This window comes from Petromyzon marinus, unplaced genomic scaffold (assembly GCF_048934315.1).
Source record: "Petromyzon marinus isolate PM22_M1 ecotype Great Lakes invasive population unplaced genomic scaffold, UKy_Petmar_22M1.pri1.0 PM_Scaffold_8, whole genome shotgun sequence".
NCBI classification, from domain to species: Eukaryota; Metazoa; Chordata; class Hyperoartia; order Petromyzontiformes; family Petromyzontidae; genus Petromyzon; species Petromyzon marinus.
Window position 1 is genome coordinate 1,763,676 of NW_027423688.1, and position 71,939 is coordinate 1,835,614.

Here is a 71,939-nt window from a genome sequence, read left to right on the forward strand (position 1 = left end):
CTTCCTCTCTCGTCCCTGCTATTATCTCCCTCTTCTTCCCGCGTCCCTCCCACTATCTACCTCTCCAATCCGTCCCACCATCTCCCTCTTCCTCCCTCGTCCCTCCCACCATCTCCCACTTCCTCCCCAGTACCTTCCACTATCTCCCTCTTCCTCCCACTTGGCTCTACTAGTAATCTCCCTCTTCTCCCGTCCCTCGCACTATCTCCCTTTTCTTCCCCCATCCTTCCCACTATCTCCCTCTGCATCTCCAATCCCTCGCACTCTCTCCCTCTTCCTTCCTCTTCCTTCCCACTATCACCTTCTTACTCTAACCGATCTGCCTAATCCTCCCAAATAACTCCCAGTATCTCCCTCTACTTCCCCAGTCGCTCCAACTATCTCCCTCTTCATTCCCCTTTCCTGCCACTATCTCCCTCTTCCGCCCCCTTCCCTCCCACCATCTCCCTCTTCCTCTCCCGTCCCCCCCGCTATCTCCTTCTTTCTCTCACATCCCTCCCACCTCCTTACTCCCCCGTCCCTCCCACTATCTTCTCATCCTCCCCCATCCATCCCACGATCTTCCTCATCCTCTCCCGTACCTTCCGCACCTTCCTTATTTAACACCATCAGGTTCACAGACTCGCCCTCGCTTCTCCCAGTCAAATAGCCTAGCTTAGACACAACCCCCACCATGTTACACTGACGGCATCGACCGAGACAGCCAACAACTATCCGGCCGCCCAATTATCTAGTGAAGACGGCAGCGACCAAGTCGGCAAAGACGACAGTGCCGACGAGACGACTCCACTTCCCAGAACGTGCAACCACGAGCTCTCGCTCTCCGCTGCTTTTATCCGACTCGGCCGCGCCTCCCTTCTCCAACCCACGAGCGGGTTCCAGTGTCTTCCAGGGAGGGTCTCTGTGATCCTTGCCCCAGTGCCTCCGCCCTGCTGACAAACCCGCATGAGGCTCACTGGCGTGTGTACTCCCCGTCCACCGCAGTTGCCGCTGCTGGACAACAACTATTACTCTACAGTTGTACTGCCCCTCTGTACCGTGCCCCCGAGCCATCAACACGGACTCACAGCATCAACACAGACGCACATGATCAACACAGACTCACAGCATCAACAGACTCACACGATCAACAGACTCACAGCATCAATACGGACTCACACCATCAACACGGAAACAGGGTCAGTGAGCAAGATGGCGGATGAGTGCATACATGATGTGAGTGGTGGTGAGTTCAAGTTAAGCACCCAGTTTTAAATCTCATTTACTCCCACCATCACCACCACCACCACCCTACATACAACAGTCGGAAGTAAATGCCTACACACCCTACATACAATCGTCAGTAGTAGTGGGGAGAAGAGGGCATCAGTGGGGGCGAGGCATGAAGCGTTGAGAAGCCCTCAGATACTCCATAAAACCCCGAGTTTCATGGAGTATAATTTTCAGCATTACAGTTCCATTTTTTTTACGTTAACAAATGTCTCGCCATATATTACACCGTATAGGTAACTAGATTGGGCGAGGGATGGTCTTTTTTGTTGAACAATCAATAAAGCTACGGTGTTGTACTGTGCCCGTATCCGTGTACGGTACTGTGCACTAAAGGAAGAAAAATGGAGCGGCTGAACCTCACTGCCTCCTTACCGGAGGCTGTAAACATCAAGTGACCTGAAAACTGCGATGGGACGTGAAAGACAACATGGAGAGACAAGAGGGCGCCACGTGTGTTCTTCCATGGCAGCAGCAGCATCATCGCAGGCAATGAGGTTCAAATGGGCACAGGAACTTTGAGGTGGACCCACGAGTGTTTGAGCCACAGCGGCGTGCAATCGGCGACCTCTATACGCTTGGCGCAATCCGCACCGTCATTTCACGGAGCCCTTGTCCACTCGACGAGTGCGACGACGCCGTCCCACCGTCATTCGGCGCCTCGTGGTGACATCACAACAGCAAAGCGACAGGTGTTGTTTATTCATTTCTTGAGGCAATTCGAGGGCCCGGTAAAAATCGCGTTGTGATACACGCACACACCGTCAACATATACTACACCGGTTATAAAAAAAAAAGCAGGGGATAGAAAGGTGGGGGAGCGGACCCGACCACAGGTATTGTTTAAAAGACGTCAAGCGGACCGGGGGTTTTAAATGCAAGTCCATGCGGACACCAACATCCGAACGATTGTACCAATAAATCCTGAACCTTCTGGAAGATTTCAGCTCCCGCTGGTTTGGATCAGGGTGATGTTGGGGCAAATTCCATTAATTGGGAAAGGTGGCAATCTTGTGGGAATGTCCTCGCCAGAGAAGAAACTTGTCGCTTCCATGTTTTATTTTCATCCGACGTCCCATTAGCGAGATCCAGAGCGTGACGGACTCATATGGAGTCGGCCTCCTGTAATTTTTCTGGTCTCATTCTCACCACAGGTGAAGGCAGAGCCACACATCAACGTGCCAATGGGGCCACGGTTGAAGTGGTGGGGCCACGGTTGAAGTGGCGGTGGCCACGGGTCATGTGGCCTCTATGTATTTTCCATGTTGAAGGCCGATTGCCCCAAACATTGCCCGTCATATGCAGTGTCACTGAATAACGTGTGAAACATACTGTAGCATATACAAAATTGTATTTTCTTCATACATTAAATACAAAAAACACAATAAACATGAAATGCGTATAGGACATTTATAACTCTCTCAATGACCAAACTTGTATTTTATGAACACACTTATACGAGCAAAATATGACAAAAGTGTTCCAGATTTCAGTTTCAATTGAGACTGAAATCCGGAATCATTACCCCCTACTGACAGACTAATAATACCCGCTCGCAGGCCAAGTGCTGATTCACCTTGGGGCCTCGCCTGGTATAGAGGTCGTGGGTTAAATCCCGACGCCTGTATATCTGGAGTTTGCATGTTCTCCCCGTGACCGCGTGGATTTTTCTCTGGGTCCTTCGGTTTTTCCCTCCACATTTAGAAACATGCGTTTAAAAGTATTTGGCTGCTATATATTTCTGCGTGACAAGCCACTTTATAGCGCTTTCATTTGTGGCCCGGTCGTTCCTGAAAGAGAGCTATACAGCTGAGTGGGCCTTACCTGGTAAAATAAAAAGAGATTAGTTTTGTTAGTTTATTTTGTGCCACAGGGGGACAGCTACAGGGGGGGGGGTGCCCATTAAAATGGTCGAGATGAGATGCAACTTAAGGCGCTTGTGACTTCCCAAAAATATTATTTATGGCAGGTTTTCACATCTAAACATCCCGGGTGGCATTGAAGCCAAGAGCTCCCACCCTAGGTGAGTAGCTACGAGAGCGGTGCTGTGCACGGCGACACGCCACTTTCTCCATCTGCCTGACTTGGTATTTTCTTTTTTGTTACTTAAATAAATGTTAATGTTTCGTTTTGTGTACGCGTGTATGTACACCGTTTGGGGAGCGGTGGTGCAGCAGTTAGCGCACTACGAACTCAGCCATCTGAGTACGTGGTGTGGGGTGTGTATAACATCGCAAAACTGGGGAGGACAAAGGCAGCCAGACGTGGGGCTGGCCACACAACCACTTCTGTGCCATGCCGGCCATCATAGGTGCTACCCGTTAACAGCACTTGCCCCAGCAATCTGTTAACGGCGATACGGAGTACCTTTGTCTTTTTGTGCAATTGTGTGCTTCTGTGTGCGACGCATGCGACGATGTGCATGTTTGTGTTTGATAAATGTACATCCGCAATGTGTGTGTGACGCGTATGATGCGCGTGTGTGACGACGGTTGGAACAGAGATTCACGCACTGCCCTATCCACGCGGCGACCTCTCCTCAACGTCTCGAGCCTCGGCGGAGAGCGCCGCGAGGTTCGACTCCAACTCCGGCTTTCCAGGGACAAACCCCCCCCCCAATGCCCCTCCCCCCAGGCCCATGGGGGGGGGGGGAAGTCGCTCCCCTCCCTCACTCCACGCTCAGGAACTTCCTCTTCTTCGCCGTGTTCATGTACGGTCGCCAAGGCCACTCCACCTCGGCGGTGGCCGCGTTGTCCAGCGTGCCCAGTTTAATCTCATAGACTGCGCGACACACAAAAGCAAAGATCCCCCCCATGCAGCCTTTAACAGACGGCGTGGGAAAAGCGCTGTTCGTGTGTTAGCATGTAGGAAAGCCAGCACGGCACACCAAGGGGTGGGTGTGGGTGGCCAGCATTACGTCCGATCATCTTTGAATTTACACATCGCATCCGGGGTGGGGGAATGCGAGTCGGGTCACGGTACAGCGAATGCGACCAGAGCAGCGACCCCACCGACTCAAGTTCCGATCCGCTCTACAAGTCACCCGCGGGCCACCTAGCCCGAGGCTAGACTCTTACATTCAGCCCATCATCCTCTCAGGGGTCGATAAAATTTACAACTACTTCGTAGGGAAGTCCACAAGGAATGTGGAATTTCCACCGCCTCTGCAGGGGTGTAAAGTGGAGACGAGTAACAATGTGTCAGGCAGACTTACGCTCCATCTCGAATCACGGTCCCACCTCCTTCAACTCGATGTCCTTGCCGTCGCGCTTGTAGACGTTGTGCCTGTTGGGAGGGGGGAAGGGGGGCACAGAAGTCACGGGAGGGGTCGCGGCAAGTCACACGGACGGCGCTGGACTCTCATTACGTGTCCTCGCAGACGTTTGCCAGTTAGAGGCCAGCGGCCACCCTGTTTAAAACTGCGGATGCATTAGCAAATGAACAACATTACGCGCCTTCAGCTTCAGAGATGGCGTTAAATAAAAACTCTGTGCTGTTGCTCGAAAACTAAAGTAAAACGAAACTATTTTTATTTTACCACTGAGCTATGTAGCTCTTTTTCACATAAAAATGTATAGCAGCAAAATACTCGAAATTCAAGTTTCTAAATGTGTAGGGAAAAACCCGGAGGACCCGGAGAAAAATCAAAGTGACCAGGAGGAGAACATGCAAACTCCGAATATACAGGCGGACACACAGCACCTGGCCCAAAAGTCTGCTCACTCTTTCCCATTCCGAGACATCTGCAAGTTGCCGGGTGGTAGGTGTCACGTTCACCGCTGAATCTCGGTACGCGCGAGCGGCTCGGCGTTAATTTTATTTATAGAGGCGTAGCGCTGCTGTTTTTAAAAGGCGTTGCCCTCACCGCAGAGAACCGTAGTGACACGACCGGCACTCTATGGAACATAACTGTGCCACACGCCCTCCCGCATAGTCTTATGGGAGCAAAAGGTATGTCTTCAGGTCAGAAGACGTACTTGAGTTTTTCTTACGGTTCCGTTTCGACGACGTATATGTACATCATGGAAATGAGAAAGGGTTATAGCCTATACGAGGGATCTTTGTGCTTTGGGGATGGGGGAGGAAGATGTGGGTGAGACTGGCACGGTGCCCGCACGCACCGTCTTTCCGAGTCGCGACGTGAAGTTGTGCATCACGAGGTGTTGGAATGCCTCGGACATCATGTCCACGTCCGGATGTCGTGCCGCATCACCACGCTCAAGAGTGTCAAGTACACCGTGGCATCGTACCACGTGTCACATGAACAGCATGCCGGAAAGTTAGACACACCACAGGTGTCACACAGACTGTACTGGAGAGTTAAACAGACTGCCCTTCCATCTGCGGCATCATACCACATCACACCACATACACAGTTAAAACACCACAATTCCATGTCTGCAGCGTCATACTACACACCGCACATCGTACGCACAGCTAAATACACCTCCATCCCCGTCTGTTGCACCGCATCACACACGTCACACCATGCATCACACCGGGGAGCGGGAGCGGAGTGGCTATCTCATTACATTACAAATCCGGTGACCTGACTTTGATTTCCGGTGTGTCCAAGCATCGACAGTGGGGAGACAAAAGGGGCCAGATGCGGTAATGACCACACCACCCACCCCGCCGTGTGCCCTGCCGGCCTTCGTAGGTCGCTCGACAAACAGCACTTGCCCTGACAGCCTGTTAAAGGCTACACGGGGGAGCTTTGTCGACTGCGGTGCGTGCGCGTGCCTGGCATACCGCGGTGCTCATGCAGGACGATGAAGTCGTTGACGGCGTTGGCGCAGCACGCCCACACCAGCGCCTGCAGCTTGTGGCCTCCGTGGTTCATCGGCTGAGCGTTCGGCAGGATCAGCTTCATCTCCTGCGGTGGTGGTGGGAGGGTGGTGGTGGTGTGGTAACATGACAGCAAGCGGTCACACGCCGAGTCCGCTCTTCCCACCGGCGTCCGTCCCGGCCACGCTGCTTTCGCCCCCCCCACTTCCCCGCCCCCCCACTGTATCCGACTCGGGTTGTGTTGTTTGTTTTTTCCATTGCGGAAGCCGAGCCGAGCCGTGCCGGTATACGGGGTCGCCAAACCCCATGTTGGCACAACTGGGATGCACCATTGGAAAAACTTTACTATTTTTATTTTACCAGGTAAGGCCCACTGAGCTATGCAGCTCTTTTCCAGAAGCGACCTGGCCACAAATCATAGCTCAACTAAGTGGCTTATCGCCATGTGGAAATTTATAGCAGCCAAATACTCTTAAACGGACGTTGATTCTAAATGCGGAGGGAAAAACCGGAGGACCTGGAGAGAAATCCACGCGACTCCTCGGAAAGAGGCACGCAACTCCAAATATACAGCAGGCATCAGGGTCAGGATTGAACCTGCGACCTCCTGTATACCAGGTGAGGGAGTTAACATCTCGCCACAGTGGCGCCCCCAATGGTACATCTTTCCGTGACCACCGACCGTGCGTAGTGCTACAGTAGATACATTTTCGATGAATGGAAGGGATCGGTCATCGCGAAAAGGCGGACTGAATCGCGAGGAATGAAGTTGACAAAAGCTGCATGCACCAAACCAAAGTGTCCAACGCTCCACCACTTACGACCCCCCCCCCCCCCCACACAGCCTCCACCTTTCATCAACAACCAGATTTCTTCTGGTTAACTCAACGGATGCGAGTTGTCTCACACTGCACAAGCCCGATGATTGGTCGACACGACTCGTGTGAGGTGCAAGGAACTGATTCTAAAGCCGATAGAGAACACGTGTGTGTGTGTGCGGTAATTTAGCAGTTAGCATGCTGCCCCACAAACCTAGTGACCCGAGGTTTATTTCCGTTCATGGCCAACACCAGTGGCGATTATCTGAACTGGTCCTGGGCCTCCCCTAGATCAACTCAGCCTCAAACGAGTACCTAGTGCGGTGTTTAAACATCATTACCAGAGAGATAAAGGTGGCCAGTTGTGGTGCTAGCCACCTACACCCTCGCAAACAGCACCTGTCCCAAAAACCTGTTAAGGCTATATGGGGGACCTCTGTCTTTGCGCGCTTGTACACATGCAATACACGAGGACCCACATTCCTCGTGTGACCCCAAACCCTGTAGCCCCTGTGACCCCGTGCCCGCACCTTGATGAACTGCTTGAGGAGGGAGCTGGGGTCGCGTGAGGTCGTCGCCATGATGTGTGGGTCCTTCACGCCGGCTCAGCGGTACTCGTCATCCATGTGGCTGCTCACTCCTACTGACACGGGGGGGGGGGGGTGGATAGAAAGAGGTGGTAGATGGGGCAGGGGGGACGGAGAGGGTAGGTTATCATTTGCCATACTTCACCGTGCAGGTGAGTGAAGGTGTGTGTGTGGGTGGATGGATGGAAGGAGCGACCAGGAATGGTTGAGAATATCACTCTGCAGTGATCGCGTTGATTTTGTGTAGCGAGCTGAGCAATAATGAGACCTGGATGAGTCCCAATTGCAAGAGTGGGTGGGTGATATGGCAGGTGAGTGGGTAAATTGAGTAAAATGATGAGTGAGTGAATGAGTGCGTCAGTGCATGTTAAACCTCTTTGTTACAGCACGTAGCCAACCGTGGTAATCGGAAGTGTGACAAACTAACCACAAAAAGTAGTTCTCAAGAAATGAGTTTGTCAATCTAGACGATGATTTAAAAGTGCAAAGCTCCAGTGGCTTCCTAATATTGTAAGGAAGACCGCTCCAGAAGGAAGACTGCTCCAGAAGCACACGTTATGTGGTGACCACGGCCTTCATTTGACATTCCACAAAAATTTACGCCAGCCATCACACACACACGGCCGACTCTTTTTCCACGTTCACGCCACGGGATTTTTCAAAGTCCACTTGGGAAGCAATCGCCGTGCAGTATTTACGGTCAACGCAACTGCGGCATTAAACCCATTAAACCGGTGGGGGGGGGGGGGGGGGGGGGGTTGAGGGCCCGCCGTTCTCGAACCGCGAACCTCCGCGGCAAAACACGGTGCCACCGCTTGGCAGGAAGGACCGACGGCGAGCCGGGGATGCGCGCCGACTCGGCGTGTCTAGCGGGCGGAGACGCGCGACGCTTATCCCTCTGCCTCGGGAGTCTCGCGGGAAGGAAGAGAGAGAGAGATGCGAGGAGACGTGATGGTGAGGGATGTGAGATCACCCTCCCCTCCCTGGTCGAACTCCACGGCCTTCTGGAGTTCAAGCGCCTCCCACCGCAGGTCCGTAGGCAGCACCAGGTTTTCTTCGGTGACGACGTCAGGGGGACAGGGGGCAGTGGGTGGGGGGCGGGCAGGGGAGAATTAACAAGGAAGAAAAATCATGCGCACGCATGGATTCATTCGGAAACGCTTTCCAACGCGCGGTTGTCTTCTCGCCTGTATTGTCAGACCGTCTTGTCCCATCTTAGTCCGTCTTGCGTGTCTCATTGTCTCTAGATCCGTCTCTAGTCTGTCTTGCGTGTCTCAACGTCTCTAGTCTGTCTCGCTGTCTCTCGTCTGTCTTGTCGTCGCGAGCCCATCTCTAGATCCGTCTCGCCGCCCGTTACCATCGAGCGCCCTCTTGAGCTGCGCCTTCTCCTCTACGAGGACCTTCTTGGCCTCCTGCGCCTTGCGGTAGAGGTACTCGCCGTGCAGTTGCGCCTCCTCAGCTGCACCACCAAACAAAGACAAAGATCCCCCATGTAGCCTTCGACAGGACTGTCGGGTGCAAGTGCTGTTAACGAGCAGCACCTTTGATACACGAAGGGGGGTAGGTGGCCAGCACCACATCCGGCCGCCTTAATTTCCCCAGTGGCGATGTTTACACAACGCACCAGGTACTCATTTGAGGCTGAGTTGACCAAGGGGAGGCCCAGGAACGGAATCGTCACCAGTGTTGGCCGTGAGCGGGAATTGAACTCGGGTCGCTGGGTTAGTAGTGCAGCGTAGTGCTAATCGCGAGACGACCATAAACAACAACCGCCATTCGCCACGAAGTGGTGGAGATGTCACCACGGCGCTCGTGCCAGGCTACGTGCAGGTTAAGGCCACATGAAGCGTCGAACGCCCGCTGGCAGCAGGAGGTCACAGACAGACAGACCCAGGTTGCCATTGGTTGCTTGACTGAGATGACTGGCCGATGCACCACCTGTGCCCCCTACTGTGCTACACTACCGCTCCAACCTACACAAACTCTCTTGGGCTATACTCTTTGGTTCTTTCGGTAAAGTCACATAGGCATAAAATATAAAATAAATTAAATCACGACATTTCGGGCACAACATAAGCGTCCATCATCAGGTGGGACAAACCACAGCAAGAAACAATTGCCGACGTGGGCAAAAGAGCTGCTGTAAACAAGAGACTATATAGGTAAGAGAAGGGGGGAGGATCAGGGAGGAGAGATAGAGAGGGGGGGTATGAGGAGGGGAGTGCTGAAGAGAGCGGGGCTGGGAGTGGGAAGCTTAAGAAATTAGAGATGCGGAAAGTTAAGGCAACACCATAAAGCAGTTAAGGTTTTACCTGGTTAATAACATTCTTCCAATGATTACTCAATTTGTATCCATCTTCTCGGTTGAAGTTATGTCTGTGTTTATATATCTGGATGGCTTGATGAACAAACCTTTGATAGTAGCCCGAAGGTTTGCAGAGCGGCACCACGATACTCCTAGCGACGTCGTTGATTAATGTCTGTAATTAATATCGATGGTGAATCTCTGTAATTAATATTGATGATTCGATTCCACGAGAACAGATTCCACAAGAATCGATTCCACAACTATTTTAGTAAAGCGAAGTACGCGATTCGATTCAAACGTGTTCGTTCCGGTCTCATCAGAATCGGTATTGATTCTGTGCTGGAGGAATCCAATGAGCTATAAAGCTCTTTGATCACAGATGTGCCAGTAGGGGGCACGGGGTCATAACGTCACAACAAACAATACAAAAACGATAGGAGTGCAAAGGGAATGGTAGCAAACCACTAAAAATAGGTTAAATAAACCATATAAGTTCATACTCTTTGGTTCTTTCGGTAAGAAGTCTCGCTCTCCGTTCCACCCACTACAACTGGCGTCAGAAGTAGCCAAATAGTAATATGAATCGCTATAATGGAGACGCGAAGAAAAACTCGTACCAGGGCTCCAGTGGAAGAGGAGGACGACTCAACACCACTGGGGTTGGCAGCCCCGGAAGGGGGAGGAGAAGCGACGACGGCCGAGCTGCTCACTGCCCGGCCGCCCGGCGGCTCACCATCGTCGGAGTGGGCGCTTCAGGTGGCTCACTCCCGCCTCGCCCAACTCCTGCACGCGGCGGCATCCATCCTCGACGAAATACATCGCGGGTTATAACCACAACAAATATAATCACAATCACTGCGACCATAATCGCCGTAACCACAAATATAATCATAACCACCAGCTACATAACCACAAGTATAAACACTACTGCCACAAATATAACCATAATCACCACAACCATAACAACCAACATAACCACCACAACAACCACAATGATGCTGATACACTCTCACACCATGTGGGTCCCCTTGTCTCCTTGTGTCTCCCTGTGGGTGAGTGGATGGGTTTGCGAGAGAGTCGGTGGGTTGGCAAGAGAGTCGGTGGGTTGGTGAGAGAGTGGGTGGGTGGCAGAGTGAGTGACCGGTGGCAGAGTGAGTGACCGGTGGCAGTGGGTGACCGGTGACTAAGTGGGTGGGTGGCAGTGGGTGACCGGTGACCAAGTGGGTGGGTGGCAGTGGGTGACCGGTGACGAAGTGGGTGAGAGAGTGGGTGGCTGAGTGGGTGGCCGAGTGGGTGGCTGAGTGAATTGGTGAGTGGATGAGTGCCAGAGTGGGTGGGTGAATGGCTGAGTGGGTGGGTGAGAATCAGTATGTTTTTGCTGGAGGAATCCGATGAGCTATGAAGCTCTTTTTCATAGATGCCCAGAGAGTGGCTGAGTGGGTGGCTGAGTGAGTGTCGGTGGGTGTGAGTGGGAATGAAATCTAACCTGCACCTCTGCATTGCAAATCCAGCGAGCTAACGCCCTGCGTGTGGTGGGGTAAAGTGTGGGCATGGCCACTTTGCTCCAACACGTCCGGACCAGCGTGGAAGAGTAGACCAAATACCTCTATATAGCGGCCTCTAGTGGATGCCTTTTCCAGCAGCAGGCGATTCGCCTCCACAACAAACCCGTCCCTCCAGGGATAAAAACACACGGCAGTCTGGGAGTGCCTCTCATCAGCTATGGCTCAACACGAGGGCCACTCTGGAGCCGGTTTCCACCGTCAGCGCCTCATCATCAGCAGCAGCAGGGCCGGGCTCTGCTTGAAGCAGCGCCGTGAACTCAGCAGGCGTCTAGGACGTGACGGCTGTGGGCCAGGCGCCTCCTCCTCTGTCTCCCCCCACCACCGCCGCCACTGCTGATGTGTGCACACCGCGCGAGGTTCTCACCTTCAGGCTGAGTCGACGTAGAGGAGGCCCAGCGAGCCGCCGCTTCAGAAGCTTTCGCGAGCCACTGACGGTGGCCGTGAGCGGGAAACCAAATCAGCCGCTCGCCACCCACAATCCACAGCGCGCGCCGCCTCCACTCGCCCCCTGCCTGACCGGAAGTAGCAGCGGGGGGAGGGGGGTGGGCAATGGGGGCGTGAGGGGGGGGGTTGAGGGGGAGCATGGGCGGGGGTTGCCAGGGGGGGCAAGGGGGGTCGCGAGGGGGGGGGGATGCTTGGGGGGGGGGGTTGTGAAGGGGGAGGGGCAGGGGGGGAAAGAGGGAGCATGGGGGAGGAGCTTAGGTGAGGGGGAGGAGCTAATGGCTATTACACCACGCCGCGTCTCGCGCCACGTGCTTCCCCTGGCAGTTTGGCCGTTAGGCGTGGAACCGAGCTGTGGGTGAGTGGTGGCGGTGGTGGTGTGAGTCTTTCTATGTGAGTCTGTGTGTGAGTCTCTCTAAGTGAGTCTCTCTGTGTGAGTCTGTGTACGTGTGTGTGGGTCTGTGTGAGTCTGTGTGTAGCAGTGACCCGGTCTCAAATGAGTATCTGGTGCGATGCGTAAACATCGCCACTGGGGAGACAAAGGCGGTCGGGCGTGGTGCTAACCACCCACCCCTTCGTTTACCGTGCCGGCCTTCATACGTACTGCTGGCTAACAGCACTTGCCCCTACAGCCTGTTAAGGCTCTATGAGGATCGTTGTCTTTGGTGTCCTGTATTAGCAGGAGGAGGAGTGGTGGTGTTAATGTTGGTGGTATTAGTGGTGGTGGTGTTAGTGATGGTGGTGTTAGTGGTGGTGTTTGTGGTCTTAATAATGGTGGTGTTGGTGTTAGTGATGGTGGTGTTAGTGGTGGTGGTTGTTCGAGGTATTGTTGCTGGTGTTAGTGATGGTGGTGTTGGTGGTATTAGTGGTGGTCGTGTTAGTGATGGTGGTATTATTGGTGGTATTATTGGTGGTAGTGTTAGTGGTGGTGGTGTTAGTGGTAGTGGTGTTGGTGGTGGTGGAGTTGATGTTGGTGGTGGTGTTTTTAGGGTTCGTAGTGTTAGTGGTGGTGTTAGGAGTGGTGTTAGTGCTGGTGTTAGTTGTGGTGTTAGTTGAGGGGAGCGGTAGTGTAGCGGTTAACGTGCTGCGCTACAAACCTGGCGACCCGGGTTCGATTTCCGCTCACGGCCAACACCAGCAACGATTATCTGAACCGGTCCTGGGCCTCCCCTAGGTAGACTCAGCCTCAAATGAATACCTGGTATGATGTGTAAACATCGCCGCTAGGGAGACAAAGGCGGCCAGGCGTGGTGTTAGCCACCCACCCCCTCGTGTGCCATGCCGACCTTTATAGGTGCTCGCTAGCAGAAATTGCCCCTACAGTATATTCAGGCTATACGGGGGATCTGTCTTTGTTAGTGGTGGTGGTGTTAGTAGTGGTGTTAGTGGTGGTGCTAGTGGTGGTGTTTGTCGCGGTGTTGCTGGTGTCCGAACAAAGGAGCGACGCTCACAACAACGACCTTTGACCTGGGCGGCTGAAATGTAGCACGTTGGCACAGTCATCTCAGTCAGTCAACTCTTGGCACCTGGGTCTGACCTGTGACCTGTCAGTGAGCCTTCAGCATTTCACGTGGTCTCAAAGTGCACCTGGCCTGGCATTTGCTGCTACTTAGTGGCAAATGGCGGTCTTTGTTGTTTTTGTTGTGTTTCGTGTTGTGGGTGAGTGGTGAGGTTGTGAGTCTGTGATGATGATGTGAGTCCGTGTTGATGATGAGAGTCCGCATTGTGACATGACGCGTGTTTAGACATGAGTATTGTCGCACACCATCGGTTTTGTGTGACCCTCACCTGCGTCTCCCGCTCTCCACGCAGAGACCCGGACCGTGCGAGAAACGCAGTGAGCTCTGAGCACCCTACTCTGCAAGTTGCTGCCATGGAGGTACGTGTGGCTCTTCAACTCGTGTGGTAAAATATGGGTGGACGTGTGTTTTCCCCTCGACTTGTGCCTACCTGTCACCTAGCTGTATACCTGGATGTGCTTCTCCTTGTCCGCCTGAGTATGTGTATGTCTATCAGAGTGTGTCTCCGAGATCCTGTTGGTGTGCCTGCCTGTCTACGCGTGAGCATTTACAGCACTATTATCTATCCACTGATGAATGAGAATGCCTTCCTCCCTGAGACCTTGCTACCCCTCAAATGCTGTGATGGAATAATCCGCCAAGCGCCGATTTTGTCGCACCATCTCTCTGGTGGCTCTCCTCTCCGATGTGTTTCCTTCCTTGGCTGCCGCTCCGTTATTATTCTTCACTATCAGCCATTGTTGTCCCTCCTTGCCATGGCTCGTCATGCCCGATCCCCAATCACTCTTTAACAATTTGAACAATCCCTGCGTGTGACCTCAAAATCCACGCATCTTTCATTGTTAATCCAAGCATGGCATCTGATATTGGCCAAATATTCCAATGCTGAGAAACGACAACATCTCGGCAGGACCCTCCTGAATGTGGAGCCCAGGATCTCAGAGATGCTGGCTCAGTGCTCGCCTTCTGCACTTGCTCCAACATCTTAATCAAGCCTATGTGGTGGACCTTTGTCTTTGTGTGTGTGTAGATGAGCCGAGCTGGAGAGGCTCGGAGTAACGACACGTCTTGCACCACGTGGAGTGCGCTGTCCTCAGACGGCACCGGCTCCATCTGTAGCAAATCGCCGAAAGGTAAGAACAGTAATGAGGGACGTCACAGTGGCCATGGTAAATAGTGGGACATCATGATGGCCATGTTGCATGGGGGACGTCACAGTGCCTTTGGTGTATGAGAGATTTTATGGTGATTGTATGGGTGATGTCAAGATAGCAATGCTACATGGGGGACTTAATGGTAATCATGTTTTGATTTAAAGCTTTCGTGGCTGCAGGGATTCATATTCTTGGTTCTTTCGGTAAAATCACGTAGAAGGGCAATAATAAAATTATAAAAATATAAAACAATAAAAATCTCACGACGTTTCGACTGCAACACAAGTAATCATCATCAGGTGTGAAAACCACAGCAAGAACCACAGCAAGAAAAATTGAAATTTTCTTGCTGTGGTTTTCACACCTGATGATGATTGCTTGTGTTGCAGTCGAAACGTCGTGAGAATTGTATTATTTTATTATTTTATTGTTTCCCTTCTACGTGACTTTACCGAAAGAACCAAGAATATGGTAATCATGTTGCATTAGAGACTGCATCATGGTTGCCATGTTACATGGGGGACTTCATGGTGGCCATGTTGCATGGGGATAATTATCTGTGCTCTGGCCTCAGTACTGAAACAACATCAAACGCTTTCAGAATTGCTTCTGCGGCCATCTTGAATGCTCTTCCAATATTAGGAAACCACTGAAGCTATCCGCGTTTAAATCATCAAGTTTGACAACTAATATCTATACTCATTCGCTCTTTCGGTAATGTCACCTAGGTAGAAATAAAATAAAACAAATCACGACGTTTCTATCGCAACACAATCAATCTTCATCAGGTGGAACAACCACAGCAATAATAAAATGCTGAAGTAGGTGAGAGAGCTGCTGTGGCAAGAGGTTATCGGTAAGAAAGGGGGGAGGAGCAAGCGGGGGAGAGAGAGGGGAGCTGCGTCAGCGCTAGGGGGAGAAGAAGTGAGGCTGGGGGGGGACGTAGGCGGAGGTAGAAGTGGTAAGCTGAGTATGGGACATGGTGGGAAAGTAAATCTGAAAAATCTACTAGTACCTGGCGCGTGTGATGGAAACAACCACAACCAGTTAAGGCTTTACCTAGTTAATAACATCCATCGAATGATTGCTCAATTTGTATCCATCTTCTCGGTTGAAGTTATGTCTATGTTTGTATATCTGGATGGCTTCATGAAAAAACCTTTGATAGTTACCTGAAGGTTTGCAGAGTACCTTGGTCTCGGAAAAAAACAATATCACGCGAGCCCACAGCGTTATAACAATGGTCAGACACGGCAGAGGTATTGGTTCTGCGATGTTTCAGATCTGCCTTGTGTTCGCTAACACGGTCCGCGACATGTCAATTCGTTTTCCCAATGTAACTGCTACCGCAGGTACAACTCAGTTTGTCGACTCCAGGATATTGCATGTCAGGATGGGATTAGATCACGGATTTTGTGTACTGTATTGAATCGGACTTGGATCTTGTGTTCGTTTAAGATTTTGGAAATATTTTTGGTAACACCTGCTATGTATGGTAAAGTGATGGTCTTAATAGGCGTCTCAGTGGATTGTTTCTACATGGTTGGAGAAACAGCTTTGCGAATAATACTGTCCCAGTACCCATTCATCTTAAGAGTCTGGTGTACGTGTTCCAGTTCACTGGCTTGGTGGTGTTGGTTGCAAATGCAGTGGCCCTATGGTGTAGTGGTTTGATGAGGGAATTCTTCTGCGCCGGATGGTGGTGGGAATTAGGTTTTAGATAGGTCTCTTCTCAAACAAAACATCCAGGAATTAGTAGCTTACCATCATTCTCCACTTCCATGGTGAATTTGATGGATGGGTGTATGGAATTTATGTTGTTGAGAAATTGATTCAATGTTGGCAGGCCATGTGGCCAAATGACGAAAGTGTGATCTACGTATCTCTTCCACAAGGAAGGACGTTGGATGCATGTCTGGATGACATCAGTTTCAAATTTCTCCATGAAAACATTCGCTATCACTGGTGATAAGGGGGGACCCATGTGGGTACCTTCATTTTGTTTGTAGAAAGTACCATTCCTGGTGAAGTAAGTGCTGGTTCAGCGTTTCTACTGCTGCATGCATTTTTTTTCCGCCTGAGGACGACCGCTTGTGTTGCGATCGAAACGTCGTCATTTATTTTATTTTATCCATATGTGACTTTACCGAAAAAAACTAAGAGGAAGTGTTAGTAAGGCAGTTCCTAACCAAAGTTGGTACATCAGCATTCAGTCCATGTTGGACCAAGTCTTCAATTATTGCTGAGGTGTCAGGTACAGGAACCTTGGTGAACAGAAAGACTACATCAAAACTGACGAGCAAATCATCTGGGGACAGTGAAATGCCTTTGATTAAAGAGATAAAGTGAGCTGAGTTTCATACTGCTGAGGTAGTCTTGCCCGTGAATGGAAGCAAGGTCTCAGACAGAAATTGGGCCAGTTTGTAGGGAGGTGAGTTGATAGTGGAAACGATGGGTCGAAGTAGAGTATCTTCTTTATGGATTTTTGGAAGACCATATAATCTGGGTGGTCTATTAGCAGAAGGTTTTAGGGAGAACTGCTTGAATGGTTCGATTAGAGAAGTCGAATTGGTAATGATATTGTTTGTTTTTAAAGCCAGGCAGTTGGTCGGATCTTTGTTGATTTTGGTGTAATTGCTATCATTAAGAAGGTCCTGGATTATGTTGCTGAATGTGGTTTTATCCATGATGACAGTAGCATTGCCCTTGTCGGCTGAGAGGATGACTTTGTCCTCTCTATTTTTTAATTTGGTGAGTTCAGAGCGCTCATCCTTGCTGATGTTATTAATAGGATTCTTAGCATTTTTAAAGATGGTGGCAATTTTAAATCTTGCCACGTCTGTAGGGATGTGTCCCAAGCCTTTGAGGGCTACATCTACCTGGGTTTTTATATCATCCACTGGGATGTGTTTGAGGGTGACAGCAAAATTCAGCCCTCTAGCTAGTACCGATTTTAGGCTATCGGAGATTGTGCTGTTACTCTGATTAATAGCAGTCTTTTTTATGTGTGGATCTGGTTTCTTTTTTGACAAGTTATTGAATTTAGCAATAAGGTTAACCTTGCATTTGGAAGACATTGTTGTGGCAGAAGAAGCAGTCATGTTATCTACAAGGTTCCAATCAGATGCGGACATTTTATCTGTTAATGTTAAGTGTGATTGTAGGAGACATTTGTCTAAATTATCAAGTTCAAGCCGGAGTAGTCTTATCCTCTCTGAGATTAGAGAAAGGCTAGCTCTGAATAAGATCCGTTTAGAGTTGGGTTAAGTGACAGAAGCAGATGTGAGTTTAAATGTGGTCGGTATTATCTTGTTGTCGCGGCATCTCTTCAGAAAGGTGAGTGACTCGAACATGTGAGCCTTCTTGTCTCGCAGTCTGTTAATGGTTCTAACAGATGTGTGGAACCTATTTGCGTGGTTAGTTTATTAACCTTCCCCCACACTGTTGATTAGCACCATTGGCTACATGCGGTGCAAAAGAATTTCAACATACATAGCTGGGATTGGCAAAAACATCCCAATCCTGAAATATTTACCCTATAAATTGCACAAAAGTTTGGTTCACACACCTGTTGTTGTTATTCTCCTCGTGCCTACAGAAATCCTGGCTCACTTTGGCCCTCACTTGACCGACCGCGAAAAGCTGGAGCTCACAGCCATGCAAGAAGTGTGGTACTTTGCGCTCGACAACAAACCCAAGGGATGCAACAGGCATGGATATGATGACGACGAACGTAATTACATTCTGGTGAGGCTCACCACAAAACTACAGCCTTGGGGGCGGTCACAGGGCCCAGAGATAGCGGGGTTTGTGGCTTCTTATTATTGCACCTGAATTACCAACCAGGGCACACACCAACGCGCTTCAAAATCAGAATGTTTAATCCCGAGTAAAGCCCTTTTAGATAAGAAGCAATTTTTCAAGGGAATCTTCGCCAGCAGACAGTATCAAAGCATTCGACAATTACACCCACTCACACACTTACTCACCCACCCCCAGACGCACTCACTTGCTGACTCACTCATTCATTCACCCACTCAATCACTCACCGACCCACTCGCCCACTCACCAATGCACTCACCCGCACACATCTGAATCAGAAGTTTATTTCCCGAGTAAAGCCCATTGAGCTCAGAAGCTCTTTTTAAGGGTGACTCAGCCAGCAGACATCTGAGCATTCCAAATTATGGTTAAAAATAACTTCATAATTCCAAGCAAATTTTTTTGTTAAAATTACATTCGCACTTATTAAACGTTGTGATTTTAACAATAGTCAGTTTAAATGATTGTACCTTTTGTTCAGTTCCGACATGATCACCTCCACTACCGCTATGAGGTGCTCAAGATGATTGGGGAAGGAGGTCAAGGCCAGGTGATCCAGTGCCTTGACCACAAGAGGAACACCCTGGTAGCTGTAAAGATCCTGGTGTCACCGTCGAGGTAAGACTTCAGAGACGTGCCATCACGAGGCCGACGTTGTTAAGTCCATTGCCGTGCAATGCGGTGGTGACACTCATGCTTCACAGCGAGAAGGGGGGACTTGGTTCGGCTCCTGACTCGGGCACCATCGTGTGTGGAGTGTGTACCTTCTACCCCTGTTCTGCATCGGTTCCTTCTAGGTACTCTGGTTTTTCGTCTCTAAAGCTTAAAATACATACACACACAGTGTGAACTGGTATCAGCCAAAACATCCCATTGCTACAAGATTACCTCCACATTACAGTAAGTCATCATTTAATGCTGTAGATACATTCATGAAAAGTTCCGCGTTAAGCGAAAAAGCATTGAGCGAAAAGAATCTCTCCATAAATAATGTAACAATAAAGTTTGGCGAGATGCAATGTATGCATACACTGTGAGATGATGAGACCAATAACTGAGGCTATGCTTAAGTAATAGGTTTTACCCTTTTAACTGGCACAAAAACTGACACCTTCTTTGGTTCTTTCGGTAATGTCACGTAGAATGAGAATAAAATAATAAAATAATACGATAAAATTCTCACGACGTTTCGGCCACAACGCAAGCGGCCGTCTTCAGGTGAAAGTTACAGACCTGTCGGGATGACAGAGCTCAACACACCCGAGACGGCTTTTCTTAGAGCTTAGTCTCCACTGGTGTTGGACCAGAAGAGTGGAGACTAGGCTCTAAGAAAAGCCGTCTCGGGTGTGGACCAATCAAATTCAAGGACAGTGCATATTATTATCAGAGTTGTCTCTTTTGTTTGCATTTTGACTGCTTGTGTTGTGGTTATTGCAAACATGATGCCTTGAATAAAGGTGTCAGTTTTTGTGCCAGTTAAAAGGGTAAAACCTATTACTATATCTTGTTACTGGCAAAGGAGGTCTCATAATGAGGCTATGCTGTCACGTTACTTTTATCATTCCGAGTACTGTATCATACCGCTCAACAGTGCAGCTCAAAAAAGTATTTTGTTGTCGACTACTCACAAACCACGTCATGATGGGCTTATTCCGTGTTATAATGGGTGCGTATCTTGTTAGAATGTGCGTGTTCCATGTTGTAATGGTCGCGTTTCTTGTTACAATGGACACATTCTGCATTGTGTAAAAAGTGTTGAAGAACCACGTTATAACGAAAACGCGTTGTTTTAACGGGCGTTTGCATTTAGTTTTCCCGAATGACCAATCCGATTTGAATGGCTCTTCACCTTCAAATCCTATTGGGTACCCTACGCCAGCTCCTGCGCCCCGTATGGTACCAATGAGAGTCGAGAACGCTACTCTAGCTCACAATGCCGTTAGACCTGGTGAAAGTATATTTAATTATTAATTCTCAATAGCATTTGCCTCTGGGTGTCCCTTAAGCAAGTGTAAGTTATTAATTTGTGGACTTCCTCTGCGCAGCTCCAAGGAAGAAACATTGCAGAGGATGGAGCTCCAGATAGCTCTGGAACTTCAGAGTGAGGACAGCAATGAAGATTACAACGTCATCAAAGTCCTAAACAGCTTTGATTTCAGGGGACACCACTGCCTTGTCCTGGAGCTGTTGAAGTATGTACCGCGTGTTCCATCTCCCCCTCCCTCCGCTAATAGCGTGGTTAACTGATTAACTAAACAAACTTTTTTGTTTTCGTGGGAAAGTCCACTGACCTATTAGTTATTTTTTTGTAAGCGACCTGCCCACAAATGATAGCTTAACAAAGTAACTTATCACGTGGAAATGTATAGCAGCCAAATACTATGAATGCATGTCGATTCGAAATGTGGAGGGGAAAACCAGAGGACCTACAGAATAATCCACATGATCACAGGGAGAACATGCAAACTCCAAATGTACATGCGTCAGGTTCGGAATCAAACCCCACGACCTTACCAGGCGGAGTTGTTATCTTCTCCCCATGGATAACCCTCTACCACCTGGCAAAAATGCCAATGAAATCAAGTTGTCAAGTGGGCAAATGAGCCAACTAATTTGGTTCATCGACAAACCAACGACCTGAACCTACACTGAACTATGACTCTGAATATTGGTCGTGAACATGCACGAACAATATTAAGATTGTTGTTAGCAGAATCAGCACAGCATTTAAGGAGATGACACTGACACTGTGTTGGTGTTGTTTCTGCTTTTGTCTCTCTCACAGGGAGAGCCTTTATGATGTGATGAGAGAATCGGGGTTCCGGTTGGACATGGAAATGGTGAAAAGTTATACCAGGGGAATCCTCATGTTCCTGTCCCACATCTCTTCCAGGAACATAGTTCACGCGGACATCAAGCCAGTGAGTGGACACAGCATTCAGTATGATTTTGTTGCAGAGGCGTATTGTTAGTAGGGAATCGTTCCACGGAGAAAACCGGCCACATTAGTCACAAGGTCTATGCGTTCGCTGTTTCCATCTAACTGGAAGGAGGCAGGGTCATTGTACCCCTGGTGAAGATAATGCGGTATGAATTAAACTGTAGTGTAGAGTCGTGTCGGTATTGGGGACTCACCATAGACAAAACCGGCAACGTTGATCACAGCGTTGCCCCAGTCCTTCGGAGACAGAAGCTGGAGCAAATAAAGACTATTTCCTAAGTGTGCCAAACGTGTATTTTGACCTGACAGCTGCCCGTTGTCGGCTTCCACACTGCGAATGGAAAACTTCCGAAGACAAACGCGCGGTGGATAGCGTCATGGAATACGCGAGCTCTCATGTGTAGCTTTTGGTCCGTAACCCGTTAAAGGGCACTCTTGCAGCTGTGAGCTCAATGCACTCTCCTGTCAGAGGAACCATGATCAGTTGTCAATAGAGCTGCCCTCCTTTACTTCGATGGTCCCTTAGAGTGCTTTGAACATGAGCCTCAAATCAAATCTCTTTTCTAGATGCAATTGAAAGGGGCAACCCCCAGTAATAGCTGTCAACAAACATCAAATGTTGCACTTGACTGACGCTCGTTGACGGCACTACGCCTCGTCTAGTTCCCCTGTTTAGCGTAGGTGGTGGTACGTGATCGTTCCACTGCTGGCTGAATGTTATCGGCATAACCTCTGCATTTGAATTCATTCTGCCCCTTCTCCTGCAGGAAAATGTTCTCATCAAGGACACCGTGACCGGCACTGTGAGGGTCACGGACTTTGGCACGAGCTTTTTTGTGGAAAGTCAACGTGAGTGACCTCTCCTGGGTGTGAGCGTCTGCGTGTGGGTGTTTGTCTGATTGTGTATATGTGTGAGTATCTGCGTGTCTGTACATGTGACTGTTCATGTGTGTGATGAAGATGCTGTTTAAGAAACAGTGAGTACACAAACACATATATGTGTTGTTCTTGTGATTGGTGTGCAGCTATGAATGTTGGTGGGACTCTGGAATACTCGGCTCCGGAGCTGCACTTGGGCTACAGCTTGACCTGTGGCGTAGACATGTGGGCGCTGGGTTGCACGGTGGCGGAGTTGGCGACGGGCAGGCAATTATTTCAGTCCGACAGTGACAAAGATTACCTCCCGCGCTGCATTGAGGTATTTCCCACTGGGCGTCCATCCGCTCGTGATGCCCGTCTCTTTCCTTGGAGTCGTGGGTTTTGGGGGTGGCAGGAGGGGAGGTGGCCACTTAGTGATCTGGCGAATAGCGGCCGTCGTATGTTGTGTATGAGTGTACACGTGTCCATCTTGTACGTGTGAGGGGAGCAGTAGTGTAGCGGTTAGCATGCTGCGCTCATGGCCCACACTAGTGATGATTATCTGAACCGGTCCTGGGCCTCCCTTAGTTAGACTCAGCCTTAAATGAGTACCTAGTGCAGTGTGTAAAATACCTGGGTCAATGTGGCCCACCACCCCCTGTCTCTGTGTGCCATAATGCTTGCCCTCAACAAGCGCTGCTGCTGTTGTTACGCTATACTAACATCACTTGCCCCTACAGTCAGCCGAGGATACACGGGTGACCTTTGTCTTTGTCTCAACCATGTGCAGATTCTGGGAATGCCTCCACGATACATGGTGAATTCAGCTCCCGACAGAAGGCAGTTTTTTGGTGAGTTAAAGGGTGGTGCGAGTGACGGACCGGATTCAGTTTTAAGAAGAGGCCTGCGGCTGTTGTTATTTTTTTGGTGGGAGGGGGGGGGGGAATGGCCTCTTTTTATTTTAAATTCCTTTGGTGAGTGGGTGGGTAAGTCGGTGTGTGGGCAAGTAGGTTGTAGGGTAAGTGGGCGAATTGGTCAGTGGGTAAGCGGGTGGGCGGGTGAGTGGGGGGGGTGGTTCGGTGATTGGGTAGGTGGGTAAGTGAGTGAGTGATTGTGTAGGTGGAAGAGTGGGTGGGTGGGTGAGTAGGTTGATGGATGGGTCGGTAAGTGGGTAAGTAGGTGACGTGGTGGTTGGTGACTGCATCTGTCCCGCTGTGCATGGCTCCCGCAGACCGTCAAGGGAAGATGTTGTGCCCAGGCAAGAAAAGGGTACCGGGGAGCTTCCCACTTGAAAGTGTGCTCAAAAGCCACGACCCGGCGTTTGTGGAATTCGTCAGCTTCTGTCTGCGGTAAGACACACCCACCACCCCCTCCCAATGAGGATCCCCCCCCCTCCAATTGATCGGCGATCACTCTCCACCGATCGCCAGGAAAATGTGGAGCTGAGTGGGACTGCCGATGTGCAGTACCACCGGTGTCAAGATCGCCCTCTGTGGAGGATGGGGAGGTCCGTGCAAGATGCTGCTGGCCAATGCGATGCTCGGGGCATTTTTAGTCTACTGGGCATCAGAGGATTGCCACTGTTCCTGCTGCTTCCGCTGCTGCCGTGCATTCCTGACCTTGTAGGAGAAGGGAAGCAACTTCAATGCTCTCACCACGCTTCTCTCACTACGTGTGGCGCGTGTGTCTCCCACGCGTCTCTCAACAGATGGGTTCCGGATTCTCGTATGACGCCAGCGCAGGCGCTGGATCACAGCTGGCTCCAGACCGCGGCCACCAGCACCACCAGCAATGCCACCACCACTGCTACTCCTGGCCGTGTCCAGTGCTTTGGAGCTGCTGAACGACGGTAACCCACATTCTGCTGACCAATTTTCAAGGCAGTCCATAGAGAGGTGTGGGGCCCAGGGCAAGTCACAACTCCCACATGGAGAAAGTGGCCCAAGTATGGGCATCAAACCCAGGTCCCTCTTTGGCTGTGAGTTCCAGCCCTGCCGCCCACAAACTAACACACGGAGAGTTCAAATCTCACCTGTACATTCGGTTATATACGGATGTATTTTTATAATTGCTTTCTGGGTGAGGACAAATAATGAAGTGGCCATATCTTTGCCATGTAGGTAAACCTTCATCCACTGCGACATCGCCAGCTCCCCCCCTCCCCCCCGATGGTGGGGGAGGGGATGGCTGCGATCTCTGCTGTAGCAGTAAGTTGGAACAATGTCGTGCGCATATCTTCACAGAGCGGAGCCGGCGCTGCCCCCATTCTCTTTGCTCGCCTGGGCCTCTGATTGGAGGCTGAAGGTTGTGGAGGAAGAGGAAACCCAGGTGGAGGAGCTGATGTTGCAGGAGGAAGAGACCCTGGTGGAGGAGCTGGTGGTGCAAGAGGAGGAGACTCTGGTGGAAGAGCTGGTGGTGCAGGAGGAGGAGACCTTGGTTGAGGAGCTGGTTTTGCAGGAGGAGGAGGCCTTGGTGGAGGAGCTGGTGGTGCAGGAGGAGGAGACTCTGGTGGAGGAGCTGGTGGTGCAGGAGGAGGAGACCTTGGTGGAGGAGCTGGTTTTGCAGGAGGAGGAGACCTTGGTGGAGGAGCTGGTTTTGCAGGAGGAGACCTTAGTGGAGGAGCTGGTTTTGCCAGAGGAGGAGACTCTGGTGGAGGAGCTGGTGGTGCAGGAGGAGGACACCCTGGTGGAGGAGATCGTTGTGGAAGAGATGGTGGTGGAGGAGAAGGAGAAAACAAGGAAAGAGGATCAAGTGATGGTGATGCAGGAGAAGAGGAAGCCAGGGGGCCTGGCCCGCATGGGGAGAGTCATCCGCTCACTCCTCCGACGCGTGCTGCTGTGTGGTGGCCGGTCCACCGCACAGTAGAGATGGTGGTGGTCGTTGATCGGTCTGATCCATGACCACTATCACCACACCTACCACACACACCCTGTACCCACCCACCCCGTGACACCCACCACACTCCACACACACCCTGCACCCACCCACCCCGTGACACCCACCATCCACCACACTCCACACACACACCCTGCACCCACCCACCCCATGACACCCGCCACACTCCACACACACCCTGCACCTACCCACACTGTGACACCCACCACCCACCACACTCCGCACACACCCTGCACCCACCCACCCCGTGACACCCACCATCCACCACACTCCACACACACACCCTGCACCCACCCACCCCGTGACACCCGCCACCCACCACACTCCACACACACACCCTGCACCCACCCACCCCGTGGCACCAACCACCCATCACACACCACACACACCCTGCATCCATCCACCCCGTGAAACCCATCATCCACCACATTCCACACACACCCTGCACCCACCCACCCCGTGACACCCATCACCCACCACACACCCTGCACCCACCCACCCCGTGACACCCACCACACTCTACACACCCTGCACCCACCCACGCCGTGACACCCACCACACACCACACTCCACACACCCTGCACCCACCCACCCCGTGACACCCACCACACTCCACACACCACACACCCTGCACCCACCCACCCCGTGACACCCGCCACCCACCACACTCCACACACACACCCTGCACCCACCCACCCCGTGGCACCAACCACCCATCACACACCACTCACACCCTGCACCCATCCACCCCGTGACACCCACCATCCACCACATTCCACACACACCCTGCACCCACCCACCCCGTGACACCCATCACCCACCACACACCCTGCACCCACCCACCCCGTGACACCCACCACACTCCACACACCCTGTACCCACCCACGCCGTGACACCCACCACACACCACACTCCAAACACCCTGCACCCACCCACCCCGTGACACCCACCACACTCCACACACCCTGCAACCACCCACCCCGTGACACCCACCACACACCACACACCCTGCACCCACCCACCCCCTTGACACCCACCACCCACCACAATCCACTCACACCCTGCACCCACCCACCCTGTGACACCCAACACACTCCACACACCCTGCACTCACCCACCCCATGACACCCACCACTCACCACACACCCTGCAACCACCCACCCCGTGGCACCCATCGCCCACCACACACCCTGTACCCACCCACCCCATGACACCCACCACCCACCACACTCCACACACACCCTGCACCCACCCACCCCGTGACACCCATCACCCACCACATACCCTGCACCCACCCACCCCGTGACACGCACCACCCACCACACTCCACACACCCTGCACCCACTCACCCTGTGACACCAACCACACTCCACACACACCCTGCACCCACCCCGTGACACCCACCAGCCACCACACTCCACACACCCCCTGCACCCACCCACTCCGTGACACCCACCACCCACCACACTCCACACACACCCTGCACCCACCTACCCCGTGACAACCACCACACACCACACTCCACACAAAGGGTTAAGGGTTTTGAGGGTTACGTGTTTAAAGGATTAGGGGTGGAGAGATCTAGGGGTTTATAGAATTATGGTTTTAACAGTAAAGGGGTATAGAGTGTTAGGGGGTTTGGGATTTTTTGTTGTATTTGGGTTATGGTTTCAAAAGGTGAGGAGTTTAGATGGATAGGGTTTTATGGGTAAATCGGTTTAAAGGGTTAGGGATTTAGAGGATTATAAGTTAAGGGTTTAGAGGTTTACAGGGTGATGGGTTTAGGGGTTTAGAGGGTTAGGTATTTAGAGGGTGTGTGGTTTAGAGGTTTAGGGGTTTAGAGGCTGAGGGTTTTAAGGGTAAAATGTTTTAAAGGTTTAGCGGTTTAGAAGGTGATTAGCTTAGAGGGTTAGGGTTTTAGAGGGGTACAGTTTAGAAGGTTATGGGTTTATAGGGTTATAATTGTAAGGAGTTTGGTGTCCTGAGGTTTAGACGGTTTATGGGTTTCGATTGTTAAAGGGTTAGTGGTTTAGAGGACTTGGAGTTTATAAGGTTACGTGTTAAGGGTTTAGAGGTTTTGGGGTTTTTTAGGGGATAAGCGTCTTCGATGTTTTGGGGGTTTCTAGGGTTATGGTGTTTAGGGGTTGAGCGTTTTAGGGGTTGAGGATTTTAAGGGTTAGGGGTTGAGAGGGTTGGTGTTTAGAGGGTTAGGGGTGCAGAGATCTAGGGCATTTGAGAATTCGGATTTTAACGGTAAAGGGGTTTAGAGTGTTAGGGGGTTTGGGGTTTCAGGGTATTTGGGTTCTGGTTTCAAAGGGTGAGGAGTTTAGAAAGGATTTGATTTAATGGGTAAAGGCGTTTAGAGGGTTTGGGATTTAGAGGATTATAAGTTGAGCCGTTTAGAGGTTTACAGGGTTATGGGTTTAGGGGTTTAGAGGTTTAGGGGGTTAGAGGGTGAAGGTTTTAAGGATAAAGGGGTTTAGAGTGTTATGGGTTTCGAGAAGTAGCTGTTTAATGGGTTTATGGGTTTCGATTGTTATAGGTTAAGTGGTTTAGAGGGTTAGGAGCTTAGAAGTTTCGGGGTGTTTCGGGGATAAGGGGTTTCGTGGTTTATAGACTTCGAGGGTTTAGGGGTTGAGAGTGTTAGCGCTTGAGGGGATTCAAGGGTTAGGGGTTTAGAGGGTTAGGGTTTTAAGGTTAAAGGGCTTTATAGTGTTAGGTGTTTAGAGGATTGGGCTATTAGTGGTGTAGGAGTTTAGAGGGTGAGGGGTTTAGCAGGTTAGGTGCCGAGAGGGTTACGGTTTTAGGGGTTGCGGAGTTTAGAGGGTTTGGTGTTTAGACAGTTAGAGTTTTGGGGGTTTATGGGTGGGGTTTTCGAGGGAGAGGTTTTTAGACAGTTAGGGTTTTAAGGGTAAGGTCGTTTAGAGGATTAGGTGTTTAGAATGTTAGAGTTTAGAAGATTTTGGGGTAAAGAGGGTTGGGGGTTTAGAGAGTTAGGTGTTTAGAGATGTATGGGTTTCGATTGTTAGAGGTTGAATGGTTTAGATGGTTAGGAGTTTAGGAGGTTATAATTGTATGTGTTTAGGGGTTTAGAGGTATGGGGGTTTTGAGGGTTAGGGGTTTATAGGGTAATGGGGTTTAGCGGTTTAGAGGGTTATGGGTTTTGGGATTTGGGAGTTTAGAGGGTTTAACACCAAGACTTTGACAACTAATATTATCCATACTAAAGGTGTTTTGGATTTCTCTCCAACACTTAATGGCACTTTTTTATTGTCATGACAAACTTTACTAATTGGCTGTGTCGGGTGGTGTCTGGTTTAACGACACATTTATATTTACACGATCTAACCCGAAAATATATTTATTATGGGTTTAGAGGGTTAGGGGCTTAGAGTGTTATGTGTTTAGAGGGTTAGCGTTTTAGGGGTATAGGTGTTTTAAGGGTTAGGTGTCTTGAGGGTTAGTTCTTTAGAGGGTATGGGTGTTAAATGTAGATTTGAAGTTTTCGTGACTGCAGGGATCCATACTCTTTGGTTCTTTCGGTAAAGTCACATAGGTAGAAATAAAATAAAACAAATCGCGACGTTTTGATCGCAACACAAGCGATCTTCATCAGGTGGGACAAAACACAAGCGATCTTCATCAGGTGGGACAACCACAGCAAGAAATGATGAAGTCGGCGGGAGAGCTGCCATGGCAAGAGGTTATATAGTTAAGAGAGGGGGGAAGAGGCAAGGGGACAGAGAGAAAAGGGGGGGGGGGTGTGGGGTAGGAAGAGTGGGGGGGGGGCACGTAAGCGCTAGGGGAAGAGGACGTTAGGCTGGTGGGGGGACATGGGCGGGGCAGCAGTAAAACCGGCAGGTAATGATGGAAACAACAACACAAGTTAAGGCATTACCTGGTTGATAACATCCTTCCAGTGATTGTTTAATTTGTATCCATCTTCTGGGTTGAAGTTTTGTCTATACCCTGCAGTCTACAAACTGAGTTGTAACTTCGGCCGCAGTTACGTTGGAGAAATAAAACGACACGTCTCGGACCGTGTTCGCGAACACAAGGCTGATCTGAAACATGGCAGAACCAATACCTCTGCCGTAGTGGCCATTGTTAGAACGCTGTGGGCTCGAATGATATTGTTATTTTCGGAGGCCAAGGACAAAACTTCAATCGAGAAGATGGATACAAATTAAACAATCACTGGAAGGATGTTATCAACCAGGTAATGCCTTAACTTGTGTTGTTGTTTCCATCATTACCTGCCGATTACTGCTAGCCCCGCCCACGTCCCCCCACCCCAGCCTCACGTCCTCTTCTCCTAGCGCTCACGCGGCTCCCCTTCCTCTCCCTACCCCACACCCTCCCCTCTCTCTCTCCCCCCTTGCCTCCGCCCCCATCTCATACCTGTATAACCTCTTGCCATGGCAGCTCTCCCGCCGACTTCAGCATTTTCTTGCTGTGGTTGTCCCACCTGAAAATATCACTTATGTTGCGATCGAAACGTCGTGATTTGTTTAATTTTATTTAATTTATACCTACGTGACTTTACCGAAAGAACCAAAGAGTATGGATTCCTGCAGTCACGAAAGCTTCAAATAAAGATTAAAATAGTTTAGTTTAATTTGTTTATTTTTGAACAGTTTGTCTTTCCTGTCATGTTTTGTATTTTTTTAGTTATGTTCTGACCTGCCCGATTGGACAGCTGTGAAAACAGATCTTTGTAGCTCATCGATTTCATCCAGTGTAAATAAATATTCAGATTTAAATTTTATTGACCTCTGTGCGAGTCTATGGATTTCTGAGTTTGTGGGCCTCTGTGAGTGTATGGGTCTCTGTCTGAGTCTATGGATCCCTGTGTCAGTATATAGGGTCGCCGTATGAGTCTGAGTGTCTGAAGGAATGTATGGGTCTCTGTTGGAGTCTATGGGTTTCTGGTTCTGGGTCTGAGTGGGAATCTATGGTTCTCTGAGTATGGTTGTTTGTGCGAGTCTTAAGTGCACAAACTGAACTTAAAAAGGGCATTGAGGGGTGCGGAATCCAAGTTGACTATTAAGCTCCCCGCAGTGCAAGCCAGCTCTCTAGTCGTGTCATCATACAGCCCCTGTAATTCTTTATAATAATAATTAGACTTACTCCAGGAAAGCCACGCTGAGTCATAGTAAGGTCCTGAATTTGGTTTTTATTGTAAGATCTTTTCAATCAATGAATAACGAATGCTTACACAAGTGGGGGGAAACCGGAGCACCCGGAGAAAACAAACGTATGTGAAGGGGCAGCAGGCAGCATTTTAAACCGTACAGGTGACGATGGCGATGATCCCACTTGCTATAATGCCTTCTCCTGGCCAGTCAGATGCTTTCTCCTGGCCAGCCAGGAGAAGGCACCTCAATGTCCACGGGAAGGGGGTTTCACAATATTTACTGTGTGATCCACCAACCCTTGCTGCCTTCTACAGTGCTGGATCGCAGGCTTGCGTCACCACCTTCTGGCGAGTATTTGTAGTTATTATTTAAAGCTATATAGCACTCACAAGAACGACTCAAGAGGCGCGAGGAGCCACAGACATGCAGGAAGGAAGCCACGTGGTGAGCCAGCACCAACGATTGTCCAGGCTCTACGGTACTCTATGTATGGAGGCATTATTGGCTAATTAATAACGAGTGTTTGTACAAGTGGGGGAAATCGGAGCACCCAGAGAAAAGCCACGTGTGTGAAGGGGCAGCATTTTAAACCGTACAGGTGACGATGGCGATGAGTCCACTTGCTGTACTGCCTTCTCCTGGCGAGGCAGGTTATGCACCTCGACGCCCACGGGAAGAGGATTTCACAACATCATTGTGCGGTGATTTACGAACCCTCGCTGCCTTCCCCAGTGCTGGATTTGAGACGTGCACCACTAACATCAGGCGAATGATAACAACAACAATAACTATACTTATTACTTGGTAGCAACAGGCGAAAGAAAACAACAGGCAAATTATAACAGGCCAATTAAAACAGGCGAATGATAACAGGCAAATGAAAACAGGCGAATGATAACAGGCGAATGATAACAACAGGCGTATGTTTAGAACAGGCGAGTAATAACAATAACAATTATTATTTACACTTAGAACTTGATAACAACAATATTTATACTTATAACGTGATCAAGCAGGCCTCAGAGGTGCGAGGAACCACAGACAATCAGGAAGGAAGCCACTTGGTAAGCTGGCACCAACGATTGCCCAAGCTCTGTGACCCTATTGATACGTTTTTATCGACCAGATAGGGAGCGTTACGTGTGGGGGGGAAACCGCCCCCTTCGGTGCCTCCATGGTCCAATAGCTGGTCTTCTTGGCGCCACGGTCCCGAGCCCCCTAAAAGTTCCTCATGGAGCAAATCAACGGGTGGGCCATTGCCTTGTCAGGGCTCATTCATTGCTCCGGATCCCACCTGAAAATGCCAGGCGCAGATCCCCACATCATTAAAGCCACGGGTGCATTTATCCCAGATATAAACAATTGCAAACTATTTGACTATTTTTTTTTACTTTAACCAGGCAAGGCCCACTGAGCTATACAGCTCTCTTTCAGAAGCGGCCACACAATTACAGCTCAACAAATTGGCTTATTACGTGGACATTAGTAGCCAAATACTCTAAACATGTGCTAATAAATGTGGAGGGAAAACCCGGAGGATCCGGAGAAAAATACACGCGACCACGGGGAGATAGCATACAAACTCCAAATACAAAGGTGTCAGGGTAAGGATTTAATACACGACCTCCTGTATACCCTACAAAATAGTTAACATCTCGCCACCGTGGCGCCCAATTCTGATCACTTGACATAGCAAAACGAACGTCGCGGTGCATAGCAATAATTCAATTGGGCAATTACTGAGCGTTCATAAACGTGAGGGGATACAGGAGTACCCAGAGAAAACCCACTCGTGCAAGGGGGCAACCCTCTATCCCATGCAGACAGAGATGGTGCTTATCCCACTTGCTGTACTGCCTTCTCCTGGCCAGCCAGGATATGCCACCTCAACACCCACTACACCATGAACTTTGTGAACCGAGTTTAAATTTCTGGCCACGGCGAACATCAGTGGCTATCTCCCTCTTCCTCTCTCGTCCCTGCTATTATCTCCCTCTTCTTCCCGCGTCCCTCCCACTATCTACCTCTCCAATCCGTCCCACCATCTCCCTCTTCCTCCCTCGTCCCTCCCACCATCTCCCACTTCCTCCCCAGTACCTTCCACTATCTCCCTCTTCCTCCCACTTGGCTCTACTAGTAATCTCCCTCTTCTCCCGTCCCTCGCACTATCTCCCTTTTCTTCCCCCATCCTTCCCACTATCTCCCTCTGCATCTCCAATCCCTCGCACTCTCTCCCTCTTCCTTCCTCTTCCTTCCCACTATCACCTTCTTACTCTAACCGATCTGCCTAATCCTCCCAAATAACTCCCAGTATCTCCCTCTACTTCCCCAGTCGCTCCAACTATCTCCCTCTTCATTCCCCTTTCCTGCCACTATCTCCCTCTTCCGCCCCCTTCCCTCCCACCATCTCCCTCTTCCTCTCCCGTCCCCCCCGCTATCTCCTTCTTTCTCTCACATCCCTCCCACCTCCTTCCTCCCCCGTCCCTCCCACTATCTTCTCATCCTCCCCCATCCATCCCACGATCTTCCTCATCCTCTCCCGTACCTTCCGCACCTTCCTTATTTAACACCATCAGGTTCACAGACTCGCCCTCGCTTCTCCCAGTCAAATAGCCTAGCTTAGACACAACCCCCACCATGTTACACTGACGGCATCGACCGAGACAGCCAACAACTATCCGGCCGCCCAATTATCTAGTGAAGACGGCAGCGACCAAGTCGGCAAAGACGACAGTGCCGACGAGACGACTCCACTTCCCAGAACGTGCAACCACGAGCTCTCGCTCTCCGCTGCTTTTATCCGACTCGGCCGCGCCTCCCTTCTCCAACCCACGAGCGGGTTCCAGTGTCTTCCAGGGAGGGTCTCTGTGATCCTTGCCCCAGTGCCTCCGCCCTGCTGACAAACCCGCATGAGGCTCACTGGCGTGTGTACTCCCCGTCCACCGCAGTTGCCGCTGCTGGACAACAACTATTACTCTACAGTTGTACTGCCCCTCTGTACCGTGCCCCCGAGCCATCAACACGGACTCACAGCATCAACACAGACTCACATGATCAACACAGACTCACAGCATCAACAGACTCACAGCATCAATACGGACTCACACCATCAACACGGAAACAGGGTCAGTGAGCAAGATGGCGGATGAGTGCATACATGATGTGAGTGGTGGTGAGTTCAAGTTAAGCACCCAGTTTTAAATCTCATTTACTCCCACCATCACCACCACCACCACCCTACATACAACAGTCGGAAGTAAATGCCTACACACCCTACATACAATCGTCAGTAGTAGTGGGGAGAAGAGGGCATCAGTGGGGGCGAGGCATGAAGCGTTGAGAAGCCCTCAGATACTCCATAAAACCCCGAGTTTCATGGAGTATAATTTTCAGCATTACAGTTCCATTTTTTTTACGTTAACAAATGTCTCGCCATATATTACACCGTATAGGTAACTAGATTGGGTGAGGGATGGTCTTTTTTGTTGAACAATCAATAAAGCTACGGTGTTGTACTGTGCCCGTATCCGTGTACGGTACTGTGCACTAAAGGAAGAAAAATGGAGCGGCTGAACCTCACTGCCTCCTTACCGGAGGCTGTAAACATCAAGTGACCTGAAAACTGCGATGGGACGTGAAAGACAACATGGAGAGACAAGAGGGCGCCACGTGTGTTCTTCCATGGCAGCAGCAGCATCATCGCAGGCAATGAGGTTCAAATGGGCACAGGAACTTTGAGGTGGACCCACGAGTGTTTGAGCCACAGCGGCGTGCAATCGGCGACCTCTATACGCTTGGCGCAATCCGCACCGTCATTTCACGGAGCCCTTGTCCGCTCGACGAGTGCGACGACGCCGTCCCACCGTCATTCGGCGCCTCGTGGTGACATCACAACAGCAAAGCGACAGGTGTTGTTTATTCATTTCTTGAGGCAATTCGAGGGCCCGGTTACATCGCGTTGTGATACACGCACACACCGTCAACATATACTACACCGGTTATAAAAAAAAAGCAGGGGATAGAAAGGTGGGGGAGCGGACCCGACCACAGGTATTGTTTAAAAGACGTCAAGCGGACCGGGGGTTTTAAATGCAAGTCCATGCGGACACCAACATCCGAACGATTGTACCAATAAATCCTGAACCTTCTGGAAGATTTCAGCTCCCGCTGGTTTGGATCAGGGTGATGTTGGGGCAAATTCCATTAATTGGGAAAGGTGGCAATCTTGTGGGAATGTCCTCGCCAGAGAAGAAACTTGTCGCTTCCATGCTTTATTTTCATCCGACGTCCCATTAGCGAGATCCAGAGCGTGACGGACTCATATGGAGTCGGCCTCCTGTAATTTTTCTGGTCTCATTCTCACCACAGGTGAAGGCAGAGCCACACATCAACGTGCCAATGGGGCCACGGTTGAAGTGGTGGGGCCACGGTTGAAGTGGCGGTGGCCACGGGTCATGTGGCCTCTATGTATTTTCCATGTTGAAGGCCGATTGCCCCAAACATTGCCCGTCATATGCAGTGTCACTGAATAACGTGTGAAACATACTGTAGCATATACAAAATTGTATTTTCTTCATACATTAAATACAATAAACACAATAAACATGAAATGCGTATAGGACATTTATAACTCTCTCAATGACCAAACTTGTATTTTATGAACACACTTATACGAGCAAAATATGACAAAAGTGTTCCAGATTTCAGTTTCAATTGAGACTGAAATCCGGAATCATTACCCCCTACTGACAGACTAATAATACCCGCTCGCAGGCCAAGTGCTGATTCACCTTGGGGCCTCGCCTGGTATAGAGGTCGTGGGTTAAATCCCGACGCCTGTATATCTGGAGTTTGCATGTTCTCCCCGTGACCGCGTGGATTTTTCTCTGGGTCCTTCGGTTTTTCCCTCCACATTTAGAAACATGCGTTTAAAAGTATTTGGCTGCTATATATTTCTGCGTGACAAGCCACTTTATAGCGCTTTCATTTGTGGCCCGGTCGTTCCTGAAAGAGAGCTATACAGCTGAGTGGGCCTTACCTGGTAAAATAAAAAGAGATTAGTTTTGTTAGTTTATTTTGTGCCACAGGGGGACAGCTACAGGGGGGGGGTGCCCATTAAAATGGTCGAGATGAGATGCAACTTAAGGCGCTTGTGACTTCCCAAAAATATTATTTATGGCAGGTTTTCACATCTAAACATCCCGGGTGGCATTGAAGCCAAGAGCTCCCACCCTAGGTGAGTAGCTACGAGAGCGGTGCTGTGCACGGCGACACGCCACTTTCTCCATCTGCCTGACTTGGTATTTTCTTTTTTGTTACTTAAATAAATGTTAATGTTTCGTTTTGTGTACGCGTGTATGTACACCGTTTGGGGAGCGGTGGTGCAGCAGTTAGCGCACTACGAACTCAGCCATCTGAGTACGTGGTGTGGGGTGTGTATAACATCGCAAAACTGGGGAGGACAAAGGCAGCCAGACGTGGGGCTGGCCACACAACCACTTCTGTGCCATGCCGGCCATCATAGGTGCTACCCGTTAACAGCACTTGCCCCAGCAATCTGTTAACGGCGATACGGAGTACCTTTGTCTTTTTGTGCAATTGTGTGCTTCTGTGTGCGACGCATGCGACGATGTGCATGTTTGTGTTTGATAAATGTACATCCGCAATGTGTGTGTGACGCGTATGATGCGCGTGTGTGACGACGGTTGGAACAGAGATTCACGCACTGCCCTATCCACGCGGCGACCTCTCCTCAACGTCTCGAGCCTCGGCGGAGAGCGCCGCGAGGTTCGACTCCAACTCCGGCTTTCCAGGGACAAACCCCCCCCCCAATGCCCCTCCCCCCAGGCCCATGGGGGGGGGGGGGAAGTCGCTCCCCTCCCTCACTCCACGCTCAGGAACTTCCTCTTCTTCGCCGTGTTCATGTACGGTCGCCAAGGCCATTCCACCTCGGCGGTGGCCGCGTTGTCCAGCGTGCCCAGTTTAATCTCATAGACTGCGCGACACACAAAAGCAAAGATCCCCCCCATGCAGCCTTTAACAGACGGCGTGGGAAAAGCGCTGTTCGTGTGTTAGCATGTAGGAAAGCCAGCACGGCACACCAAGGGGTGGGTGTGGGTGGCCAGCATTACATCCGATCATCTTTGAATTTACACATCGCATCCGGGGTGGGGAAATGCGAGTCGGGTCACGGTACAGCGAATGCGACCAGAGCAGCGACCCCACCGACTCAAGTTCCGATCCGCTCTACAAGTCACCCGCGGGCCACCTAGCCCGAGGCTAGACTCTTACATTCAGCCCATCATCCTCTCAGGGGTCGATAAAATTTACAACCACTTCGTAGGGAAGTCCACAAGGAATGTGGAATTTCCACCGCCTCTGCAGGGGTGTAAAGTGGAGACGAGTAACAATGTGTCAGGCAGACTTACGCTCCATCTCGAATCACGGTCCCACCTCCTTCAACTCGATGTCCTTGCCGTCGCGCTTGTAGACGTTGTGCCTGTTGGGAGGGGGGAAGGGGGGCACAGAAGTCACGGGAGGGGTCGCGGCAAGTCACACGGACGGCGCTGGACTCTCATTACGTGTCCTCGCAGACGTTTGCCAGTTAGAGGCCAGCGGCCACCCTGTTTAAAACTGCGGATGCATTAGCAAATGAACAACATTACGCGCCTTGAGCTTCAGAGATGGCGTTAAATAAAAAACTCTGTGCTGTTGCTCGAAAACTAAAGTAAAACGAAACTATTTTTATTTTACCACTGAGCTATGTAGCTCTTTTTCACATAAAAATGTATAGCAGCAAAATACTCGAAATTCAAGTTTCTAAATGTGTAGGGAAAAACCCGGAGGACCCGGAGAAAAATCAAAGTGACCAGGAGGAGAACATGCAAACTCCGAATATACAGGCGGACACACAGCACCTGGCCCAAAAGTCTGCTCACTCTTTCCCATTCCGAGACATCTGCAAGTTGCCGGGTGGTAGGTGTCACGTTCACCGCTGAATCTCGGTACGCGCGAGCGGCTCGGCGTTAATTTTATTTATAGAGGCGTAGCGCTGCTGTTTTTAAAAGGCGTTGCCCTCACCGCAGAGAACCGTAGTGACACGACCGGCACTCTATGGAACAAAACTGTGCCACACGCCCTCCCGCATAGTCTTATGGGAGCAAAAGGTATGTCTTCAGGTCAGAAGACGTACTTGAGTTTTTCTTACGGTTCCGTTTCGACGACGTATATGTACATCATGGAAATGAGAAAGGGTTATAGTCTATACGAGGGATCTTTGTGCTTTGGGGATGGGGGAGGAAGATGTGGGTGAGACTGGCACGGTGCCCGCACGCACCCTCTTTCCGAGTCGCGACGTGAAGTTGTGCATCACGAGGTGTTGGAATGCCTCGGACATCATGTCCATGTCCGGATGTCGTGCCGCATCACCACGCTCGAGAGTGTCAAGTACACCGTGGCATCGTACCACGTGTCACATGAACAGCATGCCGGAAAGTTAGACACACCACAGGTGTCACACAGACTGTACTGGAGAGTTAAACAGACTGCCCTTCCATCTGCGGCATCATACCACATCACACCACATACACAGTTAAAACACCACAATTCCATGTCTGCAGCGTCATACTACACACCGCACATCGTACGCACAGCTAAATACACCTCCATCCCCGTCTGTTGCACCGCATCACACACGTCACACCATGCATCACACCGGGGAGCGGGAGCGGAGTGGCTATCTCATTACACTACAAATCCGGTGACCTGACTTCGATTTCCGGTGTGTCCAAGCATCGACAGTGGGGAGACAAAAGGGGCCAGATGCGGTAATGACCACACCACCCACCCCGCCGTGTGCCCTGCCGGCCTTCGTAGGTCGCTCGACAAACAGCATTTGCCCTGACAGCCTGTTAAAGGCTACACGGAGGAGCTTTGTCGACTGCGGTGCGTGCGCGTGCCTGGCATACCGCGGTGCTCATGCAGGACGATGAAGTCGTTGACGGCGTTGGCGCAGCACGCCCACACCAGCGCCTGCAGCTTGTGGCCTCCGTGGTTCATCGGCTGAGCGTTCGGCAGGATCAGCTTCTTCTCCTGCGGTGGTGGTGGGATGGTGGTGGTGGTGTGGTAACATGACAGCAAGCGGTCACACGCCGAGTCCGCTCTTCCCACCGGCGTCCTTCCCGGCCACGCTGCGTTCGCCCCCCCACTTCCCCGCCCCCCCACTGTATCCGACTCGGGTTGTGTTGTTTGTTTTTTCCATTGCGGAAGCCGAGCCGAGCCGTGCCGGTATACAGGGTCGCCAAACCCCGTGTTGGCACAACTGGGATGCACCATTGGAAAAACTTTACTATTTTTATTTTACCAGGTAAGGCCCACTGAGCTATGCAGCTCTTTTCCAGAAGCGACCTGGCCACAAATCATAGCTCAACTAAGTGGCTTATCGCCATGTGGAAATTTATAGCAGCCAAATACTCTTAAACGGACGTTGATTCTAAATGCGGAGGGAAAAACCGGAGGACCTGGAGAGAAATCCACGCGACTCCTCGGAAAGAGGCACGCAACTCCAAATATACAGCAGGCATCAGGGTCAGGATTGAACCTGCGACCTCCTGTATACCAGGTGAGGGAGTTAACATCTCGCCACAGTGGCGCCCCCAATGGTACATCTTTCCGTGACCACCGACCGTGCGTAGTGCTACAGTAGATACATTTTCGATGAATGGAAGGGATCGGTCATCGCGAAAAGGCGGACTGAATCGCGAGGAATGAAGTTGACAAAAGCTGCATGCACCAAACCAAAGTGTCCAACGCTCCACCACTTACGACCCCCCCCCCCCCCACACAGCCTCCACCTTTCATCAACAACCAGATTTCTTCTGGTTAACTCAACGGATGCGAGTTGTCTCACACTGCACAAGCCCGATTATTGGTCGACACGACTCGTGTGAGGTGCAAGGAACTGATTCTAAAGCCGATAGAGAACACGTGTGTGTGTGCGGTAATTTAGCAGTTAGCATGCTGCCCCACAAACCTAGTGACCCGAGGTTTATTTCCGTTCATGGCCAACACCAGTGGCGATTATCTGAACTGGTCCTGGGCCTCCCCTAGATCAACTCAGCCTCAAACGAGTACCTAGTGCGGTGTTTAAACATCATTACCAGAGAGATAAAGGTGGCCAGTTGTGGTGCTAGCCACCTACACCCACGCAAACAGCACCTGTCCCAAAAACCTGTTAAGGCTATATGGGGGACCTCTGTCTTTGCGCGCTTGTACACATGCAATACACGAGGACCCACATTCCTCGTGTGACCCCAAACCCTGTAGCCCCTGTGACCCCGTGCCCGCACCTTGATGAACTGCTTGAGGAGGGAGCTGGGGTCGCGTGAGGTCGTCGCCATGATGTGTGGGTCCTTCACGCCGGCTCAGCGGTACTCGTCATCCATGTGGCTGCTCACTCCTACTGACACGGGGGGGGGGGTGGATAGAAAGAGGTGGTAGATGGGGCAGGGGGGACGGAGAGGGTAGGTTATCATTTGCCATACTTCACCGTGCAGGTGAGTGAAGGTGTGTGTGTGGGTGGATGGATGGAAGGAGCGACCAGGAATGGTTGAGAATATCACTCTGCAGTGATCGCGTTGATTTTGTGTAGCGAGCTGAGCAATAATGAGACCTGGATGAGTCCCAATTGCAAGAGTGGGTGGGTGATATGGCAGGTGAGTGGGTAAATTGAGTAAAATGATGAGTGAGTGAATGAGTGCGTCAGTGCATGTTAAACCTCTTTGTTACAGCACGTAGCCAACCGTGGTAATCGGAAGTGTGACAAACTAACCACAAAAAGTAGTTCTCAAGAAATGAGTTTGTCAATCTAGACGATGATTTAAAAGTGCAAAGCTCCAGTGGCTTCCTAATATTGTAAGGAAGACCGCTCCAGAAGGAAGACTGCTCCAGAAGCACACGTTATGTGGTGACCACGGCCTTCATTTGACATTCCACAAAAATTTACGCCAGCCATCACACACACACGGCCGACTCTTTTTCCACGTTCACGCCACGGGATTTTTCAAAGTCCACTTGGGAAGCAATCGCCGTGCAGTATTTACGGTCAACGCAACTGCGGCATTAAACCCATTAAACCGGTGGGGGGGGGGGGGGGGGGGGGGGTTGAGGGCCCGCCGTTCTCGAACCGCGAACCTCCGCGGCAAAACACGGTGCCACCGCTTGGCAGGAAGGACCGACGGCGAGCCGGGGATGCGCGCCGACTCGGCGTGTCTAGCGGGCGGAGACGCGCGACGCTTATCCCTCTGCCTCGGGAGTCTCGCGGGAAGGAAGAGAGAGAGAGAGATGCGAGGAGACGTGATGGTGAGGGATGTGAGATCACCCTCCCCTCCCTGGTCGAACTCCACGGCCTTCTGGAGTTCAAGCGCCTCCCACCGCAGGTCCGTAGGCAGCACCAGGTTTTCTTCGGTGACGACGTCAGGGGGACAGGGGGCAGTGGGTGGGGGGCGGGCAGGGGAGAATTAACAAGGAAGAAAAATCATGCGCACGCATGGATTCATTCGGAAACGCTTTCCAACGCGCGGTTGTCTTCTCGCCTGTATTGTCAGACCGTCTTGTCCCATCTTAGTCCGTCTTGCGTGTCTCATTGTCTCTAGATCCGTCTCTAGTCTGTCTTGCGTGTCTCAACGTCTCTAGTCTGTCTCGCTGTCTCTCATCTGTCTTGTCGGCGCGAGCCCATCTCTAGATCCGTCTCGCCGCCCGTTACCATCGAGCGCCCTCTTGAGCCGCGCCTTCTCCTCTACGAGGACCTTCTTGGCCTCCTGCGCCTTGCGGTAGAGGTACTCGCCGTGCAGTTGCGCCTCCTCAGCTGCACCACCAAACAAAGACAAAGATCCCCCATGTAGCCTTCGACAGGACTGTCGGGTGCAAGTGCTGTTAACGAGCAGCACCTTTGATACACGAAGGGGGGTAGGTGGCCAGCACCACATCCGGCCGCCTTAATTTCCCCAGTGGCGATGTTTACACAACGCACCAGGTACTCATTTGAGGCTGAGTTGACCAAGGGGAGGCCCAGGAACGGAATCGTCACCAGTGTTGGCCGTGAGCGGGAATTGAACTCGGGTCGCTGGGTTAGTAGTGCAGCGTAGTGCTAATCGCGAGACGACCATAAACAACAACCGCCATTCGCCACGAAGTGGTGGAGATGTCACCACGGCGCTCGTGCCAGGCTACGTGCAGGTTAAGGCCACATGAAGCGTCGAACGCCCGCTGGCAGCAGGAGGTCACAGACAGACAGACCCAGGTTGCCATTGGTTGCTTGACTGAGATGACTGGCCGATGCACCACCTGTGCCCCCTACTGTGCTACACTACCGCTCCAACCTACACAAACTCTCTTGGGCTATACTCTTTGGTTCTTTCGGTAAAGTCACATAGGCATAAAATATAAAATAAATTAAATCACGACGTTTCGGGCACAACACAAGCGTCCATCATCAGGTGGGACAAACCACAGCAAGAAACAATTGCCGACGTGGGCAAAAGAGCTGCTGTAAACAAGAGACTATATAGGTAAGAGAAGGGGGGAGGATCAGGGAGGAGAGATAGAGAGGGGGGGTATGAGGAGGGGAGTGCTGAAGAGAGCGGGGCTGGGAGTGGGAAGCTTAAGAAATTAGAGATGCGGAAAGTTAAGGCAACACCATAAAGCAGTTAAGGTTTTACCTGGTTAATAACATTCTTCCAATGATTACTCAATTTGTATCCATCTTCTCGGTTGAAGTTATGTCTGTGTTTATATATCTGGATGGCTTGATGAACAAACCTTTGATAGTAGCCCGAAGGTTTGCAGAGCGGCACCACGATACTCCTAGCGACGTCGTTGATTAATGTCTGTAATTAATATCGATGGTGAATCTCTGTAATTAATATCGATGATTCGATTCCATGAGAACAGAGAACAGATTCCACAAGAATCGATTCCACAACTATTTTAGTAAAGCGAAGTACGCGATTCGATTCAAACGTGTTCGTTCCGGTCTCATCAGAATCGGTATTGATTCTGTGCTGGAGGAATCCAATGAGCTATAAAGCTCTTTGATCAAAGATGTGCCAGTAGGGGGCACGGGGTCATAACGTCACAACAAACAATACAAAAACGATAGGAGTGCAAAGGGAATGGTAGCAAACCACTAAAAATAGATGAAATAAACCATATAAGTTCATACTCTTTGGTTCTTTCGGTAAGAAGTCTCGCTCTCCGTTCCACCCACTACAACTGGCGTCAGAAGTAGCCAAATAGTAAGATGAATCGCTATAATGGAGACGCGAAGAAAAACTCGTACCAGGGCTCCAGTGGAAGAGGAGGACGACTCAACACCACTGGGGTTGGCAGCCCCGGAAGGGGGAGGAGAAGCGACGCCGGCCGAGCTGCTCACTGCCCGGCCGCCCGGCGGCTCACCACCGTCGGAGAGGGCGCTTCAGGTGGCTCACTCCCGCCTCGCCCAACTCCTGCACGCGGCGGCATCCATCCTCGACGAAATACATCGCGGGTTATAACCACAACAAATATAATCACAATCACTGCGACCATAATCGCCGTAACCACAAATATAATCATAACCACCAGCTACATAACCACAAGTATAAACACTACTGCCACAAATATAACCATAACCACCACAACCATAACAACCAACATAACCACCACAACAACCACAATGATGCTGATACACTCTCACACCATGTGGGTCCCCTTGTCTCCTTGTGTCTCCCTGTGGGTGAGTGGATGGGTTGGCGAGAGAGTCGGTGGGTTGGCAAGAGAGTCGGTGGGTTGGTGAGAGAGTGGGTAGGTGGCAGAGTGAGTGACCGGTGGCAGAGTGAGTGACCGGTGGCAGTGGGTGACCGGTGACTAAGTGGGTGGGTGGCAGTGGGTGACCGGTGACCAAGTGGGTGGGTGGCAGTGGGTGACCGGTGACGAAGTGGGTGAGAGAGTGGGTGGCTGAGTGGGTGGCCGAGTGGGTGGCTGAGTGAATTGGTGAGTGGATGAGTGCCAGAGTGGGTGGGTGAATGGCTGAGTGGGTGGGTGAGAATCAGTATGTTTTTGCTGGAGGAATCCGATGAGCTATGAAACTCTTTTTCATAGATGCCCAGAGAGTGGCTGAGTAGGTGGCTGAGTGAGTGTCGGTGGGTATGTGAGTGGGAATGAAATCTAACCTGCACCTCTGCATTGCAAGTCCAGCGAGCTAACGCCCTGCGTGTGATGGGGTAAAGTGTGGGCATGGCCACTTTGCTCCAACACGTCCGGACCAGCGTGGAAGAGTAGACCAAATACCTCTATATAGCGGCCTCTAGTGGATGCCTTTTCCAGCAGCAGGCGATTCGCCTCCACAACAAACCCGTCCCTCCAGGGATAAAAACACACGGCAGTCTGGGAGTGCCTCTCATCAGCTATGGCTCAACACGAGGGCCACTCTGGGGCCGGTTTCCACCGTCAGCGCCTCATCATCAGCAGCAGCAGGGCCGGGCTCTGCTTGAAGCAGCGCCGTGAACTCAGCAGGCGTCTAGGACGTGACGGCTGTGGGCCAGGCGCCTCCTCCTCTGTCTCCCCCCACCACCGCCGCCACTGCTGATGTGTGCACACCGCGCGAGGTTCTCACCTTCAGGCTGAGTCGACGTAGAGGAGGCCCAGCGAGCCGCAGCTTCAGAAGCTTTCGCGACCCACTGACGGTGGCCGTGAGCGGGAAACCAAATCAGCCGCTCGCCACCCACAATCCACAGCGCGCGCCGCCTCCACTCGCCCCCTGCCTGACCGGAAGTAGCAGCGGGGGAGGGGGGCGGGGCATGGGGGGTGAGGGGGCGGGTCACGAGGGGGAGGGCAGGGAGGGCAAGGGGGGGGTGAGGGGGAGCATAGAGGGGGTTCGTTAGGTGGAGAAAAAGGGGGGGCATGGGGGGTTGTGAGGGGGCATGGGGGGTTGTGAGGGGGCATGGGGGGTTGCGAATGTGGAGGGGCGGGGGGGGAAGGGGGGTCACCAGGGGGGGCAGGGGGGTAGCGAGGGGGAGAGAAATGGCGGACCATGGGGGGTGGTCGCGAGGGGGGGCAGGGGGGGAGGAGCTCAGGTGTGAGGGGGAGGAGCTCATTGCTCTGACGTCACGGGGGGCGTGGTTACCTTGGACCACCCCCGCCTCTCGCGCCACGTGCTTCCGACTGGCAGTTTGGCCGTTAGAGAGACGCGGACCGACCCCAGAGCAGGAGTGGAACCGAGCTGTGGGTGAGTGGTGGCGGTGGTGGTGTGAGTCTCTCTGTGCAAGTCTGTGTGTGTGTGAGGCTTTCTATATGAGTCTGTGTGTGTGTGACTCTCTGTGTGTGTGTGTGAGTCTCTCTGTGTGAGTCTGTGTGTGTGTGAGTCTCTCTGTGTGAGTCTGTGTGTGAGGCTCTGTGTGTGTGACTCTCTGTATGTGTGTGAGTCTCTGTGTGAGTCTGTGTGTGTGTGTGAGACTCTCTGTGTGTGTGACTCTCTGTGTGAGTCTCTGTGTGTGTGACTCTCTGTGTGACTCTCTGTATGTGTGAGTCTGTGTGTGTGTGTGACTCTTTGTATGTGTGAGTCTCTGTGTGTGTGTGTGAGTCTCTGTGTCTGTGTGTGTGTGAGTCTCTGTGTGTGTGTGTGAGTCTCTGTGTGAGTCTCTGTGTGTGTGAGTCTCTGTGTGAGTCTGTGTGTGTGTGTGTGAGTCTGTGTGAGTCTCTGTGTGTGTGAGTCTGTATGTGTGCGAGGCTCTGTGTGAGTCTGTGTGTGTGTGGAACGGTCGTAGAGCTGACAGCGCGCCGTGCTATGAACCCGGCGACCCCGAGTTGGATTCCCTCTAAAGGCCAACAGCAGTAACGATTATCTGAACCGGTGCTGGGCCTCCCCTATATCGACTCAACCTCGAATGAGTACCTGGTGTGGTGTGTAAAGATCGCCACTGGGGAGACAAAGGCGGCCGGGCGTGGTGCTGGCAATCCAACCCCCTCGTGTGTCGTGCCGGCCTTCATACGTACTGCTGGCTAACAGCACTTGCCCCTACAGCCTGTTAAGTCTCTACGGGGATCTTTGTTTTTGGTGTCCCATACTGGCAGGGGGAGGAGTGGTGGTGTTAATGTTGGTGGTATTAGTGGTGGGGGTGCTCGTGATGGTGGTGGTGTTAGTTGTGTTAGTGATGGTGGTGTTAGTGATTGTGGTTGTTAGTAGTGGTGATAGTGGTGGTGTTACTGGTGTTAGTGATGGTGGTGTTGGTGGTATTAGTGATGGTGGTGTAAGTGAGGTGATTGGATGCCATGGTGGTCCCCATCTTTAAGAAGGGAGACCGCACAGACTGTAACAACTACAGGGGCATCTCACTCCTCAGTGTGCCGGGAAAGGTCCTGGCAAGGATTATTCAACACTGCCTTACCAGGCATGCTGAGGAGAGGCTTGCGGAGCCCCACTGTGGTTTCAGGAAAGGGTGGTCCTGCACAGATGCCATATTTTCTGTCCGTTTGCTAAAGCAGAGGTGTAGGGAATTCCAACAAGACCTACATCTCTGCTTTATTGGCCTGGTAAAGGCCTATGACACCATCAGTAGGCCTGGGCTCTGGGTTCTTCGTGCTTTCGGAGTCCCTGACCCGCTGCTCACGATCTTTATGGACCTTCATTATGGTGAGCGGACCCGGGTAAAACTACATTGCCGGGAGTCGGAGCCATTCCCTGTTCACCTTGGGGTGCGACAGGGATGTCCTCTGGCTCCAACATTATTTAACATCTATTTCGACCACGTAGTTTGTGAGGCCTTCAGTAGCTGTACCGGAGGAATTTCCATCTGGTACAGATACAGTGGGAGGCTGATCAATGCCCGGATGCCGTCAAGGGATGGCTCCCTATTGGTCAACCACGTTATGTATGCCGATGATGTGATAATTGCGGCTCACTCAGAGGAGGAGTTGGAGGCGCTGCTGCTAAAACTGGAGTGTGCCACTAAGAGGTGGGGCCTTACCATCAGCCCCACCAAAACGAAGCACCTGCCTGGGTATATTGTACCATCGGGCACTCCACCTCCACAACTCCCAATCGGTGATGGGGCAGTTGTGGAGAGAGTGGAAAGTTTCCCATACCTGGGCAGTGTGCTCATGACCGTCTCCGGTTTAACAGCAGAGGTCTCACTCGAATCAGTCGAGCGGCATTATCTTTTCAGCAGTTGCGTAACGCTGTGTGGAAGCTACCTGGTCTGTCGCTCCACACGAAGCTTCGGGTCTTCTCAGCCACAGTCATTCCCTCCCTTCCCTACGCTTGTGAAACGTGGACCCCCCTAATGGAACATCTTTGCCGGTTAGAAACGTTGAGGCTGGCCTGCCTCTGATCAATCCTGGGTTTAACCAGGCTGGATTGTGTGAGGAACTCACAAATCCTCGAAAGATCTGGACAAAGCCTCATCAGTGAGCTCCTCCGGCAGGCAAGGCTGCGTTGGCTGGGCCATGTAGCCCGCATGCCCAATCACCGCATGCCCAAGCAGCTTTTATTTGGCCGGATCGAGGGGGCTGAAGGGACGCAGCACGGGCTAGAGAAGAGATAGAATGATGTGGTACAGCAGGATGTGGAGCTGAGTGGACTTGCCGATAACTGGTACCAGCTGTGTCAAGATCGGCCTCTGTGGAAGAGGCTCGTGAAGGACGCTACTGGGCAGTTGGAGGCAGTCGCCCTCCAACAACAACGGAGAGCGCAGGAACGACGCTCACAACAACGAGCAGAGCGCCGGATGGCTAAAGCACAGCAAGTTGGCACAGTAAGGGGCACAGGTGGTGCATCAGCCAGTCATCTCACTCAGTCGACCTGTGGCACCTGGGTCTGCCCCGTGACCTCCTGCCAGCGGGCGGGCGTTCGACACTTCACGTGGCCTCAAGGTGCACATGGCCTGGCACAAGCGTCGTGGTGACATCACCGCCACTTAGTGGCGAATGGCGATTGTTGTTGTTGGTGTTAGTGATGGTGGAATTTTTGTTGCTGGTGTTAGTCGTGGTGGTGTTAGTGATGGTGGTATTATTGGTGCTGGTAGTGGTGTTCGTGGTGGTCTTAGTGGTGGTGTTAGTGTTGGTGGTATTATTGGTGGTGGTGTTAGTAGTGGTGTTAGTGATGGTGTTAGTGGGGTAGTGTAGCAGTTAGCGCGCTGCGCTAAGAACCTGGCGACCTGGGTTTGATTCCCGCTCACAGTCAACATTGGTGACGATTATCTGAACTGGTCCTGGGCCTCACCCTAGATTGACTCAGCCTTAAATGAGTATCTGGTGCGAGGTGCAAACATTGCCACTGGGGAGACAAAGGCGGCCGGGCGTGGTGTTGGCTACCCACCCCCTCGTGTGCCGTGGCGGCCTTCATAGGTGCTCGCGGACAGCACTTACCCCAACAGTCTGTTAAGGCTATACGGGGGATCTTTGTTCATGGTGTTAATTGTGGTGTTAGTAGTGGTGTTCGTAGTAGTGGTGTTCGTAGTGGTGGTGTTCGTAGTGGTGGTGTTCGTAGTGGTGGTGTTGGTGGTGTTAGGAGTAGTTTTAGTAGTGGTGTCCGAACAGAGGAGCAACGCTCACGACAACAACCTTTGAGCCGGGCATCTAAAATGCAGCAAGTTGGCACAGTCATCTCAGTCAGAGAACTCATGGCACCTGGGTCTGACCTGTGACCGCCTGTCAGTGAGCCTTCGGCACTTCACGTGGTCTCAAAGTGCACCTGGCCTGGCACAGGCGCCGTGGTCACATCACCGCTACTTAGTGGCGAATGGCAGTTGTTGTTTTTTGTATTTTTCGTATTGTGTGACTGGTGAGGATGTGAGTCCGTGTTGATGAGAGTCCGCATTGTGACGTGACGTGGGTTTAGACGTGGGTGTGTCATGCCCCTTCAACTCTGCGTGTCCCTTGCCTCTGTCTGCCGCTCTCCACGCAGAGACCCGGACCGCGCGAGAGACACCGTGAGCTCTGAGCACCCTCGTCTGCAAGTTGCTACCATGGAGGTACATGTGGCTCCTCGACTCGTGTGGTGAAGTATGGGTGGACGTGTGTTCTCCCCTCTGCGTGTGCCTACCTGTCACCTGTATACCTGGGTGTGCTTCTCCTTGCCCGCCTAAGTGTGTGCGGGTCTATCAGAGTGTCTCTCCGAGATCCTGTTGGTGTACGTGCCCGTCTACGCGTGAGCATCTACAGCGCTGTTATCTATCCACTGATGGATGAACACCTCCCTCCCTGAGACCCTACTACCCCTCACATCCTGTGATGGAATAATCCGCCAAGCGCCGATTTCGTCGCACCATCTCTCTGGCGGCTCTCCTCTCTGATGTGTTCTGTTCCTTGGTTGTCGCTCCGTTATTATTCTTGACCGTGAGCCATTGTTGTCCCTCCTAGCCATGGCTCGTCCGGCCCGAGTCCCACTCACTCCTCTTAACAGTTTGAACGATCCCATTGACCTGCGTGTGACCTGGAAATCCACACGTCTTTCATTGTAAATCCAAGCATGGCAACTGATATTGGCCAAATATCCCAACGCTGAGAACTGGCAACATCTCGGCAGGACCCTCCTGAATGTGGAGCCCAGGATGTCAGAGATGCTGGCTCAGTGCTCGCCCACTGCACTTGCTCCAACATCTTAATCAAGCCCATGTGGTGGACCTTTGTTTTTGTGTGTGTAGATCAGCCGAGCTGGAGAGGCTCGGAGTAACGGCGAGTCTTGCACCACGTGGAGTGCGCTGTCCTCAGCGCGCACCGGCTCCATCCACAGCAAATCGCCACAAGGTAAGAATAGAAATGAGTGACGTCAAGATGGCCACGCTGAATGGTGGGACATCACGACGGTCATGTTTCAAGGGGGACGTCACAGTGACCATGATGCATGGGGGACTTCATGGTGGCCATGTTGCATGGGTGATGTACCGTTCGAATTTTGCCGTTCTCTGGTCTAACACCGACGAGACAAGGTCATAAAGAAGGCTGTCTCTGGTGCGGGCCAGTCAGTTTCAAAGACAATGCCCATATATTATCGGAGCATGTTTGTTTGCATATTTTTCAACAAGTACGTGTGGTAAATGCAGACTTGATGCCTTGCAAAAGGTATCTATTTGGTGTTTGAACATATTAACACCTGTTTTTGTGCCAGAAATGGTAAAAGCTATTCTTATTTCATAAAATCCTTCTTGGCATACCTGTGTTATATTTATCTAATTCGTTAACCCCGTTTTCAAACCCAAGCAACCTAAGATGTCCTCAGAGCTGCATATAGCTGGACATCGAACAAAGATGATCACTGCATGGCACGCTTTCAGATGTGCTTCTGCAGTCATCTGGAATGCTCTTCCGACATTAGGCAGCCACTGGAGCGATGCACTTTTAAATCAATAATTTTTGCGAACTTGTTAGTTTGTTGCCTTTCCCCCTCACTTCTGATTAGCAGGGCTGCCGAAGCACGGTTTAACATACGGACATAACTGGTATTGGCCAAAACATCCAAATCCCCTGCAAATTCCTCAAATTGGGATCACACAGCAGACGTAATGGCAGCAGCGTCGCCCCCATTCTCTGTAAAGCATCTGCAGGAACCTCCTGAAAAGGAATCTTGAGACTTTTTGAGGCAGTGCTGCTTAAATGAAAGATCACCGACAGCTGTTGTTATTCTCTTGCCTGCAGCAATCCTGGCTCTCTTTGGCCCACAAATGACCCACCGGGAGAAGCTGGAGCTTGTCGCCATACAGGAAGTATGGTACTTTGCGCTCCGTAACAGATCCCGGGGACACAACAACGATGGATACGACGACCACGAACATCATTACATTCCGGTGAGACTCGCCACAAAGCCCCCGCCGTGGGGGCGGTCACAGGGCGCAGCGGTCGCGGGGTTCGTGGCTTCTTGTCATTGCAATTTAAGCAGCAACCAACCAGAGAAAGCACACGTGCACTCTCCCACACACTTCACAATCAGAAGTTTTTTTCCCAAGTTAAGCCCATTGAGCTAAAGAGCTTTTTTTAGGGTGACTCGGCCAGCAGACATCAGAGCATTCCACAATTACAGATTTAAGAAAACCAAATACTTAATAAAAGCAATTATTTCGTAAAATAATGCTCACATGTTGTGATTTTCAAAATATAGTCAGTCTAAATTTGTGTAATTTTGTGCAGGTCCACCATGAGCACCTTCACTACCGCTATGAGGTGCTGAAGAAGATTGGGGATGGAGCTCAAGGCCAGGTGATCCGGTGCCTTGACCACAAGATGAACACCCTGGTGGCAGTGAAGATCTTGAGATCACCATTGAGGTAAGAATTCAGAGTGGTGTCGTCACAAGGACGACGTTGTTGTTACGTCAAGTGCTGTGGGCGGCCGTGTGATGAGGTGGTGACAAGTCGTGCCTCACGTAGAGGGTCCCCGGTTCGACTCCTGACTCGGGTGTCCTCCTGTGTGGAGTTTGTATGTTCTCCCCCTGTTCTGGATCAGTTCACTCTTACATTACATTAAGTCTTCATTTAACCCGGTAGATGCATTCCTGAAAAGTGCCGCATTAAGGGAAAGCACATTAAGCAAACATAATATCCCCATATATAATGTAACGATAAAGTTTTGCAAGATAAAATACACGCACACAGTGATGTAAAGAGATCAATAACGGAGGGCATGCTGTCACGTCACGTGATCATTCCGCATTCCGCCTACTGTGTCATACCGCTCAGCTTTGCAATTTTATAGCGGGCACATTCCACGTTATAATGGGCGCTTTCCTGCATTAGAACAGAAGCATTCCAGATTATAATGGGTGCGGTCCGTGTTATAATGGGAGCCTTCCATGTTATCATGGGCACGTTCCACGCTATAAAAGGCGTGTTCCACGCTGTAATGGGGTTGTCCCATGTCATAACGGGCGTGTTCCGTGTTATAACGTGTGCGTTCTGCGTTATAGCAGCTACATCATGGGACCTCCTTTGCCAATACCAAAATATACTCCCAAAGAAGGTCCATGATGTAGCCGTTCACCCTGAGCTCTCATTACTCTGATAACGCTTGTCTTTGTGCTGTACGCCTTTTGGCGTCCTCTGGTCTAACATCGTTTTTGAGACGAGGCTCAAAAGAAAGCTGTCTCTGGTGTGGACCAATCAGTTTCAAAGACAATGCATATATTATCAGAGTATGTTTTTGTTTGCATTCTGACCACAAGTATTATGGTTAATGCAGACATGATTCCTTGTAAAAGGTTTCAGTTTGGTGTTTTAACATCTTAACACCTGTTTTGTTGCCAGAAAAAAATGGAAAATCTATTCTGATATTTTGGTACTGGCAAAGGAGGTCCCATGATATTCCACGTTATAATGCCTTGCTCTGTGAGAGCCACATTCAGTCACGACTCAGCTGTGGCTCAGTCTCTAAAACTCAGGCTCAGCTCTCGCTCAGCCGTGGTTTGGCTCAGGCTTGAGCCGCTCAGCTGCTGTTAAAGATACATGAGTGGCTCAGCCGTGGCTTGGCTCAGCTTCTGGGAATCCTGAGTGTGGCTGGGGCCATGCTCGGAGTCGGCTCAATTCACACATTAGGGAATCACTACGTTCAGGCAACACCCCAAACCCCCTTCTATCCCTTGCTTATTTGATCCTCTTCCCGATCCTTTCTGGAACCTTCCATGAGCGCGCTATCGGAACTCACAATGCCATTACACTTGGGGAACGCATATTTATTTATTTAATTCGGAATAGAATTTGTTTCTGGTCATTCCTTTAGCAAGTCTAAGTCATGATTCATTTGTGGATTTTCTCTGCACAGCTCCAAGGATGATAAATTTCAGAGAAAGGAGCTCCAGATGGCTCTGGAACTTCAGGGCGAGGGCAGTGATGAGGAGTACAACGTTATCAAAGTCCTGAACCATTTTGACTTCAGAGGACACCACTGCATTGTCCTGGAGCTGTTGAAGTACGTACCATGTGTTCCCACCGCCCCCCCACCCCCCATAGCGTGGTTAACTACATTAGCTAAACTAAAACTTTTATTTAACAGGTAAAGCCCACTGCCCTATCAGTTATTTTTCACAAGCGGCCTGGTTACAAATTATAGCTAAAAAAAGTGGCTTATGTGGAAATGTATAGCAGCCAAATACTCTAAACACAAGTTTCTAAATGTGGAGGGACAAACCAGAGAACCCGGAGAAAAATCCACGTGACCAGGGGTAGAACATGCAAACTCAAAATATACATGCGTCACGGTCGGGATCAAAGCCCCGATCTCTTCCACACCAGGGGAGGGTGGTAACGTCACACCACCGGGGCTAGATGTTACTTTTGGGATTCCTGTGCCACCCACGCATTGCGGTACTGTGGAGCTGTCATGTGTCCCGGGTGCACGAGGCCACTCCTCTTTTCTCAATCAGCCCTGCCCACTTTTATATAGCCACGCCTCCACTCGATCAGCAGGTTGGCTGCAGCGCAGTGGTGACGCTTGTGCCCCTCGGTGAAAATCCCTGAGTTCGATTCTCAACTCGGACGCCTTTCTGCGTGGAGTTTGTATCTCCTAATGGATAATTCCACCACCCGGAAACAGAGCCAATGAAAGCAAGTGGACAGATGTGCTAACTGATTTGGTTCATCAGCAAACCGATGATCTAAACCCACACTGAGCTATGAATCATATTAGTCGTGAATGTGCAAATATAATATTAATATTGTCGTTATCAGAATCCACGCAGTATTGCAGGGTATGACACTGACGCTGCTTCGTTGTTGTCATTGTTGTTGCTGCTGCTGCCTCTTTCACAGGGAGAGCCTCTATGATGTGATTACGGAAGCGGGGTTCCGGAAATTGCACATGGGGATGGTGAAAACTTACACCAGGGGCATCCTCAAGTTCCTTTGCCACACCAAGGCCAGGAGCATCATCCATGCGGACATCAAGCCAGTGAGTGGACACAGCATTCAGCGTGACTTTGTTCTGGAGTTGTGTCATTATTGGGGACTCGGTCCATAGAGAAAACTAACCACGTTGGTCACAGGGTCGATGTGTTAGCTCTGTCCGTCTATCTGGAAGGAAGCAGGGTCACGTTACCTCTGGTGATGATCTGGTATGAATTAAACTGTCGTGTAGAGTCGTGTCGCTATTGGGGGACTCACCACAGATAAAACTAGCAATGTAGATCACAGCGTTGCCCCAAACTTTGGGAAACACAAACCGGAGCTGAAAAGAATGATTTTCAAAACGTGCCAAACACGCGTTTGAACTGACAGCTGCCCGTTGTCAGCTTCCATGCTGTGAATGGAAAACTTCCCAAGACAAACGCGCGGTGGAAGGCGTCACGAAATCCATGCGCCCTCGAGCGTGGTTTTTGGTCCGTAACTCGTTATCGGGCAGCTGAGCAACTAGGATAAGTTGTCTATAGAGCCTCGACTAACATCGCTCAACTTGACGCATTTGAAAGGGGCACCCCCAGTGGCAGCTGTCAGAAAACAGCGAATGTTGCACTGGACTCAAGGTTGATGACGGCGCTACGCCTCACCTAGTTCCCCTGTTTAGCTTGTACCGTGGTACGTGATTGATCCACTGCTGGCTGAATGCTATCGGCGTAACCTCCGAGTGTGAATTCCTTCTGCCTTTCTTCCTTTAGGAAAATGTTCTACTCAAGGATCCCGTAACCGGCACCGTCAGGGTCACGGACTTTGGCACCAGCTTTTTTGTGAAAAGGCAACGTGAGTAACCTCACCTGGGTGTGAGTTTCTGCCTGTGGGTGTGTCTGTGTTCCAGTGTGTGTGTGTGTGCAAGTCTCTTAGTGTCTGTACATGTGACAGTGTGTGATAACGATGCTGTTCATGACACAGTGAGTATACACACACACCTACATATATATTTGTTGTTGTTGTGCAGCTCTGCATGTGGGTGGGACCCTGCAATACCTCTCTCCGGAGGTATTGCTGGGCTACAGATTAACGTGTGCAGTGGACATGTGGGCACTGGGCTGCACAGTGGCGAAGTTGGCGACCGGCAGGAATTTATTCCAGTCGGACAGCTGCGACGACCACCTCCCGTGCTGCATGGAGGTATTTCCAACTGGGCGTTCACCCGCTCGTGATTCCCCCCTCCTTTCTTGAAGTTGTAGGCTATGGGGGGGAGCCAGGAGAGGGGGGGCGATTGGCTACTTGGTGATCTGGCGAATGGCAGCCATCGTATGTTTTATGTGTGTACACGTGTGTGTCTTGTACGTGTGGGGGGAGCAGTGGTGTAGCGGTTAGCGTGCTCAGCTACAAACCTGCTAATGCGAGTTTGATTCCAATTCACGGCCAACATCAGTGAGGATTATCTGAACCGGTACTGGGCATCCCCTAGTACAAATCAGCCTCAAATGAGTACCTGGTGCCGTGTGTACCTGCTTCAATATGGCCAACCATCCCCTCTCTGTGTGTGCCACAGTCCTAGCCCTCAACAGGTGCCGCTACTGTTGCTGCTGCTGTTTCTACTCACTACTAAAAACACTTGCCCCTACAGTCTGCTGCGGCTACATGGGTGACTTTTGCCTTTATCTCAACCATGTGCAGATCCTCGGGTTGCCTCCAAAATGCATGATGGATGCAGCTCCTGACGGAATGCACTACTTTGGTGAGTTGAAGGGTGGGGCGAGCATCCGACCGGATTCAGTGTTAGGGTGTGGCCTGGAGCTGTTGTAGTTTTTTTGGGGGGGTGGCCATGGGGGGGGGGGTCTCTTTGTATTTTCAATTCCTTGGGTGAGTGGGTGGGTAAATAGGGGCGTGGGCGAGTGGGTAGGTGGGCAAAGTGGTGGTTGGTGACTGTGTGTTTCTCCTGCTGTGCATGTCTCCTGCAGATCGTTTGGGCATGATGTTCTGCCCAGTCAAGAGAAGGGTGCCAGGGAGCTTGTCACTTCAGAGGGCACTCAGAAGCCACGACCCGGAGTTTGTTGACTTTGTCAGCTCCTGCCTGCGGTAAGAATCATCCCCCACTCCCTCCCCCCTCCCCATGAGGATTTCCCCCACCAAGGTGATCAACGATCGCTCTCCACCGATAACCAGGAAGATGTGGAGCTGAGTTAACCTGCCGATGACCAGTACCACCGGTGTTAAGATCGCCCTCTTTGGAGGTCCGTTAAAGATGCTCCTCGGCAGTGCGAGGCTCAGGGCATTTTTAGAGTACTGCGTATTGAAGGATTGACGCTGCTACCAAGACTACCGCTGCTGCCGTGCATTCCTGGACCTCGTGGGAGAAGGGAAGGAACGTCAATCCTCTCACCACGCCTCTCTCACCATGTGCGCTGCGTGTGACCCCCGTGCGTCTCTCAACAGATGGGATCCGGATTGTCGTATGACGCCAGCGCAGGCGCTGGGTCACAGCTGGCTCCGGACCGTGGCCACCAGCACCACCAGCAACGCCACCGCCACCACCATTGCTGCTCCTGGCAGGGTACAGTGTTTTGGAGCTGCTGAGCGACGGTAAGCCACGAGCTGCTTGTCCAATGTTCAAGGCAGTCCATAGGGAGGTGTGGGGCCCGGGGCAAGTCACAATTAAATCGGAAGTATTAGCAACAATACAGGGGTCTTTTCGGTTAGATCGCATAGATATACATGTGTTGTTAAACTCACCACCACCCAACACAGCCAATTAGTAAGGTGTATCATGTAAACAAAATGTGCCAATTAGTTACTAGATCAGCACACCAGTGTTGGAAAGTAAACCCACCACATTTACTATTCGATTTCGACATTTTGCCGGGGATTGCAACCAGCCTCATAAGGTGACGGCCAGAATTGTGGAGAAATACTCCTGTTTCGGTCGTAAATAGTGATAAATGTGAATGTGATGTCATCATTTGTGAGCCAATCTGGTGCGAAAGCCTACGTGTTAAAAAGACATTTGACGTCTGACACCGTGACATCGAAGCACAGGGCCGCCAAAAGCACGGTGCCTGGGGCGGTTTCCCCAGTACACCGTACCCGGGGGACGGCTCTGCTCCTGTTAATGTATTTATATTTATTACTACTACCCTTATTTAGCCAGCATGAGCCTCACTCAGTCTCAAGACTCTTTTTCAGTAGAGTCCTGCCAAGTTGTTTGCAGTACAGAACAAATTTGCTTTTGCTACTGCTGCTATGCGATCCCGATTGAATGATTTGGAGGTTCAATTTCTAACACTGGCGAGGATGTCCATCCAACACTGGTTGCGTGGCGTGTGTCAGGGTTCAGTTACGTGGAGGAAAATGCCAAACCCAAAGGAATGAAAGTTACATTTTAATGTACAATTTTATTGAGGGACTGTGTGTTGTCTTGGAGGGGTCTGGGGCTGTTTTAGTTGATGTTTTGCTGCCTTGCCCAAGTTTACATTTAGTGTTGAAAATCTGGCAGAATTTTATGTACTTTGTGCTTATGTGCTCAATTTTTTGTGACTTGCTTACATTTTTACACGTTGCACTCCTTTTGTTTGTTGTTGTAACTTGCTGACCGTGTGCCTCGACTGCATATCTGTGAAAGAAGAGCTTCATAGCTTATCGGATTCCTCTTCATCCAGTCAAAATAATGTATTCTGATTTTGGAAACCAATGCAGGACAAAACGGGGGGGGGGGGGGAGGGGGTAGAACACACTCCACATTCCACACGGAGAAAGTGGCCCAAGTATGGGAATCAAACCCAGGTCCCTCTTTGAATGAGTTCCAGCCCTGCCGCCTGCAAACGAACACATGTACAGTTCAAACCCCACGTATACATTCGGTTATATACGGATGTATTTTTATAATTGGTTCCTGGGTGAGGACAAATAATGAGACAGCCATATCTTTGCCATGTAGCCCTTCATCCTTTGTGATATCGTAAGACTAATGCCCATTCTGTAACCAGACCCACGATGGGCAAAGGTATGCTGCATTATTGCAGCATCGTTATTAGCCTGGTTAATCTATCTCTGCACACAGTTAGTCCGTACGCGGACGATGGTGGGGGGGCTGTGATCTCTGCTGTAGCAGGAAGTTGGAACGGTGTCGTGCGCATCTCTTTACAGAGCGGAGCCGGCGCTGCCCCCATCCTCCGCGCTTGCCCTGGCCTCTAAATGGATGCTGACGTTTGTGGTGGAAGAGGAGACCCTGGTGGAGGAGCTGGTGGTGCAGGAGGAGGAGGAGACCCTAGTGGAGGAGCTGGTGGTGCAGGAGGAGGAGACCCTTGTGGAGGAGCTGGTGGTGCAGGAGGAGGAGACCCTTGTGGAGGAGCTGGTGGTGCAGGAGGAGGAGGACACCCTGGTGGAGGAGCTGGTGGTGCAGGAGGAGACACTGGTGGAGGAGCTGGTGGTGCAGGAGGGGGAGGAGACCCTGGTGGAGGAGCTGGTGGTGCAGGAGGAGAGTCTGGTGGAGGAGCTGGTGGTGCAGGAGGAGGAGACCTTGATGGAGGAGCTGGTGGTGCAGGACGAAGAGGAGATGGAGGGGGAGACAGAGGAGGTGGAGATGAAGAAGGAGCAGGAGGAGGAGATGGTGGTGCAGGAGATAGTGGTGGAGGAGAAGGAGATGACAAGGAAAGAGGATCAGGCGATGGTGATGCAGGAGGAGAAGAGGAAGCGAGGGGGCCTGGCCCGCATAGGGAGAACCATCCGTTCACTCCTCCGACGCGCGCTGCTGTGTGGTGGCCGGTCCACCACACAGTAGAGGTGGTGGTCATGGATCGTTGTGAACCATGACCACTATCACCACACCCACCACATGCACACTCCACACATACACCCCCCTGTGATACCCACCACCCACCACACACACCCTGCACCCACCAACCCCGTGACACCCACCACACACTACACAAAGGGCTAGGGGTTTAGAGGGTTAGGGGTTTATAAAGTTATGGGTTTAGAGGTTTTGGGGTATTTTGGGGATAAGGGGTTTATATGTTTAGGTATCTCGAGGGTTATAGGGTTTAGGGGTTGAGAGTGTTAGGGGTTTAGGGGATTCTAGAGTTAGGGGTTTAGAGGGTTAGGGTTTTAAGGGTAAAGGGGTTTAAAGGGTTAGGTGTTTAGAGGATTAGGTTATTAGGGGTATAGGGGTTTAAAGAGTTAGGGGTTTAGGGGTTCAGAGGGTTATGGTTTTAAGGGTAGAGGGGTTAAGAGGGTTAGGATTTAGAGGGTTTTGGGTTTAAAGATTTTGTGTTTAAGGGTTTAGGTTAGGGGTTCAGTAGGTTAGAGGTTTGGGGGTTTATGGGTTAGGATTTTAGAGCGTGATGGGTTTAGACCGTTATGGTTTTAAGGGTAAAGAGGTTTTGAGGGTTGAGTTTTAGAGGGTTACAGTTTAGAAGGTTATGGTTTTAAAGGGTTCTCGGTTTAGAGAATTAGGTGTTTAGAGGGTTTATGGGGTTTGATTGTTAAAGGGTTAGTGGTTTAGAGGGTTAGGAGTTTATAAGGTTATGGGCTTAGGGGTTTAGAGGTTTTGGGGTTGTTAGGGGGTAAGCAGTTTAGAGGTTTGGGGGGTTTTAAGGGTTATGATGTTTAGGGTTTGAGCGTATTAGGGGTTTTGAGGGTTAGGGTTTTAGTGGGTTAAGGGTGTAGAGGGTTAGGGGATTAGAGGGTGAGGGGTTTAGAGGGTTGGGGTTTTCGGGGTATTTGGGTTAGGATTTCAAAGGGTGAGGAGTTTAGACGGATAGGGTTTTAAGGGTGAAGGGGTTGAGGTCTTTATTTGGTAGAGTTTAGAAGGTTATGGGTTTAGAGGGTTAAGGGTTTAGAGTTACTGTCGGTGTTTAGAGGTTTATGGGGTTTATGGGTTTTGATTGCTCGGTGTTTTGGTTTACAAGGTTACGAGTTTGAGAAGGTTATGGGTTTAGAGGTTTCGGTGTTTCGGGGATTAGAGGCTTATAAGGTGAGGGGTTTAAAGGGTTATGGTTTTACAGGTTTATGGGTTTAGACAATTTGGGGTTTAAGGGTTTAGAACAGGGGTGGGCAAATTTTTTGACTCGCGGGCCACAATGGGTTCTAAAATTTGACAGAGGGGCCGGGCCAGGAACAGATGGATGGAGTGTTTGTGTGAACTAATATAAATGTCATGTAAAAATAATAACATGAAAGGATTTGGCCTTTAACAGGTAGCAAAGCATTTATTTGCAAGGCAATTTAACAAATTGCACCAACATGAAAAATACAAAAACATGTCGTAACTCCCGGTCAAAGTGCACCATCTAATGGGGAAATGGGGGCATTACAGGAGAAAGGTAAAATTTAATTTAATAATAATATTTGTACACGTTCGGCGGGCCGGATTAAAAAGCCCAACGGGCCGTACTTTGCCCATGTCTGGTTTAGAAGGTTAAGGGTTTAGACAGTTAAGAGTTTTTGGGGTTTATGGGTTAGGGTTCTAAAGGGTGAGGTGTTTAGATGGTTGGAGTCTTCAGGGTAAAGTCCTTTAGAGAATTTGGTGTTTAGAGGGTTAGAGTTTAGAACGTTTTGAGTTTAGAGGGTTTAGAGAGTTACGTGTTTAGAGGTTTATGGGTTTCGATTGTTAGAGGTTGAATGGTTTAGATGGTTAGGAGTTGAGGAGGTTATAAGGGTATGTGTTTAGGGATTTAGAGGTATAGGGGTTTCAAGGGTTAGGGATTTAGAGTGTTAGGGGTTTAGTGGTTTGAGAGTTGAGGGTTTAACACCTAGACTTTCACAACTAATATTGGGTTAGTCTCCAATACTAAATGGCACTTTTTGTTGATGTGACAAATTTTCCTAATTGGCTGTGTCGGGTGGTGGCTGGTTTAACGACACATTTATAGTTACACAAGCTAACCCCCAAAAAACATTTATGGGTTTAGAGGGTTAGGGGTTTAGTGGGTTATGTGTTTAGAGGGTTAGCATTTTAGGGGTATAGGTGTTTTAAGGGTTAGGCATCTAGAGGGTTAGTTCTTTAGAGGGTTGGGGTTTAAATGTGTTGGGATTAGATTAGGGATTTAGGGTTTTAGAACGTTAGGGTTTTGAGGGTTAGGGTTTTAGAAGTTGAGGATTTAGAAGGTTGTGAGTTCAGAGGGTTAGGGGTCTAGAGGGTTAGTTCATTAGAGGGTTGTGGTTTAGATTGGTTGGTATTTTGAATATTAGGGATTTCGGGTTTTAGAAGGATAGAGTTTCAAGGTTTAGAGGGTTAGGGATTCAGAGGGTTGAGGGTTTGGTTTTTAATGGCTTTGAAGGTTAGGGTTAAAAGACTAAGGGGTTTGGAGAGTGAGGGGTTTTTGGAGGGTTAGGGTTAAGGGTAAAGGGTTTGAGAGGATTAGCGGTTTAGATGGTTATGGGTTTAAATGGTTAGGGATTTAGATAGTTACGGGGTTTAGAGGTTTAGAGGGTTTTATTTGTTCGAGGTTTAGTGGTTAAGGTCTCTGTGCGAGTCCAACAGGTTTATTTTAGTCTATGGTAAGATAAAAACAGTTCAGTTTAATTTGTATATATTTAAACAATTTGTTTACCTTTCCTGTCGTGTTTTTGTATTGTATTTTTGTTATGTTCTGACCCGCCCGATTGGACGTCTGTGAAAACAGATCGTTATAGCTCATCAGATTCATCCAGTATAAATAAATATTCAGATTAAAATTCTATTGACCTCTGTGCGAATCTATGGATTTCTGTGTGAGTTTTTGGGTCTCTTGAGTGTATGGATCTCTGTGTGAGGCTATTGGTCTCTGTGCATGTCAAAATGACTCTGTGTGAGTCTATGGGGTTGCCGTGTGAGTCTGAGTGTCTGTAGGAATGTGTGGGTCTCTGTTGGAGTCTATGGGTTTCTGGGTATGGTTGTTTGTGCGAGTTTTACATGCACAAATGGGACTTAAAAAGGCCATTGAGGGTTGCAGAATCCAAGTTGAATATTAAGTTCCCCGCAGTGCAAGCCAGCTCCCTAGTCGTGTCATCAAACAGCCCCTGTAATTCTTTATAATAATAAAAGACTTACTCCAAGAAATCCACACTGAGTCACAGTAGGGTCCTGAATTGGGGTTTTATTTTATAATCTTTGGTTTTATTCTGTTAAGACACGTAGGTAAAAAATAAATTAAAATTAAATAAAAAAAATTAAACACGACGTTTCGAAGGCAACACAAGCTTCCGTCTTCAGGTGGAAACAGTCACAGCAAAAAATCGCTGCACCAAGTGGCGAGGCTCTGGAAACCTCTGGCTTAAATAAAGGTTAAGGGAAGGGGGGGGGGGAGGAGCCATGTAGGGGGACCTTGGTGGGGTGAAGGGCTGAGTTAATCCGTCTTTTGTTGTGTAGAGGGTGTGGGGGGTGGGTCACTGTGTGTGTGCAATAGAAACGGAAAAATTAAAGATCGGCAAGAATGTGCTGTAAGATGCGGAGTAGAAAACCGTGGAAATAGAAAAGCTTAAATGCAGGTTAAGGGGCGGGGGGGCGGGTGGGAGGAGCCATGTAGGGGGACCTTGGTGGGGTGCGGGGCTGAGTTAATCCGTCTTTTGTTGTGTAGAGGGTGCGGGGGATGGGTCACTGTGTGTGTGCAATAGAAACGGAAAAAAATAGAAAAATTTAAGATCGGCAAGAATGTGCTGTCAGGGGGAAGTAGAAAAAAGGGAAATTGAAAGTTCAGAAGGAATATGCTTGGTACACCACTACTTGAAATTGCTGTTAGAAATTAGTTGACGTTTGGTATGATTTAAAACGTCCTTCCAGTGGTTGCTTAATTTGAAACTATCCTCTCGGTTGAAGGTATGCCTGTATTTGTATATCTGAATGGCTTGGTGAACACATCTCTGGTGATAACCTAGAGGTTTACAGAGAACCTTGGTATCGGAGAAGACAATCTCATGATCACCCATAGCGTTGTAACAATGATCTGCCACAGCAGATGAATTCGTTCTGCCGTGTTTCAGATCCGATTTGTGCTCGCGAATTCGGTCAGAGATATGTCGTTTCGCCTCCCCGATATAGCAATCACCGCAGGTACAACTCGATTTGTAAACTCCGGGGTACTGTAAGTCAGGGATGACATCCTTTACAGATGGGATCAGATCACGAATTTTGTGTACTGTATTGAACCCGACTTGGATCTTGTGTTTGTTTAGAATTTTGGAAATCTTTTTGTAACGCCTGCTATGTATGGTAGTGTGATGGTTTTGATCAGAGTATCAAGTGGTTGTTTCTGTGTGGTAGGAGAAACAGCTTGGCGGATGGTACGGTCAGAGTATCCGTTCCTCTTGAGGGCCAGCTGTACCAATTTTAATTCACTGGTCAAGTGGTGTTGGTCCGAGATGCAATGAGCCCTATGGTGTAACGTTTTGATGAGAGCATTCTTTTGAGCCGGGTGGTGGTGGTGGGAATCCGGTTTCAAGTAGGAATCTGTGTGGGTGGGCTTTCTGTAAACAGAATGTCCCAACGAGCCATCAAACCTCCTCTCAAACAGAACATCCAAGAATGGCAGTTTGCCATTTTTCTCTACTTCCATGGTGAATTTGATGGAAGGGTGTCTGGAATTGATGTGGTCCAGGAAAAGATTCAAAGCTGGGAGGCCATGTTGCCAAATGACGAAAGTGTCATCCACATATCTCTTCCACAGGGAAGGACTGAGGGTGGATGTCTGGATGGCGTCCGATTCAAATTTCTCCATGAAAACATTGGCTATCACTTGTGACAAGGGGGAACCCATGGGAGTACCCTCATTTTGCTTGTATAAGGTACCATTCCAAGTAAAGTAGGTGTTGGTGAGGCAGTGCCTAACCAACGTGGGTACCTCGGGGTTTAGTCCGTGTTGGACCAGATCCACAATTATTTTAATGGTGTCAGGTATTGGGACCTTGATGAACAGAGAAACCACATCAAAGCTGACGAGGATATCGTCAGGGGCCAGTGCAATGTCTTTGACCATAGAGACCAATTGGGATGAGTTAAGTACTGCTGAGGAGGTCTTGCCAGTAAAAGGAAGCAGAGTATCTGACAGAAAACGGGCCAGTTTGTGGGTAGGGGAGTTGATCGTGGACACGATGGGTCGTAGTGGGGTACCTTCTTTATGGATCTTGGGAAGACCATAGAATCTAGGAGGTCTCGCAGCGGAGGGTTTTAGGGAGGGAATTTTGGTTGATTCAATTAGGGAGGTCGAATTTGTGATGATCTTGTTGGTTTTAATCGTTAGGCTGTTAGTAGGGACATTTTTAATTTTTGAATAACTCCCATCATTGAGTAGGTCCTGAATTTTATTGTTGTATGAGTCTTCATCCATAATTACAGTGGCATTGCTCTTATCGGCTGAGAGGATGACTATATTATCTCTCTCTTTTAATTTAGCGAGTTCAGAGCGTTCATGTTTGCTGATGTTGCTAACGGGTTTCTTAGCACTCTTAAGAATAGTGGCTATTTCAGCTCTCGTGACGTCTGCTTGGATGTGTCCTATACCTTTGAGAGCTACATCGACCTGACAAATGATATCATCTATTGGTATATATTTTGGGGTGACAGCAAAATTTAGCCCTTTAGCCAATACAGTTTTCAGATTGTCCGAAATCGGGGTGCAACTCTAATTGATAACAATTTTGTTCACGTCTAGTTTTGTGATCTGTGGAACTGGGTTTTTCTTTGATAGGTGGTTGAATTTAGCAATTAGGTTAGCCTTGCATTTGACTGATAGTGAATCAGCAGAAGAAACAGTCATATTATCAAAGTGGTTCCAATCATAAAGTGTTATTTTTTGTGTTAGCATTAAATGAGATTGTAGGAAAGTCCTGTCTAAACTACCGAGTTCAAATCAGAGTAACCTAATCCATTGGTTCTATTCGGTAACATCACGTAGGTAAAAAATAAAACAACAAAAATCACGACGTTTCGGCCAAAACACAAGCGGCCTTCATCAGGTGAAGGAACCAGGCTGTCTCGAGGACAGCGCTGGAGTGAAACACAGCCACGCTCAGACCCCGACCTTTAAGCTGTGTGCGAGGAAACAAGGTGCCTTGACAAAGAAAGTAGCATAAAAATTAGCATTTGATTGGCCGACTTAGCATGATGAACGGTGTAGAGGTGGTGTACATGCGGGTGCACATGCCGGTTGGCGCGGGGGTGGGGGGGGAGTTTACCTATTGATGGTGTGAAAAGGGAATTTTTAAGAGCTGCGAAAGTTGGGGTACCACTACTTAAAAAATATTCTATACCATTGAAAATTTGTTTAATGTTTGGTTCGATTTAGAACATCTTTCCAATGGTTGCTTAATTTGAAACCATCTTCTCGGTTGAAATTGTGTCTGTGTTTGTAGATCTGAATTGCCTCGTGAACAAATCTCTGATAAAAACCCGTGGGTTTGCAAAGAACTTTGGTATCGGAGAAAATTATATCGTGATCACCCAGAGCGTTGTAACAGTGATCAGCTACGGCAGAATAATTCGTTCTGCCGTGTTTCAAATCTGATTTGTGCTCGCGAATTCGGCCAGAGACATGTCGCTTTGTCTCCCCGATATAGCAATCACCGCAGGTACAACTCAATTTGTAAACCCCGGGGTACTGTAAGTCAAGAATGACATCAGATCACGAATTTTGTGTACTGTATTGAACCGGACCTAGATCTTGTGTTTGTTTAGAATTTTGGAAATCTTTTTAGTAACGCCTGCTATATATGGTAGTGTGATGGTTTTGACCGGAGTATCAAGTGGTTGTTTCTGTATGGAGGGAGAAACAGCTTGGCGGATGGTACGGTCAGAGAATCCATTCCTTTTGAGGGCCAGGTGTACATGTTTTAATTCACTGGTCAGGTGATGTTGGTCCGAAGTGCAATGAACCCTATGGTATAAAGTTATGATGAGAGAATTCTTTTGGGCTGGGTGGTGGTGGGAATCAGGTTTCAAGTAGGAATCTGTGTGGGTGCGTTTCCTGTAGACAGAATGCCCCAATGAGCCATCAGGTCTCCTCTCAAACAGAACATCTAAGAATGGTAGCTTGCCATCTTTCTCCACTTCCATGGTGAATTTGATGGCGGGATGTCTGGAATTTATGTGGTGTAGAAAAAGGTTCAGAGGTGGGAGGCCATGTGGCCAAATGACGAAAGTGTCATCCACATATCTCTTCCACAGGGAAGGTCTGAGGGTGGAAGTCTGGATGGCGTCTGATTCAAATTTCTCCATGAAAATATTGGCTATCACTGGTGACAAGGGGGATCGCATGGGGGTACCCTCATATCTTTTGTAGAAGGAGCCATTCCAAGTAAAGTAGGTATTGTTGAGGCAGTGCCTAACCGGTACAGGTGTATCGGCGTCTAGTCCATGTTGGACCAAATTTTCAATTGTTTCAATGGTATCAGGTACTGGGACCTTGGTGAACAAAGAGACCACATCGAAGCTGACAAGGATATCGTCAGGGGACAGTACAACGTCTTTGACCATAGAGACCAATTGGGCTGAGTTAAGTACTGCTGAGGCGGTCTTGCCAGTGAAAGGCAGCAAGGTATCTGACAGAAAACGGGCTAGTCTATAGGTAGGGGAGTTGATCGTGGATACGATGGGTCGTAGTGGGGTGCCTTCTTTATGAGTCTTGGAAAGACCATAGAATCTAGGAGTTCTTGCAGCAGAAGGATTTAGGGAGGGACGTTTAGTTGGGTCGATTAGGGAGGTCGAACTTGTGATGATCTTGTTGGTTTTCATCGCTAGGCTATTGGTAGGGTCATTTTTAATTTTTGAGTAACTTCCATCGTTGAGCAGATTCTGGATTTTGTTGTTGTATGAATCTTTATCCATAATAACAGTAGCGTTGCCTTTATCGGCTGAGAGGATGACTATATCACTTCTGTTTTTTTTTTAATTCACGAGTTCAGAGCGTTCATTTTTGCTGATGTTACTAATGGGTTTCTTAGCATTCTTAAGAATAGTGGCTATTTCAGCTCTCGCAATGTCTGCTTGGATGTGTCCCACGCCTTTGAAGGCTACATCGACCTGAGAGATGATATCATCTACTGGTATGTTTTTTGGGGTGACAGCAAAATTCAGTCCCCTAGCCAGTACTTTTTCAGATTGTCCGAAATCGGGGTGCTACTCTGATTAATGACGATTTTGTTGATGTCGAGTTTTGTTACATGTGGAACTGGGTTCTTCTTTGATAGGTGGTTGAATTTGGAAATCAGGTTAGCTTTACATTTGACTGACAGTGAATCAGCAGAAGAAGCAGTCATGTTGTCTATGTGATTCCAATCAGAAGGTGACATTTTTTGTGTTAACATTAAATGAGCTTGTAGGAGAGTCCTGTCTAAAGTATCGAGTTCAAATCGGAGTAGCCTTATCCTCTCTGAGATTAAAGATAGGCTGGCCTTAAACAGAATCTGTTTAGAATTCGGAGAAGATACAGCAGAAGAAATGAGTGTGAAAGCGATAGGTATTACCTTGTGATTGCGGCATCTTTTGAGGAAGGTCAGCGTCTCGATGAGCTGTGACTTCTTGTCCCGTAGTCTGTTAAAAGCTCTAACAGATAGGTGAAAGCCCTCCCCGTAGAGGTTATCAATTCTAGATTTAAAGCTTTCGTGACTGCAAGGATCCATACTCTTTGGTTCTATTCGGTAAAGTCACGTAGGTAAATAATAAAACAACAAAAATCACGACGTTTCGGCCACAACACAAGCGGCCTTCATCAGGTGAAGGAACCAGGCTGTCTCGAAGACAGCGCTGGAGTGAAACACAGCCACGCTCAGACCGCGACCTTTAAGCTGTGTGCGAGGAAACAAGGTGCCTTGACAAAGGAATTAGCATAAAAAATAGCATTTGATTGGCCGACTTAGCATGATGAACGGTGTAGAGGTGGTGTACATGCCTGTGCACATGCCGGTTGGTGCGGATTGGAATCACGTAGACAACATGACTGCTTCTTCTGCTGATTCACTGTCAGTCAAATGTAAAGCTAACCTGATTTCTAAATTCAACCACCTATCAAAGAAGAACCCAGTTCCACATATAACAAAACTAGACGTCAACAAAATCGTCATTAATCAGAGTAGCACCCCAATTTCGGATAATCTGGAAACAGTACTGGCTAGAAGACTGAATTTTGCTGTCACCTCAAAACACATACCAGTAGATGATATCATCTCTCAGGTCGATGTAGCCCTCAAAGGCGTAGGACACATCCAAGCAGACGTTGCGAGAGCTGAAATAGCCACTTTTCTTAAGAATGCTAAGAAACCCATTAGTAACATCAGCAAAACTGAATGTCATGAACTTGCGAATTTAAAAAACAGAAGTGATATAGTCATCCTCTCAGCCTATAAAGGCAACGCTACTGTAATTATGGATAAAGATTCATACAACAACAAAATTCAGAATCTGCTCAACGATGGAAGTTACTCAAAAATAAAAAATGACCCTACCAATAGCCTAGCGATGAAAACCAACAAGATCATCACAAGTTCGACTTCCCTAATCGACCCAACTAAACGTCCCTCCCTAAAACCTTCTACTGCAAGAACTCCTAGATTCTATGGTCTTCCCAAGATTCATAAAGAAGGCACCACACTACGACCCATCGTATCCACGATCAACTGCCCTACCTATAGACTAGCCCATTTTCTGTCAGATACCTTGCTGCCTTTCACTGGCAAGACCGCCTCAGCAGTACTTAACTCAGCCCAATTGGTCTCTATGGTCAAAGACGTTGTACTGTCCCCTGATGACATTCTTGTCAGCTTCGATGTGGTCTCTTTGTTCACCAAGGTCCCAGTACCTGATACCATTGAAATAATTGAAAATTTGGTCCAACATGGACTAGACCCCGATACACCTGCACTGGTTAGGCACTGCCTCACCAATACCTACTTTACTTGGAATGGCTCCTTCTACAAACAAAATAAGGGTACCCCCATGGGATCCCCCTTGTCACCAGTGATAGCCAATATTTTCATGGAGAAATTTGAATCAGATGCCATCCAGACTTCCACCCTCAGACCTTCCCTTTGGAAGAGATATGTGGATGACACTTTCGTCATTTGGCCACATGGCCTCCCAGCTCTGAACCTTTTCCTACACCACATCAATTCCAGACATCCCGTCATCAAATTCACCATGGAAGTGGAGAAAGATGGCAAGCTACCATTCTTAGATGTTCTGTTTGAGAGGAGACCTGATGGCTCATTGGGGCATTTTGTCTACAGGAAACCCACCCACACAGATTCCTACTTGAAACCTGATTCCCACCACCACCCAGCCCAAAAGAATTATCTCAACAAAACTTTATACCATAGGGTTCATTGCATTTCGGACCAACACCACCTGACCAGTGAATGAAAAACATGTACAACTGGCCCTCAAAAGGAATGGATACCCTGACCGTACCATCCGCCAAGCTGTTTCTCCCTCCATACAGAAACAACCACTTGATACTCCGGTCAAAACCATCACATTACCATATATAGCAGGCGTTACAAAAAGATTTCCAAAATTCTAAACAAACACAAGATCCAGGTCCGGTTCAATGCAGTAGACAAAATTCGTGATCTGATCACATCCATGAAGGATGTCGTTCCTGACTTACAGTACCCCGGGGTTTACAAATTGAGTTGTACCTGCGGTGATTGCTATATCGGGGAGACAAAGCGACATGTCTCTGGCCGAATTCGCGAGCACAAATCAGATTTGAAACACGGCAGAACGAATTCTTCTGCCGTAGCTGATCACTGTTACAACGCTGTGATTGATCATGATATAATTTTCTCCGATACCAAGGTTCTTTGCAAACCCACGGGTTTTTATCAGAGATTTGTTCACGAGGCAATTCAGATCTACAAACACAGACACAATTTCAACCGAGAAGATGGTTTCAAATTAAGCAACCATTGGAAAGATGTTCTAAATCGAACCAAACATTAAACTAATTTTCAATGGTACAGTATATTTTTCAAGTAGTGGTACCCCAAACTTTCGCAGCTCTTAAAAATTCCCTTTTCACACCATCAATAGGTAAACTCCCCCTCCCCCCCCGCGCCAACCGGCATGTGCACCCGCATGTACACCGTTCATCATGCTAAGTCGGCCAATCAAATGCTATTTTTATGCTAATTCCTTTGTCAAGGCATCTTGTTTCCTCGCACACAGCTTAAATGTCGCGGTCTGAGCGTGGCTGTGTTTCACTCCAGCGCTGTCCTCGAGACAGCCTGGTTCCTTCACCTGATGAAGGCCGCTTGTGTTGTGTCCAAAACGTCGTGATTTTTGCTGTTTTATTTTTTACCTACGTGACTTTACCGAATAGAACCAAAGAGTATGGATCCTTGCAGTCACGAAAGCTTTAAATCTAGAATTAACCTAATCCTCTCTGAGATTAATGATAGACTTGCCTTAAATAGAATCTGTTTAGAGTTCGGTGAAGATACAGCTGCAGATGTGAGAGTGAAAGTGATGGGTATTACCTTCTGGTCGCGGCATTTTTTGAGGAAGGTCAGCGTCTCGATGAGCTGTGACTTCTTGTCTCGTTGTCTGTTAAAAGCTCTGACAGATAGGTGAAAATCTTCCCCGTAGAAGTTGTTAATTCTAGATTTGAAGCTTTCGTGACTGCAAGAATTCATACTCTTTGGTTTTATTCGGTTAAGTCACGTAGGTAAAAAACAAATTAAAATTAAATAAAAGAAAAAATTAAAACGACGTTTCGGAGGCAACACAAGCTTCCGTCTTCAGGTGGAAACAGTCACAGCAAAAAATTGCTGCACCAAGTGGCGAGGCTCTGGGAACCTCTGGCTTAAATACAGGTTAAGGGAGGGGGGGGGAGCCATGTAGGGGGACCTTGGTGGGGTGAGGGGCTGAGTTAATCCGTCTTTTGCTGTGTAGAGGGTGAGGGGGTGGGTCACTGTGTGTGTGCAATAGAAAAGGAACAATAGAAAAAATTAAAGATCGGCAAGAATGTGCTGTAAGGTGCGGAGTAGAAAACCGTGGAAATAGAACAGCTTAAATGCAGGTTAAGGGGCGGGGGAGGAGCCATGTAGGGGGACCTTGGTGGGGTGCGGGGCTGAGTTAATCCGTCTTTTGTTGTGTAGAGGGTGCGTGGGATGGGTCACTGTGTGTGTGCAATAGAAACGGAAAAAATATATAAAAATTAAAGATCGGCAAGAAAATGATGTAAGGGGGAAGTATAAAAAAGGGAAATAGAAAGTTCGGAAGGAATATGCTTGGTATACCACTACTTGAAATTGCTGTTAGAAATTAGTTGACTTTTGGTATGATTTAAAACGTCCTTCCAGTGGTTGCTTAATTTTAAACCATCCTCTCGGTTGAAGCTATAATGAATGATGAGTGCTTACACAAGTGGGTGAAACCAGAGCACCTGGAGAAAACCCACGCATACGAGGGGGCAGCACTTTAAACCGTACAGGCAAAGATGGCGATTATCCCAATTTCTGTACCGTCTTCTCCTGGCCAGCCAGCCAGGAGAAGGCACCTCGACGCCCACGGGAAGGGGGTTTCACAACATTCACTGTGTGGTCCACTAACCTTTGCTGCCTTCCACTGCTGGATTACAGGCTTGCAACACGACCGCCTGGTGAATAATAGTAATTATTTAAAGTTTATTAGCGCGCACAAGAACGACTCAGAGGCATGAGGAACCACACACGTGCAGGAAGGAAGCCACGTGGTGAGCCAGTACCAACGATTGTCCAAGCTCTGCAGTCCTCTATGGAGGCATTATGCGCCAATTAATTACAAGTGTTTATACACGTGGGGGAAACCGGAGTACCCATAGAAAACCCATGCGTGCGAGGGTGAAACACTCTATCCCTGTACAGATATACAACAAGGTGAAGATGGTGATTAGTCCACTTGCTCTACTGCGTTCTCCTGGCGAGTCAGGTTATAGCACCTTGACGCCCACGGGAAGGGGATTTGACAACATCATTGTGCGGTGATTCGCCAACCCTCGCTACCTTCCACAGTGCTAGATTAGAGACGTGCGCTACCAACACCAGGCGAATGATAACAATAATAACTTTCTACTTATGACTTGATAACAACAGGCGAATGAGAACAACAGGCGAATGAGAACAGACGAATGGTAAGAACAGGCGAATGATACCAATAATATTATTTCCACTTACAACTTGATAACAATATTTATTTCTTCTTTTAACGAAATAATCACAATTTTTTCTCCTTATAACGTGATTACAACAATAATAACAACTATTTCTACTTTTAAATTGATAACAGGCAAATGATAAAGACGGGCACGACATCTACGTCTCTATATAAGGAACAAAACAGGGTGAACGCCTCCACAAATCTGGCAGTCGCCTGCTGAAGCTAGTTGTAATTACTGGCGAAACGTCGTACTCAGATTGTAAATGTTGTGGCTTGACTCTCCAACACACCGGTGTGCTGTACTAGTTACAAATTGGAATGTTCTGTTTACGTGACAACCCTTACTAGTTGGCTGTGTCGGGTGGTGGTGGGTTTTAACGACACATTTATAGATTTACGCGATCTAACCCCCAAAGAAACCTCTTATGGATGATATTGGTCATGAAAGTCTACGTGTTAAACAAACCCGAAGGAATCAGAGAAAAATCGACGCAACCACGGGAGAAGATGCAAACTCCAAATATACAGGCTCAGGGTTGGGATTGATGACTTCCTGTATACTGGGCGAGGTAGTTAACATCTCAACACCGTAGTGACCCATTTTCTGACTCAACCACCCACTCACACACTAACTCACCCACTCAACCTCCCACACTAAATTACCCACCCACCAGTCACCCAACCATTTATCCAAACACCCACTCACTCAACCACCCACACATTCACCTACTCACCACTCACATATTAACCTATCCACTCACACAATGACTCACTCACTCAAACACCCACAAACCCACCCACCCAACCACCCAGGAACCCACTCACTCACTCAATAAACAAAAACTACAAGTTAGTTATATAGATCTTTTTCAG

At 49.5% G+C, this 71,939-nt stretch overlaps 3 long non-coding RNA genes across 5 annotated transcripts; all 3 read right to left on the reverse strand.

Moving 5' to 3' along the window:
• Positions 1 to 1,951: 1,951 nt before the first annotated feature.
• LOC142923861 (uncharacterized) lies at positions 1,952 to 6,141 on the reverse strand. The gene is made up of 3 exons (XR_012940905.1): positions 5,391 to 6,141; positions 4,484 to 4,554; positions 1,952 to 4,050 (listed from the first exon to the last, which is right to left on the reverse strand). It is a non-coding gene; the product is annotated as an uncharacterized LOC142923861 (long non-coding RNA).
• Positions 6,142 to 8,301: 2,160 nt separating this feature from the next.
• LOC142923860 (uncharacterized) lies at positions 8,302 to 11,862 on the reverse strand. Of its 2 annotated transcripts, none has more exons than XR_012940904.1 (4): positions 11,700 to 11,862; positions 10,388 to 10,553; positions 8,820 to 8,921; positions 8,302 to 8,516 (listed from the first exon to the last, which is right to left on the reverse strand). It is a non-coding gene; the product is annotated as an uncharacterized LOC142923860 (long non-coding RNA). The 2 variants fall into 2 exon arrangements; XR_012940903.1 differs by having other exon boundaries at positions 8,303 to 8,516; positions 10,388 to 10,574.
• Positions 11,863 to 34,002: 22,140 nt separating this feature from the next.
• On the reverse strand, positions 34,003 to 39,882 carry LOC142923854 (uncharacterized). 2 transcript variants are annotated; one of them, XR_012940895.1, is made up of 5 exons: positions 39,452 to 39,882; positions 38,072 to 38,195; positions 37,441 to 37,536; positions 36,533 to 36,603; positions 34,003 to 36,099 (listed from the first exon to the last, which is right to left on the reverse strand). It is a non-coding gene; the product is annotated as an uncharacterized LOC142923854 (long non-coding RNA). The 2 variants fall into 2 exon arrangements; XR_012940894.1 differs by lacking the exons at positions 38,072 to 38,195; positions 39,452 to 39,882 and having other exon boundaries at positions 37,441 to 38,063.
• Between the last annotated feature and the right edge of the window lie 32,057 nt (positions 39,883 to 71,939).